We start from the raw sequence: 72,089 nt of genomic DNA on the forward strand, positions 1-72,089 counted from the left end.
GCGACATGTCTACATATAGCTACACCACACACAGAGACATGTCTACACATAGCTCCACCACACAGAGACATGTCTACACATAGCTACACCACACAGAGACATGTCTACACATAGCTACACCACATAGAGACATGTCTACACATAGCTCCACCACACAGAGACATGTCTACACATAGCTACACCACACAGAGACATGTCTACACATAGCTACACCACATAGAGACATGTCTACACATAACTCCACCACGCTGAGACATGTCTACACATAGCTACACCACACAGAGACATGTCTACACATAGCTACACCACATACAGACATGTCTACACATAGCTCCACCACACAGAGACATGTCTACACATAGCTACACCACACAGAGACATGTCTACACATAGCTACACAACACTCATTCACATGATACCCATACACCCACGCCTTCAGTCCATCTGGCCATCACTGCTGCAATTGCACTTTTTAAGCAAAGATTACATGAAAATCTCTTTCAGTCATGGCAAGCATCCTTCCATGCGAATCATAAGTGTTTTTACTATAACCAGTTTAAATCACTTTTAAACATTGAGAAGTATTTACGCATAGGACATTTGAGAACATGCTATTCTAGATATAGATGTTGCAGTTTCGAACTTGCTGTTTGAAAATATAAGAAAATATAATTTATTATGAAAGATACGTTATGTCATGCAAGATTAAAGGTTATTTTGCTGTTAAAGACTGTATGTCATTCCAACTCTGAATTGAGAAACAAGTTCAGTGAAAATGTTTTAGTAAATATCCTACAATTAACAATTATATTTTTATCATGCGGAGTATGAGTACAATAATATTATCAGAAATGTCAGTCTATTCCTAAGGCGCCGCGATTTGCTGTGCAGAGTTGCGTCCCTGGACACGCCAGAAACCTATGATTGTAGGTTCGAATCCTGGTTCGCCCCGATTATGTTTCTAAATGTGTCAGCACCAAACCCGCGCTCGTGGGTTTCACCGAAGTGGTAAACGTCTGAGACCTGCATCACCTCGGGCTTTCCTCCCACATTAAACTGACACGCCGTGATATAACTGGAATACTGTTAAAAGCGGCGTTAAAATCAACTCACTCACTCACTCCTATATCATAACAATAAAAAGGAAACACCCAGTTGTAAATGGTTTAAAATGCGCATGCATAATCATGCTTTTGTATGTATTTTGGGATGGAGGCTTTATACTGAATAAAAGTGTCTGTCAGTCTCTCCATCACTGACCCCATCAGGACCATGTGTTACAGCAACATCACCTACACCTGAGTTACCTGCCTAATGAAACAGGGACAGATTACACTTCCTCCCTTAAGCAATATTCCATCGATGGCGTTACTTCGCTTCCAGCTAATCGTTTCCTCATGGTCACACAGGAGGAAGTCGGGGGAACGTACCGTGTGTTACATACGGCGTCCGCCAGCAGCAGGGCTGATGTACATTCCAGCCACACAGACAGCGCATTTCTGGAGGTTTAAAAGGGTTTCCTATGTAACGTAGCGGTTCTCATACGTCGTATTTAACATAACGGTTCTCACTAAAGAGCCGAATGATGATGTGACGTCACACTCTACAGACTAATAGCAAGTAATAGCAAGTGCTGGATAACGGTCCGAGCACCTGTTGCCGAAACGTCACGTACAGAGGATAAAAAACGTGACATGAACTTTTAAATGTCACCTGAACAGTCTGCATATATGAATTTCTAACGTGACATGTTCACGTGGTGATCTGTGTGTTGTGTGTAACATACACGTTTTTGTGTGCTGGGACTTATATAAAGACTACAAATTTACAACGAACAAAAGCAAAGTTAAGAATAGAATTTAACCAGAATAAAAACTTAGTTAAACATGAACTGTGTTTCTGACACTATTCCGGTCGCAACATCCTAGATGAAGTACGCTCTGTAACTCTCATCAAACCTTTATGTCCAACACTATCAGCGACCTTTCATTCAGATTCTGCAGCCCTACCCTTGCCTTGCATCCATCAGCCTGACATCTCGTCTCTGAAATGAAAATATTTTACAGAAATAAAAATGTTAAATTATCTTAAAATATAACAAAAGGGAGCCAAGATACTTTCTTCATTTCCTAGACCTGCCAGCTATTATAGACTTGCACAGGCTGTATTGGATATGTTTGTTTCAGGGTCGGTATGACAGAATAGCGCCGATATTAGGTTATGATCATGGTTAAACACAAATAAGTATAAAAGGGAAGTATTTAGGTAACCCAGGTCTCTGAGCCGAACAGGGATGAGTCAGGCTGTCATAGCTGAGAATATAATGGGGGTGGTCGTTTTATTGAATAGATGATCCGGGGTCTGTAAAATCATACACATCAGACAGCATGTAGGTGTATTTAGTAATAGTAGCCTTTGTCTGTGACACGAACATGAGTATCGTATTCGACGTAATAAGCGCCCCGCTCTAATAAGCGCCCACGGCGATATATTTGCTAATATATTGGCAAGTGAACAATCCCAATTAGCACCGCTTCCAATTGATCAATGTACCCAAGACTTATTTATTCGTGTATAATACGCACTCGTGTGTTACATGCACCCTTAATTGTGGGCAATTAAATTCTGGAAAAAATTATCTGTCGTATATAAACAGTTCAGGCCGTCAGCATAAACCATGAAATTTAGCTTTCAACTCTGTTTTTTCCACCAAAATAATAGTCTGATAAGAGCCCCCTATATCTAATTTTGAGAGCGCCCTGGGCGCTTATTACGTCAAATACGGTATCTATTATCTTCTCTCGTCAGTGACCGTGTGCTGTATTCAATCTGTCCTCGTTGAACCTTTTTGTGCAACACTATCAGCGACCTTTCATTCAGATTCTGCAGCCCTACCCTTGCCTTGTACGGATATTTGGAGTGACGCTGTTCGTGCCCTTAAAGCCGGTAATGTACCGTCAGCGTTTGACAAGTGATCTTTCTTGGGACAAACACTACTAGAACTACATGTACCACAACTAGAAGTACATGTTATTGAACTAGAATTACATGTAACACAACTAGAAGTACATGTTATTGAACTAGAATTACGTGTTCCTATGTCACGCAGTTATCGTGGTGGTATTTTCTTGGACCAGAGCACATCTATCTATCTATCTAGGAATGTGTGTGTGTGTGTGTGTGTGTGTGTGAGAGAGAGAGAGAGAGAGAGAGAGAGAGAGAGAGAGAGAGAGAGAGAGAGAGATAATACCAAGGAATATTAGCCATTGTTACAATTAACATTTTCGATAAATTCACAGGATCAAAATGCCCGGTTAATATGGAAATCAGGGTTAGAATTGGTCGTAAGAGGCGACAAACGCGATCGGGTGGACAGCTGTAGATCGGTGTTCATGATATCAAACGCGGTATTTTCTTGTCCAGACTCAATTACTTGCAAACCGCCGTCATAAAGCTGGAACAGTGCTGAGTGCGGCGTTAAATAACAAACAAACAAACAAACATATCAATAGACGACATTGATTGATATGTGGAGTGAGTATGTTATAGATCTCTATACAGGCTGTCTTTTTCTAGTCGAAAAAAAGAAGAATTTTAAGGATAGCGTGACGCTTTGTTCTCGTAACTAAGGACATTATTCCTTACGTATTTGTGTGTGTGAAATGCGAAACCTATACAAAGTGTATAGAGAGAGATTGTGTCTTTATATAACAGGGTTAGGGCTAGATAGTACATGGATTGATGGGTAGTTTAGTACGCTAACGCGAGGCAGGCAAGTTTTCTACATCAGGTCGTAGTCCTTTGATGATTATAGATTTTGTGCATATGCATCCCTCGTTAATCATGAAATATCGTTCCACTGGCCATTCGTGGATTCGATGTGCTTAATGGGTATCGGTAATAAAGAAGGGTTTTGATCGCCCACTAACAGCAATCTGTATTGTTCAATCAAACTGCCACGTCATTAGATTTTATGAGGCTTGTGGGTGACGCTCTTCTGCTGAAGATGCTTGTGTGTTCAACAGGCGGCTGTGTCTGGCTGATCAATATTAGCACGGAGAGAACCTACATGCCTGTCGCTGCCCGCCGAGCTGGACTAAACTAAGCGCGCACACTTATATATCAGTGAATCCGCAAATAGTCTCATCGCTTGGTGCGAGCCGTTCGCTTGCTGCGCAAACAAGCCGTGTTGTATTCTGGTCGTCGCCTAATGTATCAGTAGCGACGGTAGCATCCTCTGAGCACCATCTGCCTTTCGGACCGTCCATCTCCACCTGGACACGACTTCGTCATCAACATAACCCTCCACCACGGCAGTGTCGATGTAGACCGAGCCGATTCTAACAAGCAGGCGAGAGTGTGGCACCTGACTCACGCGCGCCGCTATTGACCTAGCCCATAGATTATCATAAATATTGCACATTGCTATGGTAACCGGGGGCTGAGGCAGCTTGTCAGTGGGCAATGTCATAATGGACGAGACTCCACAACCCGCCATGGAGAACCCAGCACGGCCACACCCGGTGAAAAGGTAAGTGAGGGGGTCAAGTGGGTGGTTGGGAGGGTATGCGGGTCCCCCGGAGATGCGAGGAATCGGTGGGAGGAGGGGGATTTGATGAGGCCAGGCCGTCACTTCCAGGGCCATCCCGTCACGTCTCACGGCTAGCAGAGACCGGCAGTGTGGGGGAGCGGGCGTCTTCACTAGCTCTTCCTTACACTTACACGTGTGTATATTGTATATAGTATGTCTTGAGATGACAGTGAAGTAGCTTGGAGCCCGCCACACCCTAATGTTGTTCCTGGACTCGTCAGGTGTGGCGGACATTCTCTTCATCTAGTTCGTCCCATACGCATGTCGGCCACGTTCGCCCAGCCACCCGCGGTTAGCTCCCCTTCATCACTTAGCTAGCTCCAAACTGCGTCGACCCTGTTTGTAGGGTACCTTCTCTATAGATTCCGACAATATTTCGTTACAAGACGGGCGTTGTTTCATTCCTTAACCCCTTATATATACCATACATGCAAGGCATGCGTTTATTCCGGAAACTTTCTCCGATTGACACCCATATCTCTGTTCCCTGTGCCATATTTCCTGTATCAGTTCAGGGTGTTGTCCTGTCCACATCGGTGCCACACCATCGCAAGTCTGCATTCCGATTCTACACGATAACACAACACAAAACATGCATTCCGATCTGGAATGCAACCGAGCAGCGTCTACACTACAACCAGTGTAAGAAATACCTCAAATCTACAACTGGCTAGACGGACCTCTAGCGCATAGATAGAACCATTCCAAGCCGCTAGACAACACTGATGGAGATGCCTTGTCTACAATGTCAGCGTTCCTGTTACCATTATGCGTTTCCCCCGTGGGAATTTCGGAATACATTTCGTCCCCAGCAACGTATGGTGGTAAGCGGCGACTTTCGGGGTCGGTGATCAGGTTCGATGATTTTGTTGATTACCTGTCATCTACCCCGACAGCATGGATCGATGCTCATAATATCAGTCACTGGATTGTCAGGTCGAGACTCGATTGTGTCATATAGATTGCGTATTACTGAGAGGGGCGTTGAACAACAAACAAACATAATATCTTGAGGCGAAAAGCAGTGTTTACAGCTGGGCGTATGTAACTGGGCGGACGGGCTAGACGAATCGAGTGATTAGTTGTCGCCTAAGGTATTGGTGGTCACGTACATGCGTCACGTAGAAAGCTGAATACAACACTGTGTACAACACACCGGTATGTACAAGATAACACATGTGCAAGTCAAACCCACTCACCACTGTGTACGGTTGAGTGTCTCTGTATCAGCATCAGTGATCACAGCGAAACAAATTATATCATATATCGCCGTAGTTACAGTACTACACGACGTTTTTTACAATACTACTCGACAATATTCACAGAACTAATCGAAAGTATATAACGTAACAGTTTTATACACTACCACACGACTGTATGTACAGTGCAAAACGACAGTATATACAATACAACATAACATTATATACTATACACCTTAACAGTATATACAATACAACACGACAGCCTATGCAACATAACATTATATACTATACAACATAACAGTATATACAACATAACAGTATATACTATATAACATAACATTATGTACAATACAATGTAACAGGATATACTATATGACATAACCGTATATATACAATACAAGATCACGGTATATAAAATGCAAACGACATTATATACAATATACAATAATGGTATATACTATATATAACGTAACAGTATATACAATGCAAAACGACGTTATATGAAATACAACACAACAGTTGTTTTGTTTTGTTTGTTTGTTGATTAACGCCGCACTCAGCAATATTCCAGCTATATGACACCGGTCTGTAAATAATCAAGTCTGGACCAGACAACCCAGTGATTAAAATCATGAGCATCGATCTACGCAAGTGGGATACGATGACATGCATCAACCAAATCAGCGAGCCAATACAACACAACGAGACAGTAAATACTACACAGCATAACATGGTATACAACACAACAATATAAACAATAAAACATAACAGTATTTACAATACCTCATGGCAGTAAATACCATACAACATAACCGTATATACAATACCTCACGGCAGTAAATACCATACAACATAACGGTATATACAATACCTCACGGCAGTAAATACCACACAACATAACAGTATTTACAATACCACACGAAAGTACATACCATACAACATCACAGTATTTACAATATCACACGACATTTAATACCATACAACATAATAGTATATACAATACGACATAACAGTATTTACAATACCACACGGCAGTAAATACCATACAACATAACAGTATTTACAATACCACACGATAGTAAATACCATACAACATAACAGTATTTACAATATCACCCGACAGTAAATACCATACAACATAACAGCATTTACAATACCACACGGCAGTAAATACCATACAACATAACAGTATATACAATACGACATAACAGTATATACAATACCACACGATAGTAAATACCATACAACATAACGGTATATACAATACCACACGAAAGTACATACCATACAACATCACAGTATTTACAATATCACACGATAGTAAATACCATACAACATAACAGTATTTACAATATCACACGGCAGTAAATACCATACAACATAACAGTATTTACAATACCACACGGCAGTAAATACCATACAACATAACAGTATTTACAATACCACACGATAGTAAATACCATACAACATAACAGTATTTACAATATCACCCGACAGTTAATACCATACAACATAACAGTATTTATAATACCACACGGCAGTAAATACCATACAACATAACAGTATTTACAATACAACATGACAGTATATACAATACCACCCGACAGAATATACCATACAACATGACAGTATATACTATGCAACATAACAGTATATACAACACGACAGTATGTACAATACAACACATATACAATAAAATAATTATAACACATAAACACAACAACCAAATACACCACACAACAGTCACTAATGACACAATAATGCAACAGGACAATGCAACGTAACACAACACTGAAATACAACAGCATACCGCAGCTCGGGGGAGTATAACACGGGACAAAAATACAACACAACATCCAGAATAACACGTTGGCTAGATATCGTCAATTGTGAAATTACTTAAATAAACCGAATATATACCGAATAACAAGGACAAGCCCAGGAAGCGACATGACACTGAGAACATGTTGCAGATAGGAATATGAACATATAATACCTTTTTGTTTTGTCATAAATGTTTGATTGGGCTTGGATACATATCAATAAGCCGGGGTCTTGAAGCATATTGATCTTATAAGTACCGAGTGGCAGCGGTGTAAAACATGTGTAGACAGAATCGGAAAGGTCAATTATTGATGTGACATGTAACTAGCGATGTGCAGGGTGTCGAGTTGACAGACAAGTGCAATATTGATGTAACGCGACTCTAACTAGCAATGCATTGGGTACAGAGTGCACTGTTGATGTGCCATGTAACAAGTGATAGCGTTTAATAACATGTTGAGATGACAGACAGATGTACTATTGGTGTTGAACTAGCATGTATCAAGAGTAGAGATGAGAGACAGGTGCGTGGCTGATGTTAAACTAGCGTGTATCAAGAGTAGAGATGAGAGACAGGTGCACTAATGGTGTTAAACTAGCATGTGTCGAGGGTAGAGATGAGAGACAGGTGCGCTATTGGTGTTAAACTAGCATGTGTCAAGAGTAGAGGTGAGTGACAGGTGCGCTATTGGTGTTAAACTAGCATGTGTCAAGAGTAGAGATGAGAGACAGGTGCGCTATTGGTGTTAAACTAGCATGTGTCAAGACAAGAGATGAGAGACAGGTGCGCTATTGGTGTTAAACTAGCATGTGTCAAGAGTAGAGATGAGAGACAGGTGCGCTATTGGTGTTAAACTAGCATGTGTCAAGAGTAGAGATGAGAGACAGGTGCGCTATTGGTGTTAAACTAGCATGTGTCCAGAGTAGAGATGAGAGACAGGTGCGCTATTGGTGTTAGACTAGCATGTGTCAAGAGTAGAGATGAGAGACAAGTGCGCTATTGGTGTTAAACTAGCATGTGTCAAGAGTAGAGATGAGAGACAGGTGCGCTATTGGTGTTAGACTAGCATGTGTCAAGAGTAGAGATGAGAGACAGGTGCGCTATTGGTGTTAGACTAGCATGTGTCAAGAGTAGAGATGAGAGACAGGTGCGCTATTGGTGTTAAACTAGCATGTGTCAAGAGTAGAGATGAGAGACAGGTGCGCTATTGGTGTTAGACTAGCATGTGTCAAGAGTAGAGATGAGAGACAGGTGCGCTATTGGTGTTAAACTAGCATGTGTCAAGAGTAGAGATGAGAGACAGGTGCGCTATTGGTGTTAGACCAGCACGTGTCAAGAGTAGAGATGAGAGACAGGTGCGCTATTGGTGTTAAACTAGCATGTGTCAAGAGTAGAGATGAGAGACAGGTGCGCTATTGGTGTTAAACTAGCATGTGTCAAGAGTAGAGATGAGAGACAGGTGCGCTATTGGTGTTAGACTAGCATGTGTCAAGAGTAGAGATGAGAGACAGGTGCGCTATTGGTGTTAAACTAGCATGTGTCAAGACAAGAGATGAGAGACAGGTGCGCTATTGGTGTTAAACTAGCATGTGTCAAGAGTAGAGATGAGAGACAGGTGCGCTATTGGTGTTAAACTCGCATGTGTCAAGAGTAGAGATGAGAGACAGGTGCGCTATTGGTGTTAGACTAGCATGTGTCAAGAGTAGAGATGAGAGACAGGTGCGCTATTGGTGTTAAACTAGCATGTGTCAAGAGTAGAGATGAGAGACAGGTGCGCTTTTGGTGTTAAACTAGCATGTATCAAGAGTATAGATGAGAGACAGGTGCACTATTGGTGTAACTAGTGGTTTGGTCGATAAGTCCATAAACGATTGAGCATAAACATACATTTAAAGATAACTTTAACACTAATGTGTACGTCTTGTTCCAACACAGGTTGGATAGCAAGGAGAACCCGTTCCTACCTGGCGGGAATCTCAGTAAGGAAACCGACGACCTGTTGAAGCGAGCAACCATCATCAGAGACCAGTTCCTTCTGGACGACGAGGCGAGGCTTCTCGCCCAACAGGCTGCTGCAGCAGAGGGTGCCACGCAGGTGCAGGAGGAGCACACGTCACCGGCTCACACAAGTCCTGTGGCCAAACCCAAGGAGAACGGCCAGTCTGCAGAACCAGCATCTCCTAGCTCAGTGCATGTGGACATGAACAAGGAACCCCAAGCCTCACCAGGCTCGCCACAAACTCGCAATGCCGTGCAAAAAGACAAGAAAAAGGGTAATAAATGCTGTAGCGTGATGTAGCACCTGCATTCATCCATATATCGTGATGGTAGTCTATATCAGCCGCCTGGACTGCACTGACAGACGAACGGACGAAGATATGGAGGGCCCCGAGCTTCCATTTCTACCCTGTGGACCTCCGCTATTTTGTGTGCTCGGCTTTTCTGACTTTGTGCGTGGGTGGATTGCTACTCGCCACGATGTCCGTAGGAAAGACTGACTGAACATTTCTAACATGGCATGGCCGCGGTGGGTAAACGTGGTCGTGCCACCATGCATGTATTTATCTCATGTGCATCTGTCATTTGTGTGTTACCTTACTCACTCGGGACGCGCATTGTTTTGTTATCTTCTTGTACTACTGACTGCTACAGGCGTGTGTGTCCGTGTAAAGTCAGGACTCGCCTCAATCTGTACGCCCTGGCTGACACAGTGTAGACTGGAACCCGCTGCCTGAAGATGACGCAGATGTCTGGTCCAGGAGGTTTGGTAATATCGTGTAGAGGTGCCCATTGAGTAGAGCTGGAGAACCAGATGGGAAGGTACAGAGAAACAGGCGGGATCCAGATGTGTAGGACATGACGGCCAGGTGTGATCCAGGTGTGTAGGACAAAACAGCCAGGTGTAATCCAGGTGTATAGGACAAGACAGCCGGGTGTGATCCACGTGTGTAGGTACGGAGAAGGTGTGATCCTGGTGTGTACAGAACGCGGCTGTTCACTGACAGGCACACGTGACCTGAGAAATCTTGATAACTCTACATAATAATTTATTATTTAACAACGTCTTGTAAGACATGCATTTTAGTGCAAACATTGTCGAAGGCATTTGCAGAAAATGGGAAATGTCGTGATGTCGGAGTACATGGTATGTGGCTTGTTGAGGACCATCTAGAACCATCATGCCTCGCCCGGTGTGGCAGCCACGTGATCAGGAATACAATCAGTACAACGTTATGGGCAGGTGACATCTGTCGTCCACCTGTGCCTGGTATCAGCCATGTGTCACCGGAGGACATAATATTGAGGCTTTTTATATATTATCTTCAAAGGGTTGGGTTTGAAGAGGGATTGGGTGGGAACGCTTGTAGAATTGAAAAATGCTTTTACGATTTGTTTTGTATTATTTATTTTTAGAATTAAACAGCAATTAAGTCATCTTCAGATTTATTTGCATAAAGAGTTTGACTGATATGAGGTTTTTGTTATATATGCGATGTGTGGGATAGGGGTGACTTGTGAGTCAACATTGTCCATCTGCCCGTTTACAAACGAGAGGGTATCTGAAGTACAGGACCTGTAACCTTGGGAGGTCATTATCAGTATAGGACCTGTACACAGGGTAGGTAAACATCAGCATAGGACCTGCACACAAGGGAGGTCAACTCGAGTATAGTAACTGCACACAAGGGTGGTCAACACCAGTACAGGACCTGTACACTGGGGAGGTCAACACCAGTATAGGGCCTGTACACTTGGGAGGTCAACATCAGTATAGGACCTGTACACTGGGGAGGTCAACACCAGTATATGACCTGTACACTGGGGAGGTCAACACCAGTATAGGGCCTGTACACTGGGGAGGTCAACACCAGCATAGGACCTGTACACGGGGGTGGTCAACATCAGTATAGGACCTGAACACTGGGGAGGTCAACATCAGTATAGGACCTGTACACTGGGGAGGTCAACATCAGTAGAGGACCTGTACACTGGGGTGGTCAACACCAGTATAGGACATGTACACTGGGGAGGTCAACATCAGTAGAGGACCTGTACACTGGGGTGGTCAACACCAGTATAGGACATGCACACTGGGGAGGTCAACATCAGTAGAGGACCTGTACAATGGGGTGGTCAACACCAGTATAGGACATGCACACTGGGGAGGTCAACATCAGTAGAGGACCTGTACACAGGGGAGGTGACACCAGTATAGGACCTGCACACTGGGGAGGTCAACATCAGTAGAGGACCTGTACACTGGGGTGGTCAACACCAGTATAGGACATGTACACTGGGGAGGTCAACATCAGTAGAGGACCTGTACACTGGGGAGGTCAGCACCAGTATAGGACCTGTACACTGGGGTGGTCAACACCAGTATAGGACCTGTACACTGGGGTGGTCAACACCAGTATAAGACCTGTACACCGGGGAGGTCAACATCAGTATAGGACCTGTACACTGGGGAGGTCAACATCAGTATATGACCTGTACACCGGGGAGGTCAACACCAGTATAGGGCCTGTACACTTGGGAGGTCAGCACCAGTATAGGACCTGTACACTTGGGAGGTCAGCACCAGTATAGGACCTGTACACTGGGGTGGTCAACACCAGTATAGGACCTGTACACTGGGGTGGTCAACATCAGTATAGGACCTGTACACTGGGGAGGTCAACACCAGTATAGGACCTGTACACTGGGGAGGTCAACACTAGAATAGGACCTGTACACTGGGGTGGTCAACACCAGTATAAGACCTGTACACTGGGGAGGTCAACACCAGTATAGGACCTGTACACTGGGGAGGTCAACACCAGTATAAGACCTGTACACTGGGGAGGTCAACACCAGTATAGGACCTGTACACTGGGGAGGTCAACACCAGTATAAGACCTGTACACTGGGGTGGTCAACACCAGTATAAGACCTGTACACCGGGGTGGTCAACAGCAGTATAGGACCTGTACAATGGGCATTGGCATTGAGGAGATAATGTGCTAAGAATAGCAACATACATAGAGAAGATTCTTCGACATTGGTAGAGACACCGTCAGTACTTCACGGGTTTGCATCCACTACATTATTCCATGACCCGTGAATACATACGGCCCTGGTCGCTGTGTTTACCCAACGAATCAAGTGACGACCTGGTTCCAGCGAGTGGGAAACTAGCGATTTCTTAGGTCATAGAGCGCTCAGATATGATCTTCATCGCACAAACGGTAACATTTCACCGAGGTGTGCCCAGCCTTACGGCCATCTACTCCACACATTGCGTCTATGTCAGCCAACGGTAGGGTTCGCACAAAATACAGGCACGGAGTTCGTTTGACTTCCACGAGTTATGTCAACAGCCTCAGTTCTTTACCTGGCAAAAAAAATAGACGCCCGTCTCTAACTAGGCACATAGGAACGTAGTGTATACAAACCCGTGAATTGACGATGGGGTTGAGATAGTATAGGTAGAAGTTTGAAACAGGTGTGGTGTAATAGGTAATGATGCGTATACACAGGTATTTTAGTCCAATGTCCCTGTACAACCCGTGGGAATCCTGGGTTAGCATATAGTCCCCATCGCAAGTAACAAATGCTTGTCGTAAGAGGCGACTAAATAGGTCGAGAGGTCAGGCTCGGTGATTTGGTTGACTGCATATCCTTGTATTCCTCTTACGTGGATCGATGCTCATGATGTCACCCACTGGATTGTATATTTACTGACGGCCGCCATATAACTGGGATAAGGTAGCTAAACAAATTATACATATTGAAATCGGTAGAAAAGAAAAATATAATACAATTAAAAAATATATATATTGCCATATAGTGTGTCCGCCTTTGACTGTAGTTCGTAGCCAAACCGCACATTAATTCGCGGAATAAACGATTTTATTCAATCACTACACATATTCCATATATATTGTTTAATATTATTTAGCATATTGTTTAATGTTAAATGTCTTGACGTTTATCGTAATGCCACGTGTAGATTGCCAGTACACTTATATTACTGATCACCTCTAAATCGTGTCAGATTCATCAGGAGCGTCGAGCCATTCCCGTTTTACACTCTTGACAAACGAAAACGTTATTTTTTACTTGCACTTACATTTATATTATATATCATGTACAATCATGCAATGAACTCTGCTTTCAAAAGAGATTTCCTACGATTATGAATAATACTTTCATTATACTCTGAGTCTCAGATTGCGGTCAAGACGTTTGATTTCTACATTATAATCGATGATCAGTAAAAATCTAAAATTGATAATTTCAGTAATATTGATTCTTTTTTTTAAAACAGTCAGATACCCTGATAATTTCAGTAATATTGATTTTTTTTAAAAAAACAGTCAGATACCCTGACAACTAGTGCATTTTTTAGCACTGCAGACTCTATGACTACTTAGTCAGCTGTCACACACACACACACACACACACGTCGCTGGTTAGTTGGTTCGTGGTTGTGTTGTTGCATTAGTTTTGATATCTGAGTTTGATCACAATGATTTAAACTGTTCTGCGCTAAGAACGTTATACACATAAGTCCGCGGCTACAGGTGAGGTGACATGGGGTTTAACGTCGATACTATCATCATGATATAACATTTATAACAATTGTATCACATACGTTACAGCAGACCAATTGTATAATCTGCGTTATACCAGACCATGTGTATCGTATATGTTACTGTAGACCAATTGTATCAGCTATGTTACAGCAGACCAATTGTATCAGCTATGCTATAGCAGACCAATTGTATCATCTATGTTACAGCACCAATTGTATCAGCTATACTATAGCAGACCGATTGTATCACATATGTTACAGGTGACGTGAGGTGAAATGGGGTTTAGCGTCGCGTTGAAGATGATTGCACTTACATAGTGAAGTGCGTGCACGTGTGTGTGTGTGTGTGTGTGTGTGTGTGTGTGTGTGTGGTTGCTTGTACAAGCGATAACATGCCGCAGTTTAACATGAATAACCCACTCAGACACAGTATACTGGCTCCGAACCGACCAGTCCTTGTTTTAGCTCCTTAATGCCGAGCACCAGGCAGGGTAACAACAAGTACCATATTTTAACGTTCTTATGTATGACGCGGCCGGGGATCGAACCCCGACCTTCCGCTCTCCGGGCAGTCGCTCTACCACTAGACCACAGAGGCGGTCCGCAGTTCCAGAACATTCGGACAGTGGAAGGAAACTAGTCTGTCATACAGACCCTGACACAAGTGTATCCAATACAGCCCATGCAAGTCTATAAAACAGTTGCCAAGTCAAGATTACTGCAGTTTCTGAAAATAAAGAGTCTCTGGGATCCTTTTTATAATTTAATATTAAGATAGTTTTAACAACGTTTATTCTGTAAAATATTTTTGTTTCGGAGATTAAAATATATTTATTTCAGAGACAAGATGTTAGTCTAGCAGGAGCCAAGCCGGCTAGGCTACCACTGTATATCTTATTTAACCAGTAGTGTGGCATTTGAATCTTAACGAGGCAATACTAGTTTGTGCGCCATTGTACAACTGACAGCGTTTACGATCCTCAAACAAAAGAAACAGGAGAACAAAAGGCACAACAATATTACTTGGTATTGATTCGAAAATACGATTTTAGATCTTAGCTCAGGGTCTAGTAATAAAGCTCCATGTGACAAATACTGGTGGTTCTGTCACTAGATGTTCGTTTCAACTTCAACCCAGGGGGTGAATAACTAACCCTTGATCAACTGTGTAGACTTGAGTTTCAAAAGGCATAATTTGTATTTGTTCAGGCTCGGTCGGAGAAGTGGAAAGTGTTTTTTATCGTTTTGATGGAACTGAGCTGGGAGTGTCCCCATCATTTGATAATAGACCCAATATGTTCAGTCAGAGCAATGTAGTACGAGTATACTCACCCAAAAAGGCAGGGGAACGTGAACAGAAAATGTTAATACCAAGTATTAGAACAAAGATGGGTTTTGACGACAAGCATCCGATGAAAGAACGTTTATGTCTGTAAAAGTCAACACCAAAACACAGGGATGTGAGCAGGTTTTCAAAAAAAAAGAGGAAGTCTAGGGGGGTTTGGGGGTATGCCCCCCCAGAATTTTTTTAAACATTTGATTGCATTTTAAGCAATTTCGTGCAGTTTGGACAACATTCACACCAAGAAATGTAATAAGTCAATGGCAAAAGTCAATAAGTCAAATAAACAAGATGGCAGATGCAATAAAATTTCGAAGTTAAATCAGTACTTTTAAAAAATCTCTTCCGCGCACCTGGCTACCCGCCAGGTCTGGGAGCAATACTGCCATAAACTTCAACCCCCATCCCCCAGACACAAGGACAACTGTCACAAGCGTGCAATGTCTGACCCTTTCCCCATGTTGAAGCATATTGAAAAAAACTTACCTTGTACTTACTTACCTTTTGTTGAAAAAAACAAAACTCCATTGCAAACATAAGACATTTATACAACATATATCCCCATGTTATGGGTTTTTGGAAGCTGAAGAAACATTCACAGTTTTCTCGCTAATCACATGAACAACTGTAAAACATCTAATTCACTTACCGGCCAAAAGCAGGGATGTGAGCAGGTTTTCCCTAAAAAAGAGGAAAAGTCCAGAAATTTTTAAACATCTGATTGCATTTTAAGCAATTTCGTGCAGTTTGGACAATATTAACACCAAGAAATGTAATAAGTCAATGGCAAAAGTCAATAAGTCAAATAAACAAGATGGCAGATGCAGTAAAATTTCGAAGTTAAATCAGTACTTTTAAAAAATCGGGCATAGCTTTCGCACACCTGGCTACCCGCCAGGTCTGGGAGCAATACTGCCATAAACTTCAACCCCCATCCCCCAGACACAAGGACAACTGTCACAAGCGTGCAATGTCTGACCCTTTCCCCATGTTGAAGCATATTGAAAAAAACTTACCTTGTACTTACTTACCTTAAAAAACAAAACTCCATTGCAAACATAAGACATTAATACAACATATATCCCCATGTTATGGGTTTTTGGACGCTGAAGAAACATTCATAGTTTTCTCGCTAATCACATGAACAACTGTAAAACATATCATTCACCTACAGGCTAAAAGACAACTTTATCTAAAAACAAGCAATCATCTGACTCTGAGTATTTACAATTTCTGTGTGACGCCACACCCCACGTTATAGTGCAAGTATTCGTGATAGAAAACGTATGATGTCCGAAAACCTATGCTGCTGAAAGTTCTGATCGAAAACAGGACAATTCGCGACGGTTGTCCGGTTTTCGATCATATTTTTCGGAGTGTTTTTTTTAAATCTTTCATTATATTTTTACGCGGAAGATGATTTTTTCCGAGGACTACTGTTCTAAAAAACGCGATTTTTCGCGTTTCCGCGGAGATTTCACATCCCTGAAAACACATCCTATAGTTTGCACGTGCAACGCGCAGTTGCGCAACACACGTGCGTTGGGTGTCGTTCCTGATGTTGGACGCTTTCATGGAAGGTCGATTAATCTCTGTTGACCTTTTTTTCTGTCAATCTTTTTGATTCTGCTAATCATAAAGTTGGGATTTACTTGATTTCATTCAGTGTTTGTGTATGAACTAGCGATGTGTCTGCAACGCGCGGAGCTTCACGGGCTATTGGCATGCTTAAAACTGGCACTGGTCAGCGTGAAGCGGCCAATACGTCCAATGCTTTAAAGTCTGTGATTAGCAGACTATGGAACAGGTACCAACAAACCCAAGGTATTGACGGTCGACCCCGTCCAGGGCGTCGACGACAAGAGTACAGGATCGATTGATCCGAAATCTGGCTCTACGAAATCGAGCTCAAACGGCGAATCACATTGCTGCAAACTTACTTCAGGTCAGGCGGTTAGAAATCGCCTAACTACATCTCATCTCCATGGTTTGGTTTGGTTAGTTGTATTACGCCGCACTCAGCAATATTCCAGCTATATGACGGCGGTCTGTTAATAATCGAGTCTGGACCAGACAATCCAGTGACTGAAAAATCATAAGCATCGATCCACGCAATTGGGATCGATGACATGCATATCTCCATGGACATGGCTAAATGGACATGTGTTGTGCCGCCCATTACAAATCGTCATGTTGCCAACAGATGCCAATGGTATACACAACGTCGAAACGGGGTGGAATCGCCATGGCTGAACGCACCCAACTCCATATTGTGGTGGGAGTGTTACTGGACAGTACTATCGGGACAACATACTGACACCCTTGTTGTCCAATTTGCAAAACGTGTGGGTAGACGTTTTGTCTTTCAGGGCGACGACGCCCGTGCATACCGTACACAAACCGTCAATGCTCAACTCCAACATCCATAGAACGCGTCTTGAACATGACGCGTGTGTGTCAACGTCACAGGCCGCCGACCACGTTGGCTTAACTTGGCCAGGCGCTCTCATAGGAATGGGACAGTGTCCTTCAAATCGCCATTGGGGGACTCATTCGCAATATGCCTCGTCTCGTTAATTAATGTTAGACAAATCGTAGGCGTGTTACGCGCTAGTGATCCAAAACGTCAACTATGAAATTCCCCATCTTACTTCGAGATCGTCGGCGGTCATAACATGTACTATGCTACTTCACTACCGGTTGTAATGTGTTCCGAATTCGTTCATTATTATCATACAACTATTACTAGAAACTAATATCTCTCACAATTTTTGGAAATCATAAGTAATGTCCGAGTATCCCTCGCTTTTTTTTTAAAGAGTATGTATGCCTAACTTCCACTTTCCAAAGATCCGTGAAGATCCGTGTTAGGATTAGTCTTCAGCAACCCATGCTTGTCGTAAGAGGCAACTAACGGGACATGGTTGATGCATGTCATCGTATCCCAAATGCCTTGATCGATGCTCAAGATGGTCCACTGGATTGTCTGGTCCAGGTTTCATTAGTCACACACTACCGTCATATAGCGTGAATATTGCCGAGTGCGGCGTTAAAGAAAGAAAGAAAGAAAGAACCAAACAAACAAAACAAACTAAGTGGTGAGTGATTAAGTGATTTGGGGCTGCCTATTACAGTATAATAGTCACGGCATGTCAGGTAAATGTGTATTTAAAGCCGTAAGTGATGCAGGATGATATTGTAGAGAGTCTATAAGCATAGGTGATAGAGATTAACCGGAATTCTGCATTCCAAGCAACAACCATGCGGGTCGAGGTTATACCGCCATAAAACAAACGGAGCGAGCTGCAGGGTCTTGGGCCAATTAACTATCGGTGGTCACTAATCGTTTCTACAGGGGGCGCCTTGCAAAGCTTAAAGTTAACGAGCGGGTGGTGTTTTATATTTTACGAGTGCTTCATTCAATATGTGATCGGGGCGACAACACTCGACTCGTTCCAAGTGTAAAGCAGGTAGCGAACAAGCTGAATCAGATATGTTGTACACTCCTAATCAGCAGAAGCTGTGTCCATCCGATTCCCATACAGTCCTTGGGGAGAGGGGATATATAAACAGCAAGACCTCGAGTCAAATAGTCGGGACAAGCACTTTTCCGAATGAAGAATCATCGTTTCGGACGAATTTCCTTGTATAGACGTTCTTAGAGTAATAGTCCAAAATGCAGACATTCCAGATTAAAGAGGTATCACTATATAATTGTAGAATAACCAGACAGTTCAGGTATTGGAGAGATTACTGACTGATTTTTATGCAGATCAAGCCACGAAAGTGACACTGAAGCACAATCCATAAAGTTTGAATCCACAGCGGACATGCAAGATGCAGCAGATGTTGTGTGGACTCACTGTGAATATCTGCTGAAAGCACACAACTGGAGCTGAAGCCATGGCGGGCGAGTGAGTGGGTGTGGTTTTACGCCGCTTTTAGCAATATTCCACGAATATCACGAATGGGGACACCAGAAATGGGGCTTCACACATTGTACCCATGTCTGGAATCGAACCCGGATCTTTGACGTGACGAGCGAACGCTTTAACTTTAACGCTTCAGCCGACCGCCCTTATGGTGGGTTAAACGCGGCTTTGAACAGTCTTCCAGTTATGTCACGGCGTATCAGCGAAAAACGAAAGGAGATCGAAGAGTGGTGCAGGTCTCAGACGTTGACCATTTCGGTGAAACCCTCGTGCATGGGTATGGTGCTGTCAAACCTAGACACATAATCGGGGTGAACCGGGATTAGAAACCAACGATCACAGGTTTCTGGCGTGCCCAAGGGGCGCAACTCTGCACAGTGAATTGCAGCGCCAGAGACAACTGCCGGGCGAGAAGCTGATGGTGATGAATTCAAACTAATTCAAACTAAAGACAAATGATCTCAGGACAGACGGAGTTGAGCAAGTTGGGCATGGTGGGAGGGATAGGATGGCTGTGTTACTTTAACTAGAACTGAACAAATATTGCATCTATTTCTTTATTTTTCAAGATATATACAAATACAAAAGTATAACAATCATACATAATGAGATCATGATGATTTGAAACGTTATGCATAAACATATTAACAGTTGGATGTTTTCACATCAGATACTGTTACGATCCTTATGTACAGGCAGCCAATCAGCATAGTTAAACTGTATATAAAATCAACATCGACAAACTCTGTTTATACACATCATACATGTTCTGGGCACCATCTCTGTACAAACCCTGAAGGGCATAGGACTTGTTCGATGGGACTGTCTGACCACCATGTTATTAATTCTGCTGTCCCTGAGAAAATTTACAGACTGGGGCCAGCAAGTCAAAGACTTGGTGAATTGTCCATTTCTTGATCTTGCACAACCTTGATGTATATTAGTATACACCTTTGCCGAACTAGGCTGGTATTATGGAGTTATAGTTTGGCTGGACTAAAGGATCTATGCATAATCCAATCAAAATCGCGTAACGAAATTGACATCCGGTTCTTAAACTACCGTGCAGTTTTTGGTTGAATGCAGGATTCACAAAGCATGTGAACCAACTTGGCATCAACACATATTTGCCAAATCTTTTCATGTTTTAATCAAGGTACACACATGATTTGATGCTTATTGCAAAGTAAGACCTGTTTTATCACAATATAGATTTTGATTATCGATCAGATCACCCTGGGCGCCGCCATTTTGTTTGAAGGAAATGCCAAAGATATTTGAGGTGGAATCTGATTGGTCAATAGGAGGGACATAGGAGGGACATAGGAGGCGAATAACGTGTAATAGCCACTGGTGTTGCAACAACCGGGTCCAAAAATTCCAGCCTACATCTGCAAGGGTGGACACTGGACTGTTTCAGTCAGTGAACTCCCTTGCCCTGGGAAGATGCCCCCTGCACAGCTCCACAGCTGACAAACAAAGGGAGAGAATCAGGCAGAACTAACACAAACTTCAGATTCTTGCAAGGGACTTAACTCTGCACATCAACTAGGACACATGTGTGTCCATATGTGTATGTAATGTTGGAATGTCTGAATCAAATATATCTAGTACCACAGTAATGACTCTCACCTTTCATATATTCAGCAGTCTAAAACGTTTTTGGAAGCAACCATAAGATTATACAGCAGACATACATGCGATTGCTGGTTTTTCAAAGGAAACATCTGGTGTGGATGTAGAGAGGCAAACATCATCAAATTCTGCATTCATTGCTACCTAGAAGTGCTGGGCAGTATATGCCCAATGCTTAAAGGTTAAAGCCACACCGAAATCTCAGGGTTCAATCCTATGCTTTGAGTGAGAGACGTTTAATGCTGTCTCACAGATGTAAACATTTTATGATGGACCTATGTTTTAATTGTCAGGGCAATGTTAAGGTAGGGCAAAAATCATATCATGACATCACTTGTATTCACTTGCTTGACAAAAGAGACCAAATACTTAACACCACCTTAACTGACCACAACCATGCATCGTTTGATGATAACTGTAGAAATGTTGAAACTGTTGGCTGAAGGATTTATATTGTGAACAACAGAGCTGTGAACTGTAAATGCTTTTAACTTAATGCTTTGGAACTATTTATATGCTACTTAAAAGAAATAAAAAGAACATCATGTAATGACAGACTACATGAGATATGAAAGTATCGGGCGTTCTTTAGATTCCAAAGATGTATGAATACAAATGTTGATATTAGGTTGAATACATCCTAACGGTCACACTGATATCGTTAATGGAAATTTTATGTGATTTCATCAATTTATTTAGAAATTTGAAAGCAGTAATTATCCAAGTTACATGTTTTTTTTACACTTTTTTTATGTATTCATATCATAAACCAGGGATAGCGTTAAATTTTATCAAAGATTCGCTTAATTTCCCAAGATGGCTGCCCCAGTGGCCATTTTGAATTTGTCCAAAATTTGAAGTGAAGTAGTTATATTATTAGGCAAATGATCCACAATCATATTTTGATGAATTGGTAATGTACATCAATATTAATACTGATTGTGTTTTCTATAATTGATTTATCACAAACTAGTTTCAACTGCCTGGACATTTAGTTTCTAGAGTGTATCTTCTAGTTGTTATCAGTTGTGATCTGGTGTTAATCCAAAGAAGGTATAATTTAATGATTTCCAGTCTACATCTTATCACTATGAATTTATTGGTCCAACAAAATGACTGTATTTGAATGGCATTCCCCGTCTCCGTCTCCGTACACACAGACAGCTGACGGCGACGGCCAGAGCAACAATGAGCACCCCCATACCGCCTATAATGTAGAAGACATACTGGGGAAGATGGTATGGCTTGTGGTGTGTGGTGGTGTGTGGGGGTGAGATGGTGGTGTGGTCGGGAGTGTTGGTGGGGTGGTAGGTGGGGGTGCGGGTGTGAGGCTGGGGTGTCGTGCCGCTCCAGAACATGCAGTTGTTGTACTGGTTTATGTCCACATACAGAATTGCACAGAACTGGTTTATGAAGCATGAGTGACCGCACATTGCCGAATTGTTGTAGCTGACGGTGTTGTAGTCCATGTAGCGCTTGAACAGGATGCTGGAGGGGTGGAAGGTGCGGGTGAGGTTGTTGAAGTTGCGGGGGCTGCAGTCAGTGACAGCGTAGGCCTGTGTGGCCTGGTACTCCAGCTGCCACTCCCCCTCACTGCTGTTGTCTAGGCCCCCACTGCTGTTGCCCGGCCCTTCGTTAGCCAGGGTGAGGTTGAGGTAGTATTGCAGGTAGTCCATGATGTTGCTGGTAGAGCGGGAATAGTGGTACAGTCTGACTGACGGGTTGTTGGCCCCAACACCACGGAGTGGACTCTTCCAGGGGGTCAAGGCCGGGCTCAGATACATCAGGCTTGTCGTGACGCCTGCAAGATGGAAGATGTTTGGATGTGAGTCACCATGTGTGAGGACTCTGCTTTATGCAATCACATGTATTCATGTGTGAAGATATAACTTAATCGGAGTGTATCACATGTAAGTTGGTTGGTTGGTTTGTTTGTTGTTTAACTCCGCACTCAGCAATATTCCAGCTATATGACAGCAATCTGTAAATAATCGAGTCTGGACCAGACAATCCAGTGATTAATATCATGAGCATCAATCCACGCAATTGGGATCGATGACATGCATCAAGTCAGCGAGTCTGACCACCTTTTATGACAAGCATAGTCACCTTTTACAGCAAGCATGGGTGCTGAAGACCTATTCTACACGGGTCTCACGTGTAAGTACACTTACCTAATCCAGGTTCCACATGCATTGTGCAAGCATGTAGAAACCAGTAAGCAGACACATACCTTGTGTGTCCTTTACAAGTCGGAAGGAATCGGTGTGCTCATGGCCACAGAAGTGGGCAGCGATTGTTGCTGCGTGTTCTGTGATAAGATCCAGGTACCGCTTGTTGAACTCAGGGTAGAACCAGGACATGCCCTGCAGTCTCTCAAAGGCCCCGGGGCAGATGTGTGCCACGATGTACACCTGCAGCACAGTGACAGCCCCATCATAAGCTCTATACATATACTGGGCTCGATTAAAGGAACTTGATTTTACTTGCATCAGGGACATGTTGACATGAAACCAAGTTGCACCAAACAAAACCAGGTTGCACCAAACAAAACCAGGGTGAACCAAACAAAACCAGGGTGAACCAAACAAAACCAGGTTGCACCAAACAAAACCAGGGTGAACCAAACAAAACCAGGGTGAACCAAACAAAACCAGGTTGCACCAAACAAAACCAGGGTGCACCAAACAAAACCAGGGTGAACCAAACAAAACCAGGTTGCTCCCTGGTCCCATAAATTTATCAAAGTTGAAACCAATGACGCATTGCTGTATAATGTAATATGAACATGTGCACATAATCTTGAAGTACACACACATCTAAGAAAGCATTACAAGTGACACAACACAGGGATTAGTGATGTAGTAAGGAAATATACTTTAGGGGCATTGAGGGTTTTCAAAGATAGATTTTGTGTAGACAAGTGAGGGTTTCTGGTAGTCGGACACAAAATCAAATCTTTATACATGCCCTTGGCACATGCTTGGTGCATGTAGACATAAGTATTATCTTGCATTTTTCAGTAACAGGTTTGACTTGTGCTTGTTTTATTTTAATAGCAAAATCGAGCCCTCCATATAAAACATTGACCAGGATATATGTCAACACTGACTAGGATATATGTCAACACTGACCAGGATATGTGTCAACACTGACCAGGATATAAGTCAACATTGACCAGGATATAAGTCAACATTGACCAGGATATATGTCAACACTGACCAGGATATATGTCAACACTGACCAGGATATATGTCAACACTGACCAGGATATGTGTCAACACTGACCATGATATAAGTCAACATTGACCAGGATATAAGTCAACATTGACCAGGATATATGTCAACACTGACCAGGATATGTGTCAACACTGACCAGGATATAAGTCAACATTGACCAGGATATATGTCAACACTGACCAGGATATATGTCAACACTGACCAGGATATATGTCTACACTGACCAGGATATATGTCTACACTGACAAAGATATATCTCAAAACTGACAAGGATATACAGTAAACAATGTTTATAACAAACCCGCTTATAATGAACTGACGGATATAACTCACTATTTCTTCGGCCCCGGCCATTGGCTGTATATTTTATTATATAAAATGAATTGATATGATGAACACAATCGAAATAACGGATATAGCGAACTCACTTTGTTGTCCCACATGTACTCTGGCAACGACAACGCTTTTGTTTATAACAAACTGTTAATCTGAGCTGCTCACGGGTGTATCAAAACATCTGTGGCCACGATCAGCTCTTCAAAATGGCATTAAACAATTAAAGGAAAGTGATTAACTGGATTAAGTACCGACACCTTGACCCCAATAAACACCCTCAATTAACAATAATAAACCTGTGATTAGGCTATAGCCTTTGAAGTGGATAAATTCTGTCTTCAGATATGACGACTACAGAGAAAATTCAGTTGAAATGCTATAATGAACTATGGTTATAGCAAACTAAAATTAGAGGTCCCTTTCATTCTGTTATAACCGTAGTTTACTGTATTTCAATACTGACAAGGGTATATCTCCTTCTCTAGCCAGGACATACATCAGGCGACCAGGAAATCATACTGTCATCCACAGTTTGTACAGTACCTTCTGCTGTGCTGTGTCGGCATCTGTCAGCTGCTGTCGGAGCCAGGCCAGCTGCTGGTTGGGATCAAGGTTCCCTGTCACTTTCTTGTTCATTGAATACCACAAGTTGGAGTTGAGGACGACCAGCCTCAAGCCTTGCCGCACGATCCGTGAGTAGTAGCCACCTGAACAAGAGGAGTGACATGTGTCATACACACTGGATGGTATAAGGGAGACGGGTGTCACACTGGATGGTATGTAGGGAGACAGGTGTCACAGTGGATGGTATGTAGGGAGACAGGTGTCACAGTGGATGGTATGTAGGGAGACAGGTGTCACAGTGGATGGTATGTAGGGAGACAGATGTCAGTGGATGGTATGAAGGGAGACAGGTGTCAGTGGATGGTATGTAGGGAGACAGGTGTCAGTGGATGGTATGTAGGGAGACAGGTGTCAGTGGATGGTATGTAGGGAGACAGGTGTCACAGTGGATGGTATGTAGGGAGACAGGTGTCAGTGGATGGTATGTAGGGAGACAGGTGTCAGTGGATGGTATGTAGGGAGACAGGTGTCACACTGGATGGTATGTAGGGAGACAGGTGTCAGTGGATGGTATGTAGGGAGACAGGTATCACACTGGATGGTATGTAGGGAGACAGGTGTCAGTGGATGGTATGTAGGGAGACAGGTGTCACACTGGATGGTATGTAGGGAGACAGGTGTCAGTGGATGGTATGTAGGGAGACAGGTGTCAGTGGATGGTATGTAGGGAGACAGGTGTCAGTGGATGGTATGTAGGGAGACAGGTGTCAGTGGATGGGATGTAGGGAGACAGGTGTCACACTGGATGGTATGTAGGGAGACAGGTGTCAGTGGATGGTATGTAGGGAGACAGGTGTCACAGTGGATGGTATGTAGGGAGACAGGTGTCACACTGGATGGTATGTAGGGAGACAGATGTCAGTGGATGGTATGTAGGGAGACAGGTGTCACACTGGATGGTATGTAGGGAGACAGGTGTCACAGTGGATGATATGTAGGGAGACAGGTGTCAGTGGATGGTATGTAGGGAGACAGGTGTCAGTGGATGGTATGTAGGGAGACAGGTGTCACACTGGATGGTATGTAGGGAGACAGGTGTCAGTGGATTGTATGTAGGGAGACAGGTGTCAGTGGATGGTATGTAGGGAGACAGGTGTCAGTGGATGGTATGTAGGGAGACAGGTGTCACACTGGATGGTATGTAGGGAGACAGGTGTCAGTGGATGGTATGTAGGGAGACAGGTGTCACACTGGATGGTATGTAGGGAGACAGGTGTCAGTGGATGGTATGGGGTAGGGAGACAATCCAGTGATTGACATTGTGAGTAATCATCCAATCCACTGCTGTATGTTGACACACAATCAAGGAAGGAACTGAGTCTGCTCTGTGGGGACATAGATCCCAGTATCTTTGCTCTTTGGAGACACATGTTCTAATATTTTGGTTCTATGGAGACACATTTCCTAATAACTATACTCTATCAAGACAGATGCTCTAGTATCACTGCTCTATGGAGACATGTCCCAATATCTCTGTACTAACCTTTCTGGAACTGTGCCTGCTCTTGTTTCTCCAGGAGTTGAGACCAGTCCCCCTTGGTCAGGATGTCGTCATAGTAGTGAGTTCCACTTTCCACGAGAGGCATCTGATTGGATGGGAAGGCATCATGGTTGCCCAGCAGTGGAACCAAGGAGGTGTTTGGGAATGCGTCCTTCAGAACTGTAGTTACATTACTTATCAGTCTCAGGACATCGTCTAAGCTTTTCTGCTCCACATGTGGTACAGTGTCTCTGTAAGAGAAAAGTGTAAACACCTTTGATGTCACAACACCCGTGATACCACAACAAGCCTGTTCTTAGTGTTCCTTGCTGTGATCCTGCTGGAATATGTTGCTGAACTAAACATGCTAAAGGCTTGGTGAAACAACACTCTACATTCACTCATGACTATTTGAACTACCTGTGATTAATTGTTTGAAAATGAAATATAGACATGTCTTTATTCATGATTCTTGTTAAAAACAATACAGTGAAAGATCATGTTAGAAAAAATTGTTCCTTTGTCACTTCCAGTTTTTTCAGAACTTTCCTGCTGGCAATAACAACTTGGCTGAGGATAGTGGATATGTGGGTTGACACACAAGCCTTTCGGAAAAGGGGTGTGCATTGTGTAGTCACAACTTGACACTCGAATGAAAGATGAATGCATTTCTTCGTGTGTTTTTCTGTTACGATACATATCACCAAATGAGCTCTATTTACAGAAATGAAGTATTTGTTCACACATACTAGGTATTTTCACCCGTGGAACTTCATAATGTTACATGTCTGACTGTGTCCCGTGTCTGACTGTGTCTGACTGTGCCTCCCTGTGTCTGACTGTGTCCCCTGTGTCTGACTGTGCCCCCTGTGTCTGACTGTGCCCCCTGTGTCTGACTGTGCCCCCTGTGTCTGACTGTGCCCCCTGTGTCTGACTGTACCCCATCTGACTGTGCCCCCTGTGTCTGACTGTGCCTCCCTGTGTGTGACTGTGCCTCCCTGTGTCTGACTCTGTCCCCTGTGTCTGACTGTGCCTCCCTTTGTCTGACTGTGTCCCCTGTGTCTGACTGTGCCCCGTGTCTGACTGTACCCCGTCTGACTGTGCCCCCTGTGTCTGACTGTGCCTCCCTGTGTGTGACTGTGCCTCCCTGTGTCTGACTCTGTCCCCTGTGTCTGACTGTGCCTCCCCGTGTCTGACTGTGTCCCCTGTGTCTGACTGTACCCCATCTGACTGTGTCCCCTGTGTCTGACTGTGCCTCCCTGTGTGTGACTGTGCCTCCCTGTGTCTGACTCTGTCCCCTGTGTCTGACTGTGCCTCCCTTTGTCTGACTGTGTCCCCTGTGTCTGACTGTGCCCCGTGTCTGACTGTACCCCGTCTGACTGTGCCCCCTGTGTCTGACTGTGCCTCCCTGTGTGTGACTGTGCCTCCCTGTGTCTGACTCTGTCCCCTGTGTCTGACTGTGCCTCCCCGTGTCTGACTGTGTCCCCCGTGTCTGACTGTTTCCCCTGTGTCTGACTGTACCCCATCTGACTGTGTCCCCTGTGTCTGACTGTGCCTCCCTGTGTGTGACTGTGTCCCCTGTGTCTGACTGTGCCCGACTGTGCCCCTTGTGTCTGACTCTTGTGAAGTACTCACCCTGTCCACAGTATAAAGTCTGGTTCTGCCTCCCTGTGTCTCATGGTTTCAATGACAGACTCCACAAGATTATAGGGGGAATCACACAAGTAGTTGCCATAGTAACCAGGGTCCCCACTACTGTCATTGTGAAAGTGGCACTGTTTCTTGGAGTTCCCATGTTGACTGTAGTCAGGATCAAAATGTACATCTGACAACTGCCAGAACTTTCCTACAACAACAATGAAGACATGAATAACAAATTTATTAACAGGATGTAAAGGAGGAATTATGAAATTTAACAAATATCAAATTTGTCAAGTATACCAACGGATGAGGCACGAGAAGTCTTCTTCGTTGCCCACTAGAAATGCTGAAAATGACAATTTCTTAGTTATTGAAACATTTGGATTAATTTATGAATGTTTTTGGCCATGTTCCTATCACTACCTGTTTCTTACATCAGTATCCCATGCAAGTCTTGCAAAACAACCTGATCAAGAATTCAAACAAATATATTGTTACTTAGAGTGAGGACGCTTTTTTTAAAACTTCAGCAGAAAATGTAACTTTGATAAACTCCATGCCTATCTTCCCGAGGCAAGCATGCCCACTAACCTATATCAAAGTCTGTAGTTACCACCTGTGCCATGTCAATACTTTTCTGTGTTAAAAACATATGAGAGTTCTATCACACATATCAATAGTCAAATCAGAGGACGTTTTATAAAATCAACTTTTTTAAGTGCTTCAATCAACTCACCCAAGGATAGAAACTGGACTTTGATAGAAGCTAGTGGACACCCTTCCTCGGGAAGATGGTCCATGCTCTAAAATTCAGTTCTCAAAACAATAGAACTCTGCACAGAGAAGCCGAGATTTCTAGCGCTGCACAGAGTAAACTCGTCTGTCTTGTTTTTCAATAGAGTCAAATTGAAGAGAAATCTTGTGTGTTTTTCTTACGGCTGAACAACAAAATACTAATTGCTATATTGCTTAGATAAGAAGCCAGTGTTTATCAAAGCCCAGATTACAAAATAAATATGCCTCGGTCAAATGAAGTCAATCACTCTCCTACCCAGGGTTCCTTGCGGCCAACCTCGTACCTCTGTCATATTGTACACAGTCCGTTCACATGTTTTTCATCTGTTTCATTATTGACGCGTCTACACATTTAGATAAACATACGTCATGAAATGTTTTATTTCCATTGAGTAAACATCCAAAAACGTTTCACTATTCACAATTAAAAATATATACAAAGGGCAACTGGGCAAGTAATAAATAAAATACTAAACAAGCTCCTGTGTAATACTAATTTTATGAAATGAGTAAAAGCGACTCAGATACCAGAGCTATTCACTCGTTTCATAAAATTGGTATTACACAGGAACTTGTTTAGTGTTATAAATATCTCACACTTCCAACCACAGCAAGCTTTTCCCAAGCCTTCCATCAAGACCATGATGATCATGAAAAATGGCTTTGGTGTTGGAAAGATAAGCAGCCATGTGCACTGTGGCAAATGTTCACAATAAAAGTGGTATGACAAGTTTCTGGTGTCCCTAAAATTTGAAAACTCTCATCAGCAAAGTGTTCTACTATTGATAGCAGTTCAAAAGACATGTTTTTTTTCAGAAATATTTTCTTTTCATCGGTTTTCTGTTGCTAAATTAGAGGACTGGTAAACATTGTGATTTGAAACCTCTGACTGACCAATCACATCAGAGTATCGCACAAAGCCATGGTTAATTCCCATTTGACCCAGACCCAATTTCGTCTATTGCCAGTTTCCGAGTCGGTGTGAAGAAAAAGTAATATTTCCTCAGGAAGACCTAATGGTAAGTCTGTCTGCAAATTATGAAACAGTGGTAGAACATGTATGGTTGGTATTTGATTGACTGGTACAGAATTGTAATAGGTGAGGTCTTTCTGTGTGTTTCAGCATGAGTGGAGTGTGCAGAACGAAAAAAAAACAGGTTTCTTGTCACGCAGTTTGTGGCTTCGTTTTCTGACACGAAGCAAGTATTTCTCGTGTCCAATATTGTTGAAAACATGTAACATTCTACATACCTATGTCCCCATCCAACGCAAAGCCAGGACTTATCCATAGCATCACACACAACAAAAACAGCATTATCTGACGCGAAGGGTGTTGACAGTTTGTAATGAGTCCAGGAAATGAACTATCTTCTTTCGGTCGGTGTCGGGTCAATTCGCACCCTGTGATATTTGGATCCACCAGTTTTGTGTCGTCACCTTTCAGTCGTAATTTCACTTGGCCTACCACGTTACATAATTTTTTTATTCATTTGAAGATCCGTTAATGTTTATTCTATAATTAGACTTCTCATTTATAAATTTATGCCTGGTATTTCACTGTGAGTGTTGGTGGATTTTGATAACCCTATTGTAAGCAGGTAAGTGTGAATTGGGTCATGCTTTTGAGGATACTTTCTATGTGATGTTCAGTTGTTGTTGATAACCAAAGAACATATCGATACTAGTATATTGTCTCTGTGATATTTGAGGCACAAATATCAATACTATGATAAAAATTATATCATATTAATTTAATATTATTACATCATACTATTCATAGTGACTTTGAGATTTCTTTCCCCATGTCAGACGTAAAATTAATAAAAAGAAAACAGATGATTGTCTTTCACATTTCTGTCCTATTTCAGTGACCACATTTGACTGTTAGTTGTTTGCTATCCAATAATGTCAATAACTGTGTGTGTTTCAACTATAGTATACTTAGTGCTATTACAGTAGATCAAATGGATACAACGAACATGGATGTACCGAACAAACGGATACATCAAACTGTTAAAAATTCCCTGATTTATCTCCTATATAATATCATATAAAATTTACGTATATAACAAACTCTCTACAGCGAACTCACGGATACATCGAACTGATATATCTGATCACCGACAAGCCCATCTACCACAAATTAATGACCTGTGTAGAGAACTGAGAAACCTCACTCAGTGTCAAGTGTCACTGACAATTGGCTGTACGAAATCAGCAGTGAATCAGCAAAATCACAGACTACACATCTCCCCTTATGGAAATCGTAAAATTACATTTTGTACATGTATTTGATAACAATGTTCTAAAAATTAAATGAATGTTATAAAATGTTATCAATTAAATGCTATGAAGTGATCACTGCTAATACAAGTCAATGCTGCAATTATGTAAGATGGCGGACGTTTGTGAGCGAAAACGTGTATAACGAACACCGGATATAACAAACTGATTTCTCTGGTCCCTTTTAGTTCGTTATATCCATGCTCTACTGTATCTTCATACTGTTACCCTGTGTAGGACAAATGCAGGAACTGTCTGTATTTCAAATGAGCAGGGTTAGCTTTCACCCATGCTCGGCTACATCTGCACAATACACCTTTTGTAGACACCACTGCACCTTTTGTTGGCCATGGTACACCTTCAGTAAACTACATAACTCCTTCAGTAGATCACACTACACCTTCAGTAGACTCCACTACACCTTCAGTATATTTCCTCATTTCACCAAAGCCTCTATTATCAGGAAATATGTGATGATAGATAGTACTTAAAATTCTTTTTATCATCATTTTCCCCTATTACTTTAACAATCAATATAAAAAAATAAATAAGTTAGTTGATAGCTCTATTATGAAATCTTAAAATTGCTGAAAATTGCCATATTGTTTGCTTACTTGGTGCTTAATTTAGACGTTATAAATGTGTTGGCTTAAGTATTTCTTAAAAAATAACTTAATTAAGTTATAAATGCTTTATTTAAATAATGTGATAAACACAACTTTCATATTTATAAACAGTAGGATTAGATCTGGTATATGACATGTAGTAGCAAAGATGTTTTACAAGCTGATAATTTCCTTGATAAGTGTAGGTTTCAACTATCACCACAGAGTCTCTGGGAACTCTGTGTGATAGCAGTAAAAGTTTCTGGTTGACTGGTTGTATTTTGTAATTCATATTGCAAGAGTATGTCTCCCTGCTTCAGCTAAAATGTTTGGGCCTATAGTTTTCCACTGAGCATAAAGTTTTTGAAATGTGCTGGCCTTTAAGGCTCTAAATTACTCTGCTGAGTTTCAGATACTGTTTCTTTGTTTGTTTGTTTGTTGTTTAACGCTGCACTCAGCAATATTCCAGCTATATGACAGAAGTCTGTAAAAAATCAAGCCTTGAACAGACAATCCAGTGATTAACATCTTGAGCATCGGCCCACGCCATTGGGATACAATGACATGCATCAACAAAGTCAGCAAGCCTGTCCACACTTTTAGTAGACCACACTACACCTTCAGTAAACCACACTACACCCACAGTAGATGACACTGCACCTTCATTAGATCACACCACACCTCAACTAGATCACACAACACCTTCTGGAGTCCAAACTACACCCACAGTAGATCACACTGCACCTTCAGTAGATCACACTACACCCACAGTAGATCACACTACAACTTCAGTAGATCACACTGCACCCACAGTAGATCACACTGCAACCACAGTAGATCACACTACACCCACAGTAGATCACACTACACCTTCAGTAGATCACACTGCACCTTCAGTAGATCACACTACACCTTCAGTAGATCACACTGCACCTTCAGTAGATCACACTACACCCACAGTAGATCACACTACAACTTCAGTAGATCACACTGCACCTTCAGTAGATCACACTACACCTTCAGTAGATCACACTGCACCTTCAGTAGATCACACTACACCCACAGTAGATCACACTGCAACCACAGTAGATCACACTGCACCCACAGTAGATCACACTGCACCTTCAGTAGATCACACTGCAACCACAGTAGATCACACTACACCTTCAGTAGATCACACTGCACCTTCAGTAGATCACACTACACCCACAGTAGATCACACTGCAACCACAGTAGATCACACTACACCTTCAGTAGATCACACTGCACCTTCAGTAGATCACACTGCAACCACAGTAGATCACACTACACCCACAGTAGATCACACTACACCCACAGTCGATCACACTGCAACTTCAGTAGATCACACTGCAACCACAGTAGATCACACTGCACCCACAGTAGATCACACTGCACCTTCAGTAGATCACACTGCAACCACAGTAGATCACACTACACCCACAGTAGATCACACTACACCTTCAGTAGATCACACTGCACCTTCAGTAGATCACACTACACCCACAGTAGATCACACTACAACTTCAGTAGATCACACTGCAACCACAGTAGATCACACTGCACCCACAGTAGATCACACTGCACCTTCAGTAGATCACACTGCAACCACAGTAGATCACACTACACCCACAGTAGATCACACTGCACCTTCAGTAGATCACACTGCACCTTCAGTAGATCACACTACACCCACAGTAGATCACACTGCACCTTCAGTAGATCACACTGCAACCACAGTAGATCACACTACACCCACAGTAGATCACACTGCACCTTCAGTAGATCACACTGCACCTTCAGTAGATCACACTGCAACCACAGTAGATCACACTACACCCACAGTAGATCACACTGCACCTTCAGTAGATCACACTGCACCTTCAGTAGATCACACTGCACCTTCAGTAGATCACACTACACCCACAGTAGATCACACTGCACCTTCAGTAGATCACACTGCAACCACAGTAGATCACACTACACCCACAGTAGATCACACTGCACCTTCAGTAGATCACACTGCACCTTCAGTAGATCACACTACACCCACAGTAGATCACACTACACCTTCAGTAGATCACACTGCACCCACAGTAGATCACACTGCACCTTCAGTAGATCACACTGCAACCACAGTAGATCACACTACACCCACAGTAGATCACACTGCACCTTCAGTAGATCACACTGCACCTTCAGTAGATCACACTGCACCTTCAGTAGATCACACTACACCCACAGTAGATCACACTGCACCTTCAGTAGATCACACTGCACCTTCAGTAGATCACACTACACCCACAGTAGATCACACTGCACCTTCAGTAGATCACACTGCACCTTCAGTAGATCACACTGCACCTTCAGTAGATCACACTGCAACCACAGTAGATCACACTGCACCCACAGTAGATCACACTGCACCTTCAGTAGATCACACTGCAACCACAGTAGATCACACTACACCCACAGTAGATCACACTGCACCTTCAGTAGATCACACTGCACCTTCAGTAGATCACACTGCAACCACAGTAGATCACACTGCACCCACAGTAGATCACACTGCACCTTCAGTAGATCACACTGCACCTTCAGTAGATCACACTGCAACCACAGTAGATCACACTGCACCCACAGTAGATCAGTCTGCACCTTCAGTAGATCACACTGCACCTTCAGTAGATCACACTGCACCCACAGTAGATCACACTGCACCTTCAGTAGATCACACTGCACCCACAGTAGATCACACTGCACCCACCGTAGATCACACTACACCCACAGTCGATCACACTGCACCTTCAGTAGATCACACTGCACCCACAGTAGATCAGTCTGCACCTTCAGTAGACCACATTGCACCTTCAGTAGATCACACTGCACCCACAGTCGATCACACTACACCCACAGTAGATCACACTGTACCCACAGTAGATCACACTGCACCTACAGTAGATCACACTGCACCCTCAGTAGATCACACTGCACCCACAGTAGATCACACTGCACCCACAGTCGATCACACTACACACACAGTAGATCACACTGCACCCACAGTAGATCACACTACACACACAGTAGATCACACTACACACACAGTAGATCACACTGCACCCACAGTAGATCACACTGCACCCACAGTAGATTACACTACACCCATAGTAGATCACACTACACACACAGTAGATCACACTTCACACACAGTAGATCAAACTGCACCCACAGTAGATCACACTGCACCTTCAGTAGATCACACTACACCCACAGTAGATCACACTGCACCCACAGTAGATCACACCACACCCACAGTAGATGACGCTACACCCACAGGAGATCACACTGCACCTTCAGTAGATCACACTGCAACCACAGTAGATCACACCACACCCACAGTAGATGACGCTACACCCACAGGAGATCACACTGCACCTTCAGTAGATCACACTGCACCCACAGTAGATCACACTACACCCACAGAAGATCACACTGCACCCACAGTAGATCACACTGCACCCACAGTAGATCACACTACACCTTCAGTAGATCACACTGCACCTTCAGTAGATCACACTACACCCACCGTAGATCACACTGCACCCACACTCGATCACACTACACCCACAGTAGATCACACTACACCCACAGAAGATCACACTGCACCCACAGTAGATCACACTACACCCACAGAAGATCACACTACACCCACAGTAGATCACACTACACCCACAGTAGATCACACTACACCCACAGTAGATCACACTACACCCACAGTAGATCACACTACACCCACAGTAGATCACACTACACCCACAGAAGATCACACTGCACCCACAGTAGATCACACTACACCCACAGAAGATCACACTGCACCCACAGTAGATCACACTGCACCCACAGTAGATCACACTACACCTTCAGTAGATCACACTGCACCTTCAGTAGATCACACTGCACCTTCAGTAGATCACACTGCACCTTCAGTAGATCACACTACACCTTCAGTAGATCACACTACACCCACCGTAGATCACACTGCACCCACACTCGATCACACTACACCCACAGTAGATCACACTACACCCACAGTAGATCACACTGCACCTTCAGTAGATCACACTACACCTTCAGTAGATCACACTACACCCACAATAGATCACACTGCACCCACAGTAGATCACACTGCACCTTCAGTAGATCACACTGCACCCACAGTCGATCACACTACAACTTCAGTAGATCACACTACACCTTCAGTAGATCACACTACACCTTCAGTAGATCACACTACACCCACAGTAGATCACACTGCACCCACAGTAGATCACACTGCACCTTCAGTAGACGACACTGCACCTTCAGTAGATCCAACTACACTTTTAGTAGACCACACTGCACTTTTATTAGACCAAACTACACCTTCAGTAGATGACACTACACTTTTAGTAGACCACACTACACATTCAGTAAACCACACTACACCCGCAGTGGATCTTACTGCACTTGCAGTATTCCACACTACATCAGTAGACAACACTAAAACTTGATTGATTATTACGCCTGTAGTATTCCGCACTACTGCAGCCTTCTGATCCTGCTCTGTGTTTCAGCGATGGCCTTGAGAGTAGCACAAGTGGCCCAATGGCAGGAGTACAGCCAGTGTCAGCTGAGCAGATGTGCGAGTGAGAGAGATGTGGCGGACAGATTGAGAGTAAGTATACACTATGTTACAGTACATCTTATACAATACAGCATGGCAGGGCATAGGATGCCACTTGGACTTGCTGTTGTTAATTTGTAGAGGCTACACAAGTTTGCTTTTGTATTCTTTGATTTCAACATGCTTAGTCTTAACCTCCTGTTATTGCTGGCTCTGTTACTACTGTGAGATAGTAATCTCATGAAGCATGGAAATGTGTGTGTACTCAACTGATTTTAAATCAATGACGTGTCACTTATATTTCAGGAGCTTGATTCATATCTCGCAGAAAGGGTTTATTTTGTTGGGAATGACCAAAGTGAAGCTGATGTCTCAATATTCCAGTCTCTCATCAACACAGTGGTAAGTAATATATCTCTTGTGTTAAGCTAGGCATCAGACAGTTATTAACAACACAGTAGTAAGTAATATATCTCTTGTGTTAAGCTAGGCATCAGACAGTTATTAACAACACAGTAGTAAGTAATATATCTCTTGTGTTAAGCTAGGCATCAGACAGTTATTAACAACACAGTGGTAAGTAATATATCTCTTGTGTTAAGCTAGGCATCAGACAGTTATTAACAACACAGTGGTAAGTAATATATCTCTTGTGTTAAGCTAGGCATCAGACAGTTATTACCAACACAGTGGTAAGTAATATATCTCTTGTGTTAAGCTAGGCATCAGACAGTTATTAACAACACAGTAGTAAGTAATATATCTCTTGTGTTAAGCTAGGCATCAGACAGTTATTAACAACACAGTGGTAAGTAATATATCTCTTGTGTTAAGCTAGGCATCAGACAGTTATTACCAACACAGTAGTAAGTAATATAACCCTTGTGTTAAGCTAGGCATCAGACAGTTATTAACAACCCAGTGGTAAGTAATATAACCCTTGTGTTAAGCTAGGCATCAGACGGTTATTAACAACACAGTAGTAAGTATATCTCTTGTGTGACTAGCTAACAAGAGTGGAGTGAAAATCTCTCCTTTCCTCCCATCTCTCGATGAGAGAAACATTATATTTCACGAGACACATGGAATATACTATTTATTATATACCATTTGTGTAGTGTCTACCGGAAAATGAAATGATTTCATTACAAATGTGAAACCTTGAAACAAAATTCTCACTACCAAACACAGGGACGGTTCACCACCCCTTGTATTTGAGACTAAAAAAGTAGTTTCTTGTTTGCAAAATCTTTAAAAAATATAAACCAAAGTAACAAAACATATTTTGGGTTACGAAAATTCTGTATCATACACATAGATATGATTATATACAAAATCAACTTCAACAAAAAACGTACTTGAAAACTACGTAAATAATATATTTATTTGTTGGTTAGGTAAGCATTAGACAGTTCTCACCAACACAATGGTAAGTAATATATCTCTTGTGTTAAGCTAGGCACTAGACAGGTCTCAGTAGCACAGTGTTAAGTAATATATCTCAAGTTAAGCTCATACCAACATGGTCTTGACACAAGGTCTCTTCATACTGACTCGCTGCTGCATCATTGAATATTTCAGACAAACCTTGGCTTCCCCGAGAAGGAGACATACAGAAACCTTTCCCGTTGGTTCAATCATGTGAGTACAAAGTAGTGCCTTGATTGATCTTGACCATGTATATTATACTATTAGCTTAATTCTTTGATGAAGTACCACCTCCGTGTTCTAGTGGTAGAGTGTCCTCCCAGAGAATGGCCGCATCGTACCAAAAGACAGTAAAAGATTGTACTTGTTGTTACCCTACCTGGCGCTCAGCATTAATGGGCTAAAACAAAGACTGGTCAGCTCGGAGTCAGTATACTGTGTCTGAGTGGGGTATTCATGTTAACCTGCGGCATGGTATCTCAGTGGGCTAGCACTATCGGATCGGCATCAGTCCGGACTAGTACAAGCAGCCACACAGACATGTGCATACACATCGCTATATAAGTGCAATAATCTTGGATGCAACGTTTAGCCCCATTTCACCTCACCTCACCTTTGATTAAGTAAAACATCAGCTTTAATATCCTAAATTAGATTTTGATATGTGTCATGCAGGTCTCTTAGCAACAGACATGTGTGTTGGATGTAAAGCAGGCCTTTTTGGATGAAGGATAGAGTGGATGTGGGATATAGTTGCCTGGGTGTGATATATAGTTGTGCTTGAATATGATATAGCGTTGGCTGGGTGTGATATAGGGTTGCCTGGATGTGATATAGAGTTGCTTGGATGTGATATGGTTGCCTGGTTGTGGTATGGAGTTGCCTGGGTGTGATATAGAATTGGATTGGATTACCTCCCCTGGAGTATGTTGTGTGAAATCACATGCTGTCAGTGATTTATAAAAAATATCGAAATATCTACTCACGCAAGGGGGCATAGAAAGTTACCAAACAACATGGGAATATCTCTAGAAGCCTGGCGAGCAAGAATCGGCAGATTTATTCCCTCAAGAGGACTCCGACAAGTAGAAACAATTCTACCTTACAACCCCACAACACAATGGACGCCGGGTATGGACATGGCTTATTGCCTTCGTCTCTGTACCACACTCCTACTTTGTGTATGGAATGTAGGTGAAGCTACAGCAAGTACAATGGAAGCAGCACTGCCTACACTTATTCCCCCTGCCCAGGTATGTTCCGATGATCGATTTTGTCACAACTATATGAGCAGAGCCACATTGTTTACATATCGAATACTGAACAATGCATTTGACAGCAGCGTCTCACCACCTATATCACTACTACACTTAGCCGGAGATGTAGAACCCAACCCAGGCCCCACAAACACAGAGTCAGATGCTTTAAAAGATGCAATTATTAAACAGATTAAGGAATCTGAGGATAGGCTGTCTAAAGACATTAACTCTCTCAAAGATGAAATCCACTCAATAAGAGAGGAGGTTAGCGGGTTATGGAAAGAGGTGGACAATACTAAAGAAACACAAGTTATCCTACAAGCTGATATTGATGCTCTAGCTGATAGAATGGAGGATATTGAAACTTTTTGTCAGTCTATAGATGAACTAGAAACTAAGGTTGAACAACAAGAACGACAAAGCAGACGGAACAATGTCATATTTTATGACGTACCTGAGGGTGTATCTGAATCATACAGGGTGTGCAAAGAAAAAGTTATTGAAATCATTAACACGGCCAGAGACAAGAAAGACAAGTCCCTACAACTCTTATCCCCAGGAGATGTAGAACGTGCACACAGAATAGGTGTGAAAAACACTAATAAACCTAGACCCCTCATTGTAAAGTTATTACACTGGGATGATAAAATGCAGGTTACTGGAATGAGGGACAATTTGCGGCAAATGGGGTATGGTGTTGCAAATGACCTGACCTCCTATCAACGTCATGAACTGAATAAACTGAGAAACGAAAATCCGGACAAACATTTTTATTATAAAGGAAATAAGATAATGGAAGATGTGAGACGCAGTACAGAAGCAGATACCGGTATATCAAGAGTAGAATCAGATAGAGGAAAAAGACAGAGTGGTGATATATCTGTCCCCGAGACAGAAATGAGTCAGGAATCAGAGAGATACACAGAACGAGATGAAACCAATATGCAGAGTAGACCAGGGTCAGAGAGGAGCAATACAACAGTGAGCGCAGTGCATAGAGACTTAGGCAGAGACAAGGATTCTGATTGGCGCAGGGATCGTGTATATGATGACAAGAGACAGTCGGGAAATGAAACGAAGAAACTGTCTGACCGTAAATTAAGAGACAGAAACAGGCCCATAGACAGGAACAGTAGATACAGATAAATAAGGGTGCGGCCAGGGCCTTCGTGATTGTACGAAACTTCGTTCAACGCCTCTCACAAAACTCACGCACAGGTGGAGTTTTTATTCTGGAATGTGTCAGGACTCTATTCCAAAATTGATGACTCTGACTTTATTGATTTTATTAAATCATGTGATATCATTGGTTTAACTGAAACATGGATGAAAGATTTTGATTTGTATTCATTTTTTGGAATTTATGATATATGTAAAAGAAGCTGAAAAGATATCGGCAACGGGCAGATGTTCTGGAGGTGTTATAGTTCTTGTTAAAAAGAATCTATCTGCTTATGTCAAGGATATAGAGGTGTTTGACAGTGGAATTTTACTCTTATTGGACAAACAGCTCTTTGGACTTAAAAAAGATATTTTATACTCTTGTGTTTATATACATCCAGAGGGATCAAACTGGTATTCTAATCTGTTAAGACAGTATAAGAATGGTGTAATATACCTACAAGAGAAGCTTCTTGAGGTTCTAATGAAATATAATGATGTATATATGTTTATTGGTGGCGATTTTAACGCCAGGACGGGAACAGAGGCTGATTTTATAGAGGATGATATTATTGAGTATGTTGAAGGTAATGACGGTTGTTTTGGGGATTTTTTGTTAGATAAATTCTCACTGAAAAGATATTCAGTGGATAAGTGTGTCAATAATTTTGGCAGATGTTTGTTAAATCTATGTGCTGTATTAAATGTTCACATAATGAACGGAAGATGTGATGATGATCAGGGAGTTGGTGACTATACTTTCATTGGACATAATGGGGCCAGCTTAATAGATTACGTTTTATGCTCCCAAGAGCTTTTTCCAAATTGCAAAAAGTTTGCTGTTCTTTCGCGAGCAGAATCATCACACCTTCCACTTAATTTATCTTTACGAGCGCTTTATCACAGTGAACGCCACGCTGATAGTAATTCCAAAGATTTGAGCTATAAGTTTAAGTGGGACAGCACTAAGAAAAACTCCTTTTGCGATAATTTACAATCAGATAGGGTTCAAAATTTGTTGGAGGAATCCATAGATGTAGCCTTTACAAACATAGTTGAAAGTATTAATTGTTTATCCCGGGCTTTGTGTACGGCAGCAGAAGGAATGCGGAAACTTGTTTGTGGTACTCCAAAAACTAGCAAACCTTGGTATGATTTTGAATGTGAACTCTACAAAAAGGAAAGATGTAGGGCATTAAATAAATTCAGGACACTTAAGGACACCCAGTCTTTGCAAGAGTATAACTTCGCACGGAATAAATATAAGGCAGTTTGTCGTAAACGAAAAGAAGCATATAACGGAGAGAAATTAAAACTATTAGAAAATTCCATCGATAACCCCAAAAAGTTTTGGGAAGTGTTAAAAAGTTTAAAATGTACTAACTAAACGTTTAATACGATAAAATTGGAAGACTGGTTTAATCATTTTAAGGGATTATTTGACGATAGATCAGAAGAGAATGGCTCAGATGTTAATGATTTTCATAATTATTTTGAGTCAGTTTTGGAAAATACTGTTGAGAATGATATTACAAGGGATATCTTAGATTTACCAATTTCAGAAGATGAGATAAAAGTAAGCATTCGGCATCTTAAAAATAATAAATCTGCAGGAATAGATAACCTTATCCCGGAGTTTTTCAAACACGCTGAAGATTTATTAACGCCATACCTACTGGTAATGTTTAATTTAATGCTTGAAAAATCTTACTTTCCTAAATGTTGGGATGTTGGTATTATCATACCCCTATTCAAGAATGGTGACCCAAATATGACTGACAATTATCGAGGTATTACACTTCTTAGTATATTTAGTAAAGTTTTCTTGTATATGATCAATAAAAGACTAGTTTTTTGGTCCAACGCTACAGATAAAATCACTGAGGCACAAGCAGGATTTAGGGAAGGATACTCAACCACGGACAATATTTTTATTTTGAATAGTCTCATTCAGCGCTATATATCAAGCAAAGGGGGCAAATTTTACGTTTTGTTTGTTGATTTCTCTAAAGCTTTTGATTCTGTGGATAGAAGTAAATTATGGATGTTATTTACCAAGCATGGCCTGAGCAGTAAAATGGTAAAACTATTGTGTAGCATATATAAAAATGTAAAAGCATGTATAAGAAATAACGGTGTAATGTCCACCGCTTTTGACTGCAGCATTGGTGTACGCCAGGGATGTATACTTAGCCCTTTTTTGTTTGTCTTCTTTATTAATGAACTAGCTACAGCTGTTCACCAGAACTGTACAGATGGTATACAACTTCATCCAGACATTGTCAAGCTTTTCCTTCTGTTTTTTGCTGATGACATTATCATGTTTTCTAGTACGGTGAAAGGATTACAGAAACAAATAGCAGAATTAGAAGTTCGTTGTGATAAGTTTAATTTGAAAATTAATACAAATAAGACAAAAATCGTTGTTTTCAAAAAAGGTGGCAAATTATCAAGGTTTGAAAAGTGGTTATTTAAAGGTCAGTGTTTAGAAGTAGTTAAGGGTTATAAATATTTAGGTGTGTATTTTTCCAATACGTTGGCATGGAATACACACGTAAATAATGCTGCTGTACAGGGAAAGAAAATATTGTTGGGCATGTTCAGTAGTTTAAAAAATGTTGGGGCTGTAAGCTATAGAATATACTTCAAAATATTTGACACGAAAATTAAACCCATTCTTTTATATGGGGCAGAAATTTGGGGATTTACACAAATAGATGCTCTGGAAAAAGTTCAGTTATATGCTTGTAAGAAATATTTAGGAGTTAAAATGAATACCCCAAACGTGATGGTTTATGGTGAATGTGGACGAGCCCCTTTGTGTATAGAAGCACGTCTGAAAATAATAAAATATTGGATAAGACTACTTAATATGCCCTCCTCAAGATTCCCTAAGAAATGTTACAATATAATGTGTTTGTATGATAGCAATGGCAAAACAAATTGGGTAACCGACTTAAGGAACCTGCTGAATAATTGTGGTTTTGGTTACAGTTTTAAATTAGAACATATTGCTTATCCGAAGTTGTTCATAAATGCTATAACACAAAGATTAAAAGATTTATATTTTCAGTCATGGAATGCAACTCTAACGCGTTCACCAAAGTCCCTGTTATATAGCAGTTTCAAGTCATATATCATTGCAGAGCAATACCTTTTCAGTGTTAGCCTTAGAAAATTTAGGGTAGCACTTGCAAGGTTCCGATGTTCATCACACGATCTTTTAATTGAAAAAGGTAGATATCAAAATATTCCGAGAGAAAATAGACTCTGTCCACTATGTGACCTAGGATTAATTGAGGACGAGTATCACTTTTTACTAGGATGTCCGCATTATGATGAACTAAGAAAAGTATATTTACCAAAATATTTTCATATAAACCATTGTACATTTAAGTTTAAACTATTACTGACGACTAGCAACATCGAAACCATAAGAAATCTTTCTATGTACATATATCATGCTTTTATACAAAGAAAATCAAGTTTGGAACTTATATGATTGTACCAATTGCTCCTGTAATCATGATTGTACTATAGGCCTGTGGCCTCCTCAGTACGTTGAATAAAGAAATTGAATTGAATTGATATAGAATTGCCTGGATGTGATATAGAGTTGCCAGGGTTTGATATGGAATTGCCTGGATGTGATATAGAGTTGCCTGGGTTTGATATAGAGTTGCCTTGGTTTGGTATAGTTGCCTGGGTGTGATAAAGAGATGCCTGGATGTGATATATAGTTGCCTGGATGTGAAATGGAGTTGCCTTGATGTGGTATAGAGTTGCCTGTATGTGAAATGGAGTTGCCTTGATGTGATATACAGTTGCCTGGGTGTGATATATAGTTGCCTGGTGGTGATATAGTTGCCTTGGTGTGGTATAGAGTTGCCTGTATGTGAAATGGAGTTGCCTGGATGTGATATAGTGTGATACAGAGTTGCCTGAATAGAGTTGCCTGTATGTGATATAGAGTTGCCTGGGTGTGATATAGAGTTGCCTGGGTGTGAAATGGAGTTGCCTTGATGTGCTATAGAGTTGCCTGTATGTGATATGGAGTTGCCTGGGTGTGATATAGAGTTGCCTGGGTGTGATATAGAGTTGCCTGAAGGAGATATTAAGTTGCCAGAATGATAGCGATACCTTGGTGAAGAAAAATTTGTAAATTCTGAATATTTGTATTTTCTATCATTATATTCCTATTTATTTTCAGATACAAAACAAGACACTGGAGGATTCTCAAACACCGGTTGTGTTCCTAAAGTCTCCCATCTACCTTCCACCACTTGTATGACACAGCAACATGGCATGAAGCTGTCCACCTTGATTCCCAGATTAAACACGAGAAACAACAATTACTTCTTTATTGTATCATTACTGTAGTTGGAACTGGCAGTTTCTTACTTCATTCAGAGGGTACATGGTTTCACCACTAGTCTCTTATTTAATGATGTTTGTTGTTGTTGTTGTTGTTGTTTAACCTAACACTCATCAGTCTAGAACCATGTACATTATTGAGTCTAGACTAGACGAGCCAGTGACTGATATGTGAGAGACTGACTGAATTTCCGAAAACCAAACATCATGTTATGAGAGATTATGAGAGATTACATGAAATCCATTGATCTTTGGTTTCAAACCACGTTTCATAATAAATCTGTTTCACTCATTTCTCAATTTACATGTGTCAATACCGAAATCATCACCAGTTCGTATCCACATCATTTCACATTGTGGAGGGGGCCACGGGAGGCCCAATCGTCTAAGGCGCCAAAATTCGCTGCGCAGAGTTGCATCCCTTTGGTGCACCAGAAACCTATGATTGTGGGTTCTAATCCCGGTTCACACCGATAATGTTTGTAGGTTTGTCAGAACCATACACATGCTTGTGGTTTCACCAAAGGGGTAAATGTCCGGCATCACTACGGGCTTTCCCGAAGCTGACACGCCATGATGTATCCAGAATACTGTTAAAAGTGGTGGTAAAGCAAACTCTCTCTCACTCAGTCACTGTGCAGAGTTGCATCCCCTGGGCGCACCAGAAACCTACGATTGTGGGTTCGAATCACAGTTCGCACCTATTATGTTTGTAAGCACTATACACTCGTGGGTTTCACCAAAGGGGCATTACTTCGGGGTTTACTCCCACATGAAGCTGACACCCGTGATATAGCTGGAATACTGTTAAAAGTAGCGGTAAACCAAAGTCACCGACTCGCTCACTGTATGGGCATAATCGGTTATCTTGTCCCACTGACGCGTTAGATAGTGCTGGCGGATTTTTCAAAAGTCGTCCTCATGAGGAGTTGTGCCGAATTCTAAAAGCGCTCAAATTGATGGCGATCTTAGATCTTATGTAGAAAATGGCAAAGAGACAACTTAAAAGAATCATAACTTAAGTTGATGCCGTGAGAACAAAAAAAGTATTTTTGAAATCAACCCTTCCCCATATCACATTGAAATTTACATTAGAAATTCATAGTGCATTGTACAAGATTATTCATAAATGACTAAACATTTGCTTATATCATTTGAATGTGAAATATCCTTATCTCACCGCCTGCAATTTCTAATGACTGAATGGTTATATGTCTACACATTCCTTTGAAGAACAAGGGTACATTTCACAGTCATAATGTAGATAATAAACAGTTAATAATGGAGAATACACATATTTCTCTCCTTGTTAAATAACAGACAGCCTGAAATAGGTCTGCTTACACCTTTAAGTAATTCAAACGAAGAAAATGTGCCGGAGATAACCATTTAACAAATAAGTCTTTGAAAGGCATTTAGAAGTGATACACATAAGGAAGAGAATTTATGGATGTCAAATTCTTTATTATGAGGAACACAACGTTTCGGAGTATATGCTTACTACTTACTCCGTTGTGTTCCTCATAATAAAGAAGTTGACATCCATGCATTCTCTTCCTCATTAAACAAATAGTTCTTCAAGCATGATAAAGGCATGATTCCTTCCAGTAACATTATTTGAGGATTAAGACAAAACAAGCTTATCTTCATAAAGTTAAAGTTTCATAAAAACTTGCTGTTTACCCTGTCAAGACATGTTCCTGCCCAACTGTGGTATCTATATCTCTGCTACACCCAGTGGTTTGTTGGTTTGTTGTTTAACCCCGATTTGGCAATATTCCAGCTATATGATGGCGGCCTGTAAATAATCGAGTCTGGGCCAGACAATCCAGTGATTGATATCATGAGCGTCGATCTACGCAATTGGGATCGATGACATACATCAACCAAGTCAGCGAGCCTGACCACCCGATCCCGTTAATCGCCTCTTACGACAAGCACAGTCACCTTTTTGCGGCAGACATGGGATGCTGAAGACGCTACTCCCAATGCACGATTTTTATATTGACTGCGGGATGTCCCGTAATGTTTTCCTTATGGATTCCCGATTCGGAACAACCCGGACTAACAGCCCTGCCATAATGTGCTTGAGCCCATTTTCCTCTTTCCCAGGCCCAAATTCTCAGTCATGGCCGAGGAGGATATTTAACCGAAAGAAAAATCTGATGCAACATTTACCAACAATTTTATATTTGAAGCATACTATCCATGAACTGTTAGGAAACAGACGTAAAACATATCTTGATGGCGCCAACAGCATACCCGTGGGATTAAACCAAACTCACTCACTCACTCACTCTACATGTAGTATTCTCGTTTTAACTGCAATCACTTAGTCAATGTAGTGATTTCCAATGGAACAGTTTGTTTGACATATTGAAAATGTCACTTCCCATTATTTGGCCATTTCCACACATTATTCAGCCATGTTTGCATGTATAATTATCAAATTTATATTCAGTAAGTGTGTTGTGTGGAATTATCATATAGTAAAATGTTTGGCCTGTTGTTTCACTCGTTATAGCCTTTGGTCCTCAACGACGAACAATATGCCTTCATCAAGGTAACGAAATTGAGTGAAGCAATAATTAACAGAAGCATTATTTGGAACCTGCAAAATACTAGGTTTCGCATTTCAGTTGCAATTTGATTTGACAAGGGTGACTCGGGATTGTGACAAGTAACCTTCTTGTTGGAAAGATGCATGTATCACGTTGTAGGCCATTTATCATTATGCTAATCCATTGAGGTGCTGCCTTGTACGTAGTGTCATTAGCTGGGAGGTATCCTTCGTATCGTGGATATTCCCGCGATTGATAAACAGCCCCATTCAGTCCTGAAAAAAGCGTGGGCTCCCAACACCGACTTGACTTCTACCAGACACATGGACATAGTTGCCAGTATAAAACTGTAACAGAATATATGTAGCCAGAAGCAATAACACACAAAGACACAACCACAGACAGACACACACTCATTCTCTCTGCCCACAATCCTAAGACATACCACATCATTCGAGAAATGAAAATAAACTCTTTGCTATTGTCAGTTCATTTATCAAATAACTATTTACATTCGCACCAACTGGAATTCAGGAATATATGTTATGTGTATTTCTCGACGCTGAAAAATCCTACGATAAGATCTGGAAGCAAGGTTTGCTTTTCAGACTACATGAACTTGGTGTGAAAGGTTACATTTTCCGTGGAATATTCGTTTCAAATCAATCCCGGTACATGTTAGATGAGATATCTCAGCTGTTCGGAAATTGGGTTTAAACCAAACTCACTCACTCACTCACTCACTCTACATGTAGTATTCTCGTTTTAACTGACAATGGCAACCCTCAACGAAGTGTAACAAGTCTTGCAGTTTTTAACGGTTGATAAATAATTCCTCCAGTGACCTGTCTCTCAACATTGAGGCCTCCCAGTTACTGATGACAGACACTTGTGGAGAAGATATGGTCATGTTCCATTCACGATTCCATTCAGAAATGTTTGGTGTTTCAGTAGGGATTAAAGGTCTCCGTCACAAGGAGAAGGATACCTTAACATATTTATGTTAAGTTTGATGATCGTCATATTTCTTTTGTATCTGAATTCTAATTTTATTTTATATTGAGCGGCGGCTTACTTGGACCATTCATATTCAAACTCACCTTCAAAACGTAACGAAATAATATATCTTTTGAGTTTGTAATTGAGACTGCCAGGTGCAAATATGTCTTCCATGTTGATTTTATTCAAGTCTCTATGTTTTATGTAGGTTGGATTATGGGTGTCCCAGTTATATGAATGTTTAAACGGCCTTCTGTTCAAACTTGACGTTACACAATCTGAGGTGTTGTGAGTTTGTACAGGAGCCTTCCCAACTACTCCAGTTTCATCTATGCTACTTGAATATTCTATTATGTTTCTATTACCATAGTCAGACTTTGTCTTTTGAAATATTATCTGAAGGATTTTCCGCATTGTTTAAAGATTCTGCTTTTGGTATCTTGAATGATAATGTTTATGGAATGCGTTTTGTCTCTTTTAGTGAATATGCTATTTGCAAATTGTATGTACAACCATTTTGGGTGACATATCCATTGACTAGCTAAAAAATATGTGGTAATTGGTGTGAATCTTGTTGATCCAACGTCATTGGCCAGATCTTCTCCATAGTGTCATAGTCCCAAAATACATCATATTTTCTTCTATTTTTTGTAAATAATTTTGACTTTATAAAATAAGACTAAACATCATATTTTGGGTATGTTACTTAATAATTTGTGTACTACAATTAACTATCAGTCGGTTTTTGAATACACCGGCCTTCACTCACAAGGTTGGGTTGATAAGCACTATGTATTAAGCGTTAAGACTACATTGTGTAGTCGAAAGGCATTATGTATTAAGCGTTAAGCCTACATGCATGTTCCGTCCAAAGTTATTATCAGTCGGTGTTGATATACGCCTGCCTTCATTCCCAAGATTTAGTCTATAAGCGTTATGAGCTAATTGTTAAGACTACATGTGTGTAGTCGAACGGCATTATGTATTAAGCGTTAAGACTACATGCATGTTCTGTCCAAAGTTATTATCAGTCGTTGTTGATATACGCCTGCCTTCATTCCCAAGATTTAGTCTATAAGCGTTATGAGCTAATCGTTAAGACTACATGTCCAGCGTGAGAAGTAAACATTATTCTATGATAACGCGCTCTCCAAGAAAACTTATGTAATTTTAGTCATTTCTGCATACTCATGTCCTTCAAAACTGAGAGGTAATCTCTGAAATTCAGATAGTCAGCATGTTAGATTAGCGACATTGTGTAGATATTGTTTAAGTAAGTGATAATTGAAAATGCGACCGTATCATGACCTAAGAGCATCAGTGGTATAAATAACGGCCTTTATTCCGGGTACCTCACTGTTGAGACACACGGAATAAAGACTGGCCACTAATAGATGCTTCTCTTGGTTGTTTTAAGGTAAGATATGTTCACTTCATGTATATTGTATGTTCTTAAACTATATTCCTATTTTTCCTGTTTTCTATTGCATTCTATATTCTCAGTTGGTTTGAATATAATCAACATTTTAAATTAGGCAAGAATGACTAAGGTAACCAGTAAAGTTAGTATTATAGTAAGGTTAGATCATGTAGCATGAAAAACAATCTAACAATATAGTGTATATTAAAATAGTATAAAATATAATATGATAACGTTTTTTTAGACATTGGTTCAGCAAATTTATATTCCGCCGGGCTCGTGGAAGCAAAGTAATTCCTGTGCATCTGTTGTCAATTGTATATTTTATTGAATGTTTGCAATTGAAGTGTGCATGTATGTAAATGAATGCATCTTTAAATGATTACTGTGTGTGTTCCATTCAAATGATTCAAACTACCCTTGATGTAATTAATGTTAAAACAATGTACTTATTGAGCGAGGCAACTGTACTGTACACGCAAAACCCGTGCGCGCACATAACACTTGTTGTTTAATTCAGCTGCTCATGTATTGCTATATCTTCAGTATTATTAAGCTCTTTTTATTTCTACGTTGTACACATTCAATGACATGCCGTCGGGCATATGACTTTTTGTTATTAACGGTAGTTTAGATATAAAACATGTGGCCATTTTATTTAATTAGCAGATTGAAATCTTATTAATATTTCTATATTCTTATTATTCGGTTTAAGTTGTATTCTGTAATGTTAGGGCATCTTTACGTTTCGCATAAACATTAAAAGATCATGTAAGATTATTTTAGTAATGGGTGAGATATTTATTAATATTTCTATATTCTTATTATTGTATGTCATAGTCCCAAAATACATCATATTTTCTTCTATTTTTTGTAAATAATTTTGACTTTATAAAATAAGACTAAACATCATATTTTGGGTATGTTACTTAATAATTTGTGTACTACAATTAACTATCAGTCGGTTTTTGAATACACCGGCCTTCACTCACAAGGTTGGGTTGATAAGCACTATGTATTAAGCGTTAAGACTACATTGTGTAGTCGAAAGGCATTATGTATTAAGCGTTAAGCCTACATGCATGTTCCGTCCAAAGTTATTATCAGTCGGTGTTGATATACGCCTGCCTTCATTCCCAAGATTTAGTCTATAAGCGTTATGAGCTAATTGTTAAGACTACATGTGTGTAGTCGAACGGCATTATGTATTAAGCGTTAAGACTACATGCATGTTCTGTCCAAAGTTATTATCAGTCGTTGTTGATATACGCCTGCCTTCATTCCCAAGATTTAGTCTATAAGCGTTATGAGCTAATCGTTAAGACTACATGTCCAGCGTGAGAAGTAAACATTATTCTATGATAACGCGCTCTCCAAGAAAACTTATGTAATTTTAGTCATTTCTGCATACTCATGTCCTTCAAAACTGAGAGGTAATCTCTGAAATTCAGATAGTCAGCATGTTAGATTAGCGACATTGTGTAGATATTGTTTAAGAAAGTGATAATTGAAAATGCGACCGTATCATGACCTAAGAGCATCAGTGGTATAAATAACGGCCTTTATTCCGGGTACCTCACTGTTGAGACACACGGAATAAAGACTGGCCACTAATAGATGCTTCTCTTGGTTGTTTTAAGGTAAGATATGTTCACTTCATGTATATTGTATGTTCTTAAACTATATTCCTATTTTTCCTGTTTTCTATTGCATTCTATATTCTCAGTTGGTTTGAATATAATCAACATTTTAAATTAGGCAAGAATGACTAAGGTAACCAGTAAAGTTAGTATTATAGTAAGGTTAGATCATGTAGCATGAAAAACAATCTAACAATATAGTGTATATTAAAATAGTATAAAATATAATATGATAACGTTTTTTTAGACATTGGTTCAGCAAATTTATATTCCGCCGGGCTCGTGGAAGCAAAGTAATTCCTGTGCATCTGTTGTCAATTGTATATTTTATTGAATGTTTGCAATTGAAGTGTGCATGTATGTAAATGAATGCATCTTTAAATGATTACTGTGTGTGTTCCATTCAAATGATTCAAACTACCCTTGATGTAATTAATGTTAAAACAATGTACTTATTGAGCGAGGCAACTGTACTGTACACGCAAAACCCGTGCGCGCACATAACACTTGTTGTTTAATTCAGCTGCTCATGTATTGCTATATCTTCAGTATTATTAAGCTCTTTTTATTTCTACGTTGTACACATTCAATGACATGCCGTCGGGCATATGACTTTTTGTTATTAACGGTAGTTTAGATATAAAACATGTGGCCATTTTATTTAATTAGCAGATTGAAATCTTATTAATATTTCTATATTCTTATTATTCGGTTTAAGTTGTATTCTGTAATGTTAGGGCATCTTTACGTTTCGCATAAACATTAAAAGATCATGTAAGATTATTTTAGTAATGGGTGAGATATTTATTAATATTTCTATATTCTTATTATTGTATGTCATAGTCCCAAAATACATCATATTTTCTTCTATTTTTTGTAAATAATTTTGACTTTATAAAATAAGACTAAACATCATATTTTGGGTATGTTACTTAATAATTTGTGTACTACAATTAACTATCAGTCGGTTTTTGAATACACCGGCCTTCACTCACAAGGTTGGGTTGATAAGCACTATGTATTAAGCGTTAAGACTACATTGTGTAGTCGAAAGGCATTATGTATTAAGCGTTAAGCCTACATGCATGTTCCGTCCAAAGTTATTATCAGTCGGTGTTGATATACGCCTGCCTTCATTCCCAAGATTTAGTCTATAAGCGTTATGAGCTAATTGTTAAGACTACATGTGTGTAGTCGAACGGCATTATGTATTAAGCGTTAAGACTACATGCATGTTCTGTCCAAAGTTATTATCAGTCGTTGTTGATATACGCCTGCCTTCATTCCCAAGATTTAGTCTATAAGCGTTATGAGCTAATCGTTAAGACTACATGTCCAGCGTGAGAAGTAAACATTATTCTATGATAACGCGCTCTCCAAGAAAACTTATGTAATTTTAGTCATTTCTGCATACTCATGTCCTTCAAAACTGAGAGGTAATCTCTGAAATTCAGATAGTCAGCATGTTAGATTAGCGACATTGTGTAGATATTGTTTAAGTAAGTGATAATTGAAAATGCGACCGTATCATGACCTAAGAGCATCAGTGGTATAAATAACGGCCTTTATTCCGGGTACCTCACTGTTGAGACACACGGAATAAAGACTGGCCACTAATAGATGCTTCTCTTGGTTGTTTTAAGGTAAGATATGTTCACTTCATGTATATTGTATGTTCTTAAACTATATTCCTATTTTTCCTGTTTTCTATTGCATTCTATATTCTCAGTTGGTTTGAATATAATCAACATTTTAAATTAGGCAAGAATGACTAAGGTAACCAGTAAAGTTAGTATTATAGTAAGGTTAGATCATGTAGCATGAAAAACAATCTAACAATATAGTGTATATTAAAATAGTATAAAATATAATATGATAACGTTTTTTTAGACATTGGTTCAGCAAATTTATATTCCGCCGGGCTCGTGGAAGCAAAGTAATTCCTGTGCATCTGTTGTCAATTGTATATTTTATTGAATGTTTGCAATTGAAGTGTGCATGTATGTAAATGAATGCATCTTTAAATGATTACTGTGTGTGTTCCATTCAAATGATTCAAACTACCCTTGATGTAATTAATGTTAAAACAATGTACTTATTGAGCGAGGCAACTGTACTGTACACGCAAAACCCGTGCGCGCACATAACACTTGTTGTTTAATTCAGCTGCTCATGTATTGCTATATCTTCAGTATTATTAAGCTCTTTTTATTTCTACGTTGTACACATTCAATGACATGCCGTCGGGCATATGACTTTTTGTTATTAACGGTAGTTTAGATATAAAACATGTGGCCATTTTATTTAATTAGCAGATTGAAATCTTATTAATATTTCTATATTCTTATTATTCGGTTTAAGTTGTATTCTGTAATGTTAGGGCATCTTTACGTTTCGCATAAACATTAAAAGATCATGTAAGATTATTTTAGTAATGGGTGAGATATTTATTAATATTTCTATATTCTTATTATTGTATGTCATAGTCCCAAAATACATCATATTTTCTTCTATTTTTTGTAAATAATTTTGACTTTATAAAATAAGACTAAACATCATATTTTGGGTATGTTACTTAATAATTTGTGTACTACAATTAACTATCAGTCGGTTTTTGAATACACCGGCCTTCACTCACAAGGTTGGGTTGATAAGCACTATGTATTAAGCGTTAAGACTACATTGTGTAGTCGAAAGGCATTATGTATTAAGCGTTAAGCCTACATGCATGTTCCGTCCAAAGTTATTATCAGTCGGTGTTGATATACGCCTGCCTTCATTCCCAAGATTTAGTCTATAAGCGTTATGAGCTAATTGTTAAGACTACATGTGTGTAGTCGAACGGCATTATGTATTAAGCGTTAAGACTACATGCATGTTCTGTCCAAAGTTATTATCAGTCGTTGTTGATATACGCCTGCCTTCATTCCCAAGATTTAGTCTATAAGCGTTATGAGCTAATCGTTAAGACTACATGTCCAGCGTGAGAAGTAAACATTATTCTATGATAACGCGCTCTCCAAGAAAACTTATGTAATTTTAGTCATTTCTGCATACTCATGTCCTTCAAAACTGAGAGGTAATCTCTGAAATTCAGATAGTCAGCATGTTAGATTAGCGACATTGTGTAGATATTGTTTAAGTAAGTGATAATTGAAAATGCGACCGTATCATGACCTAAGAGCATCAGTGGTATAAATAACGGCCTTTATTCCGGGTACCTCACTGTTGAGACACACGGAATAAAGACTGGCCACTAATAGATGCTTCTCTTGGTTGTTTTAAGGTAAGATATGTTCACTTCATGTATATTGTATGTTCTTAAACTATATTCCTATTTTTCCTGTTTTCTATTGCATTCTATATTCTCAGTTGGTTTGAATATAATCAACATTTTAAATTAGGCAAGAATGACTAAGGTAACCAGTAAAGTTAGTATTATAGTAAGGTTAGATCATGTAGCATGAAAAACAATCTAACAATATAGTGTATATTAAAATAGTATAAAATATAATATGATAACGTTTTTTTAGACATTGGTTCAGCAAATTTATATTCCGCCGGGCTCGTGGAAGCAAAGTAATTCCTGTGCATCTGTTGTCAATTGTATATTTTATTGAATGTTTGCAATTGAAGTGTGCATGTATGTAAATGAATGCATCTTTAAATGATTACTGTGTGTGTTCCATTCAAATGATTCAAACTACCCTTGATGTAATTAATGTTAAAACAATGTACTTATTGAGCGAGGCAACTGTACTGTACACGCAAAACCCGTGCGCGCACATAACACTTGTTGTTTAATTCAGCTGCTCATGTATTGCTATATCTTCAGTATTATTAAGCTCTTTTTATTTCTACGTTGTACACATTCAATGACATGCCGTCGGGCATATGACTTTTTGTTATTAACGGTAGTTTAGATATAAAACATGTGGCCATTTTATTTAATTAGCAGATTGAAATCTTATTAATATTTCTATATTCTTATTATTCGGTTTAAGTTGTATTCTGTAATGTTAGGGCATCTTTACGTTTCGCATAAACATTAAAAGATCATGTAAGATTATTTTAGTAATGGGTGAGATATTTATTAATATTTCTATATTCTTATTATTCGGTTTAAGTTGTATTCTGTAAGGTTAGGTCATCTTTACGTTTCGCATAAACATTAAAAGATCATGTAAGATTATTTTAGTAATGGGTGAGATATTTATTAATATTTGAATATTCTTATTAATTGGTTTAAGTTGTATTCTGTAAGGTTGTATTGAAGTAAAGCTCATCTTTACGTTTCGAATAAACATTAAAAGATCATGTAAGATTATTTTAGTTATTGGTACCACATGTAGTACGTGTCTTACCGAAGAGTTATCTAAAATACATTGTCCTTAATTGCGCTATACCACGTGTATTACATTTCCAACCAATTGTAAAGTGTTTTCGTTTCATTGTTAAATGCATTTGTTTATTGTATGATATATTGTAAGATTTTTACTGTAACTGTTAATTCATAATTTTCGGAATACTTCAATTGTCTTAGGTTGTACTTTGTTTATGTTTTATTGTGATATGTAACTGACTGTTGAGACACACGGAATAAAGACTGGCCACTAATAGATGCTTCTCTTGGTTGTTTTAAGGTGTGCGGTCCCTTGCTAATTCCCCGACAGCTAATTCTAGGAATTATAATTAGCCTTGACCAAACATTAACCTTTAAAGGTTATTATAGGTCATAAGGTTTATTATAGTGCCTTCTCAAACCAGACACATGCTCGAAACTCCACGGCAAAGTAAAATAAAACACGAGTCCTAATATAACTCAATGTAACTCAATGTAATTGTACATGGGCTTCAAATGTAGCTCATCTAGTTTCCACATTTAACAAACTAACCAAATGACCGCAAATATATAATCTGAACTATATTGTTTGCTGACAAATCTATCATGACTGTTATTGTACACATCATTTCAAAGCTTGATAACGGATGACACAAATACATGAATACTTCAAAATGTCACCTTAATCTAGATTTAATTCAAAGGCTTTCGAAAAAAACATAAACAACTACAGCCCTAAAAGTTGAGTGTTCGGAAATCACACTTAACCTCCTTTGCCAAGAAATATCTCTCAAGTAGTATCTTAAGATTGAATGCATGGGTGTTCAACCCACCTCTCACTTTTGGAGATTGTGTTGAATATGTTTTGCCATGAAGGTAGGTAAACACCACAGTACTGACATTGTCCCAGCTGATTCAACTGTTCCTCCACAAAATGTACATTGTCGTCTTCACTTTGTTTGAGAATAAATACAGTTGTCAATACAATACGTTAGATGACATCTTCACATACTATAAGAAAAGGGAATTCATCTCCTAGAACATTTTCTTGTTAGATTTTACAGAATGTAAAAAAATTAAATTCTCTATGGTTGTCAATCTACCTCCTTCAATAGCCAGACTATGCCTGAAACATCTAAAGTTGGATAGCAATGCTTGACACTTCTCTTATTGCAATGGAACGAACACTTTTTCTGTATTTAGTATTTATTTTATATAAACGAAACATTGATAACTTTGACGAACTACAAATTTCTCCTCGCCTTGCATTTCCGAGATATTAACATACTTTAAGACCCGTGAAGATCCGGGGTAGAACAGGTCTTCAACAACCTATGCTTGCCGTAAGAGGCGACAATGCTTGTCGGAAGAGGCGACTAACGGGATCGGTTGGTCAGGTTCGCTGACTTGTTTGATACATGTCATCGTATCCCAATTCCGTGGATCGATGCTCATGATGTCAGTCACTGGATTGTCTGGTCCAGACTCGATTATTAACAGACCGCCGTCATATAGTTGGAATATTGCTGAGTTCGACGTTAAAAAAACAAACAAACAAACAAACAAACAAACAAACAAACCATACTTTAAAGACATATCTTGTACAAGATTTTGGGAACTTCGCGAAGTTGCTTTTGAACTCATGCGAGGAAAAGATCGACCGAACCTATTCTAACCCATTTAGCTGTTAGATCACTCCCACCCGGACACATACAAACTATGTCAGAAACTAATGTGATAACGTTTTATCTCCATGGCTTACACCAGTTGCCTAGTTCACACACCATGTCCAGGAGATGTGCTTCAGTTGTTAATGCAAATGGTGGCCACGCGAGGTAGTGACATTTTTACACTGAAACATGGGATGAAGAAAAGACATATGGAGGTGACATTTTTTCTTTTCTTTTCTCCCATATTATATCACTGCTGTATAAACTCATTACAAAAATCTGCATCAGCTACATATTTTTCAGTAATGCAAATTTCAACAAGTAGTATCCTCACTCTGATCATGTCCAACCCCCTATATCTTCAGGTGGAGGGAAGTTGGTTCAGTCGTGGTGTAAAGACCCAATCGAAAAACAAACAAGCACCAAGGTGTCTAAATCTGCTACCCCAACTATCTTTATCCCTAACCGTTACCTTTACCCTAACAATAACCCTAACAACACTCTTTGTTCCGAATATTGGAAATTGACGAGAAAGATAAATATCCGGATAATTACATATGGAAAGAATGAATGAAATGCGACAGAAAACACGACGGAACTGTAGAATCAAACAATGCTTTTAAAACAAAGAAACAATAGCATTTACAATGTCAATAAATAGACGGCAATACAGACAATATTTATCAGAGTACATTTTTGCAAGAATAGTTAATAATACAAAGCAGAAGAAAATGAATAAATGAGTTGCTAGCCAGTTATCTAAAGTCTGTTCTGTTCAGAAAGGGATAATATCCAAGAAAAAGCAGACAGGCGTAAATCTTGGAGAAGTTAAAATATTGAGACGTACCAAATGGCTAAAATCAATGTACCAAACATTGGCTTCTACATAACTAACATGTTCACGATATCTGGCAATGACTCACTGCCCATGATCCTCGATCAAGTAATTTCGAAATGTATTTTCCTCCACTGGCCCTACATAGTCACATGATACTTGACTAGCTATTACTTATACAGCCCTCCGGTTGAAATAAGTCAAATAAGTAAATTGTGCAAGGAAATTATGCTAATCATAAAATGGATAGTGTTAACGATGCAGTAAACCAATTCGATAAATGTGTATCATGATACAATACGTAACAATCCCATACTGAGTTCTTGCTCAGTAAACTATTGGTTAACGTTCCCAACATATTTAGATGGCGTTTTCCCGTGTTGGTGTGAGTGTTTTTGTGGACAAACATGGCTAGAAATGTTTGGCAATATGTGATTATAAGGCAGTTCACTTTAATATAGTTTTCAAACGTAGTTTCCAAAGTTATTTCACTGTTGTCTCCCGACGTGACATTGTTGGAATATTGTTAAAAGCGACATAGAACCTCACTCACTCACGCTGAAGTTATTCATTAAGTCATAAAGTGAAATTTTGTAATTGTTTATTTTAAACTATGATTTAGTGACTGTTATTCGCCAAAATGCTCGAATAATACATTTTTTATTTCTTATATATGATATTTACAATACAGAAACGCGCGGCTTATAATCTTCTCAACATTCAGTGGTTTAAAAGTACATTGAATACAGCCTCGTAACACTTCATAAAAGGAATTTCCTTACATAAAGAAAATCTATTTTTTTAAATATTCATCAATACACTGTAAATAATTATCCAGTCACTGTTAAAGCATCGCTCGCACATTCTAAAGCCACCTGATCTGAATAGTATTTCCTTAGTCATTGTGCCTATTTAGCATATACAGCATGACTTCTTATGTTATGTCATACGTCATACAACTTCTGGTATGGTGAAACCTCAAACAAGAATAAACTTTTTTTTGTGTGCAAGTGTGTTCTTTGTTCCGTTTCTGTGAGAAGCTTCTATTCAAGAATGTTTGAGCTCGGAAGTTATTTTTTAATTTATACGAAGACTGAGTTGTTCCTTTTGAATGGAGTCCTATTTCATCATTTATATTAAACACATATCTGGTGAAGTGTAATAGGATTATAATTTATATAAAAGTTTCAGAAATGTGGTAATTGTCTCTTTAATAACTAATAATGCTAATGAATCGTATTTTGTCTTTAGTAGATATGTGGTGACTTCACAAGAGCTCTGTTGGGTCATGGTGGTCGTAGACTGGTCTTATGGAATTGACCCAAATAGGGAGGGAGAAATGAAAGGATATTTTAGTGTAAGCATATATATATATACAGTGACTGTTTGAGTCAACTACATCATAAGCTTGTGTTTATGAATCACTCTCAAATGGGAGCTTCCCACCAACATTAAGATGACACGCCGTGATATAACTGGAATACTGTTAAAAGCGGCGTTAAACTTAACTCACTCGCTCACCATAAAATAGTGATAATACCATGTGTTCGCAAAAAGGTGAACGTATACTGACTTACAAACACATGCAAAAGACAAGTCAATTGTCAAGTTGAAAAAACACACACGGTAACATATTACAATAAAAGGAATTGCATCAGACATAATATTTGTCACTGATACGTCAAATTTGAAAATGTCCTCCACATGTCTGCCATAAAATGTTTTGAAAAGTTGGCCTTGAATGTTGTAACCCTGTCCAAACAACTTTTGAATAAGAATCGCTTGACTCTCTTTAAAATCTTCGTAGAGGAAGGTATGCTCGATTGTACCTCAAACGTTGTGAAATGCAGACACCAAAGGCTGGAGCTGCTGGAATATTGCTTGACTATTGCGGAAGTGGACTTTGGAAAGTTGATGTCATCAATCTTTCCATACAGTTTTGCCGATAGCAACTTGTCATTCTGTATGCATAAATATGTAACATATGTGGCGCTTTCAGTGGTCTCTCATATTTCTAGTCCAGGTTGGTAAATCAGTGGCTACCAGTTTTGAACGATATCAGATCATCGATATATCTGAAGCTTCAGTTAAGCTTCTTGATCTGATTTTGCAAATCACAGCAAAAAATTTGAAATTCATAACTACAATCAATATAGCTAATATCTTAGTGAAATAGAATAGCCACCACAGCAGCAGGCAAACAGCCTCGAGTAATTAACTGGAAGGAATGTGTGTCCTCATGCCTTTTGCGAACTCCTGGTGTCAACAATGTCTTCACAACTGTTACAAACACACACGCGGAGGCTTCCTTCACACGACATCTTGGCTGGCGTGTTCACACAGAAGCAGGCGATGACAAATAAGTGTGATCCATTCTGAAATAAAAATAATAATGATGATGATGCTGATCAGAAAAAGGGTGCATACATCATACATTTAGCACCAGCGCAATATGAACAAGAACATGGCTGTTGATACCATACAATAAACTCTGAAGGGTCGACAGTTTTAGAATGATGAAATGATATCTCTGTGTGGCTTTCTCAGACATATCGAAATGCTGATAAGGACAAGGGAACACCTCACAAGACAAACAGATTAAGTTGATGCTTTAAACCTATATCTACGCAAAGAAAAAAGTTAAGCACACCCTAATATATTTCATTATTGTTTGGTCCCAATATATGTAACAGTCATGAAAGATACAATTACGCGAAGAATTATGTTGTCTCGAGATGATGTAATCAGTCGTGTGTGGCGAAAGGTCACGTGCCATGCATGGTATGCCCGTGCAGCATGCTACCCTCGAGTATCTCTAAAAGCAGTATATCCAAACGTTAATATTGCTTTCTTAAGCTCGGTTTTAAACAGTTATTCCATGACATTGTGTGACCATGGCACAAAGGCGATTATCAAACGCCACAAGGTGGCAAATACTAATAATCGGCATGCATAACGCAGGGATGTCTTGTAATGCCATTGGTCGAAATATGGGTTAGCCGTTTAGTCGAGAAACATGCTCAGACTTGTGATGTACAGGATCGTCCCAGATCCGGAAGACCTCCTGTGACGACACATCGCGAAGACAGGGACCCTCTTCGTCTCATACACCGGAAACCCTTGTTAACAAGTACTCGTCTGAAACAGCTGTGATTGCCCAATCGTCGTTTCAGCAATAGAACCGCCAGGAACCGACTGAAAGCAGCAGGAATGAGGGCTAGACGAGTCATAAAGCGTCCCTTGTTGAGAGATCACCACAAAGCATGGTGTATTGCGCGACAGAACTGGAATCTGAGAACTTGGAGACGGATCCATTGGTCAGACGAAAGTTGCTTTCTGCTCTACGTCACTGAGTGAAGAACGAGAGTTTGGAGGCACCAGAATACGGAATACACCCCCAGGAACATTAAACCGACTGCTGCATACGACGGGGGCTCGGTAATGGTTTGGGGGTGTATCTCTCATGATTGCAGGTTGAATTTGGTCACCATAAGGGGCAATTTAACAGGGGCTCAGTGCATCCGGAACGTTTTGAGGCCAGTCGTCGTTCCTCATTTTGACAACCACCCTCTTGCTACTACATGGATGACAATGCCAGGCCTCATCGTTCGTATGCGTATTACACGAGGGCCAATGCAATAACGACTCTACCCTGGCCAGCAATGAGCCCAGATTTGAACCCCCTTAAACTTGTTTGTGATATTCTGGGGCGGCACATACTGGCACGAGATCCTCCTGTACATGAGTTACGCCAATTGGAAGCAGCATTGCATCAGAAGTGGTTGTTGACCCATCAACAGATCCAACGTCTGACTGGAGGCATGAGACGTAGGGTGGAATGCGTCATCCGGGCACGTGGCGGTTATACCCGCTACTGATCTGTTTCACGTGTCATAAGTAGAGACTTTAAGGAACATTTTCACATGAAACTCGTTTACTTAATCCTGCAGCTCCATACTTTTTTTTAGGTATTGTCTAAGGTAAAAACCAATACCTGTGCTACCATGATGTTTTTGTCAGTAAATTTCAATCACAAGTCACTAATATCTTCTTTATTTGTTCTATCCGATGACATTGGTATCGCCCAGCTCCTGTGGTCAATCATCCCATGCCATGATTTTTGCCATTTGTCATGTGCTTAACGTTTTTCTTTGTGTATAGATAATTTCTTTGATACTGGATTTTAGGTTATTGATGATGTAATTTATGTAAGGACACCAATGCTTTTCCTTTGCTTTGCTTTGTTACGTATTTACCTGCTTTCCTTTGGGGCAAGACATAGTTCTCCCTTGAGGGTGGTGATATAACTGTGAGTGAATGAGTCTTATTTGACGCCGTTTTGACTAGTATTTCAGTTACATGTATATCACATCATGTCAGCTTGAGGAAAGCGCACAATGATTCATATTTTATCACGTTGCTGACACCCACGGGCGAATCAAGGATTCCAACCCATTATAAAGGTACGGAGGTCTCCACGACGAATACCTTAACCTATCTAAACGTGGTGACCTTCTTCAAAGGTTCAGGACAATTTGTCAAAAATAAATCAAATGTAATTTGGATAGTAATGAAGGTCATTTACGCAAGAAGTAGGCATCTCCCATGGGCACCAGTTTTGCGTCCTTGCTGAACTGTTTCCTTTTGCAAAAGAATCAGAATTTCTGCTCGGATTGGTTTCATTAAAACAAGGAAATTTGGCCGAGAATTAACTTAAGGTTTTGGGTATATCAATGATCAGATGTCGTTCAATAATAGTCAGATAGCTAATTCCATTCCATTGATTATCTCACCTGAGCTTGAAATAAAATGTCAAGTGAAACCAACTCATGTTTCATATTGAGAACACATAGTATTATCATTATTTGATGGCGATTAAAAACAATCGCTTGTGAAATAGTCGGAACCTTACAATGGCCTCTGTTTTTAACATATTTCTTATGATTATGGAATGGAGTTTGTCGCTTCTTAAAAATAAAATGATAAACTTTCATTGTGGGCAGATAAGGGAAGTGGTGCTCAGTGACTGGATGTGATTGCCTCTTTGCAGCCAGCGCCCCGCAGACATGTAGAAAATAAAAAACTACAAAAACATGTCCGAGCAGATCCCAAGAGAGGTAAGGGAAATCGGGGAACATGATGAGATGATGAGGAAAGGGGTCAGGGTTACTTACTATTGACCGTGGCCAGATGCCCCCTCTGCCACCAGCGACTCTTGGACATGTAGTAGAAGGGGACACCCAGCAGCATGAAAATTAGGGGGGGCAAGAACTTGCGTGAGTCGAAGACGATGGCTGTGACAGACAGCAGCAGGAAGAACACAACGTAGATGGCGGGGAACAACCAGTGGACCTTTAGGGGATAAAAGGAGAACTGCCTATTTTACTTTTGAGCATCAATTTACCTCCTTTTAGCCCAAGATAACCCTAATTCACAGTGTTGAGTAATGGTTTTGAGATTTATTTTTTTCAACTTTTCATTGTTTATATTCACTAGAATCCGTAAAATCAAATGAATAAAAAAATCCTTAATTCAATATCTTATAATTTCGCATTGTGTACCGTAATGAAATAATCAATTTAATGATTTTTAGATCTAATAAGACACAATGTTTGACATACTGAAATTTGTCATACTACTGGTAGTAGCTGATATATTGTTTGTTCCTCAACTGTTTGCTATTCAGATGAAAGTATACTAACGGAAAAATGTAACTGTGCTTCATATAAAGTACAATAAAATCAGTGAATTCTGAAATTAATTAATGCATCCTTCAATACATCTTATCACGAATACATCGCCTCTACTTTACAATTCTCATTCACAATTCACACGTGCATGCCGACTCACAATTTGGATGTTTGCGGGTTTGTTGGGAGCATGGTACTCTAACACGTGTTTTTTAAATGGGAATAGCGCACAATAATTGTTTTGCTATCGGGTGCTCGGGTGCTTAAACACTTTTGTTTAACCGTAAATAATGCCACGGCCTGCTGAAAATCAAATCCTTCGTGTGCACGCTGCAAACAGAAATGCCGCAAAACGAAGTTGCCAGACGTTTTAATGTTCATCGAAACACAATATAAAAATATCAAAGAATATGTAAATACAAGTAAGCCAACTGATAATTAGACAAATAGAAGCCAGGAGTTAATTAGAACATTATATGTATATGCTCTCTGCGTCCTAGCATTCATTCATCTGATGAAGGAGTAAGTATATACATTCTGTCTCGTCATGCTCACCTTGCATTCTGGCACATTCATATATGTCATACACCATCATTGTCTTATACACTCAGTGGCTGTTACTTGTGTTTGGAAATTAACACTGTCCTCCTGTAATACAAATGCAGTTCACATTTAAACAAGATTTATACTGGGAGTAGTTTTTGCATTAGATGATGTTTATAAGGAACAGGTTGAGCGAGGCAGTCGTATAATCTGTGTTTGAATTCCAATACCGATATGTTGGTATCACCAACACCCTATCAGATCGTGATTCATAGACACGAGCTCATCATATGGTCGGAATCGAAAAAACGTCTCGGCTTTTGGCAGAGATTGCTTATGAATGTGGAAAGGGCTTCGTCGCTTTTATTAACCATACAAAAGCAAACCCCAAAAAATTGTTCTTGCATGTATTTGTGATGCCCATGTTAGTATGTCTGCAGACATTTCAGCTCCATTTTAATCACTCTGAACAAGAAGAGAATTGTTTCCGGACATAATTTACATTGTACGGGGATTCTGTTGTTTGAGAAACATGCTGACTCGTTATATAGAGACAGTGGTTTGAGTTAACATGTAAATGAAGCAAACATATCATTACAGGAACTATAGGCACATTGCTGGTAACGTTTGGTAGCAAGCTGAGCTTTGGCCATGGCAGTTTTGGAGAGAAAGTAAAATTGTGGAATTACCTTGAAGTTATATTTCTTGATCTCTTGTGAATAAAAGCAACAGAACCCTTCCATGATCAAAAGAAATATCTGCTAAAAGCAGAGGGAACTGCACGATTCCGACTATATCCTAAACATCTGATGTAGAATAGTGATAAGGTGAGAGAAACGTGAGGGTATTACAAACGCATGGAAAGGCAAGTCAAGTGTTCATTTAAACAAACACGGGAACATATGGTACTAATTAATAGTGAAGAATTGCATCATGTATAATTTTGTCACTGGTGCGTCAAGTTTGGACATTTTGAAAATAATTATGTTTCATGATATCTAATCTATGTACTTATGAAACAAGCAATTTGATTTAAGAAACGTTACACTACTTGTTGTCATAACAAATGACCCTCTGTGTGTATGATAGAGGTGTGGAATGAGGAATACAGTGAAACCTTGTTAGTCGCCTTCTTGGCTGCTGTTTGTAAAGTCTGACATTTATCAAAGGCACATTGCTACAGACACTATTTATTTGTTAATAAATGGGATAGCCAGGGTTTCACTGTATATCCTAATGCTAACTAGCTGTGACTCTACCTTGTACGTATTGTCATTGATTGGATGCCCCCGGCGTATGATGAATATTCCCGCGATTGCTACACACTCCCCTCCAGCCTTGAAGAAAGAATAGGCTCCCAGCACAGACTTGATATCTCCCAGACACATGTAGGTCGTCGCCAGTATAAACTGCAATGGAAGTTATTTCACCAGAAGCTGTAAATGGTTTTAAAGACGGGGAGTTAGGGTAACCTAAATGTTAAAACAGTCGCCCTTTATTCTGAAGACCTTGGTTCGATTACCCACGTGAGTAAAATATATGAAGCCTATTCTTGTAATATAGCTGGTATCTTGCTGAAATTACACAAACAATAATGAACAAATACAACATGCTATTCTGTTTAACACACAGGCTGGGGGATTTATGTTTTAATTTCCTGCACGTGACAGTGATATTTGTCCTGCTTAACAGCAAACGAATGGAAAATTATGGAGGTTGTTTGGTAAAGAAATAACATGTTAAATTGTTAAATGTGGAAACGACAAGAGACACAAATTTATCCTCCTTACCATCAAAAGAATGGAAGGTTGTGGAGTCCTTCTCTGTACGTTGATCATGCTAATGAACCGAGGAAACAGGCCATCACGTCCTCCCACAAAGTACGTTCTGAACATTTTCAGAAAAAAAGGTTTAGAATCCCGAACATAGGTATTGGCTTATCTTGTATAATCGATTAATTTGGTCATATATCTTTTTAATCCAGCATTATACTTCCCATTTAAAGAACACTTCAATATCCTAAATGATGTTCTGGCAGGTTAAGTTAGTGACAAAGTTAAAAACAGCGACTTACAATGAAATGATCAAATCAAGAATACATGAGTTTCGACCTCCAAACAGCGCTTTGTATGAGCCACAAATTCCAATCTCTCCCATTTTCTACTGCTGCTAAAATATTTGATTCAAAGATTGCTCCTGTTTTTTATGGCACAGATATTTGGGGATGTGCCTTTCGAAAAAGCCAAGAAAAGGTTCAAAGTAATTTCTTTAAAAGTGTTCTTTCTACTTGTAAAAGAACATCAACAAATGCAATTCTAGGAGAGCTGGGAAGTACATCATTGTGTGTACACTATTACAGTCGTTGTATAAACTACTTGTGTCGACTACTTAGATTTCATGAAACAAGATATCCATATGCCTGTTACTGAGACAATTATTGTTTCAAACTGGGTTTTCATATGTGTGGTTGTCTCAGGATTGCGGCGATATGAAATGCTTCATGGTTATATTCAAACAACGATGTAAAGACATAGAATTCCAAAACTGGCATTACAAAATTACCAATTCTTCTTTCATTTATGTTTATTATCTTATAAATCATTACTCGAACTAGAAAAATATCTGCCTCCTTTATCATGTGAAAGAGATCTTTTTCGAGCTTTATGTAAATTCCGTCGTTTAAGCCATAATCTGAATGTACTGAATGATTTAATACAACCGAAGAGTCATCGTTTAGTTTATGTACGAAATGTAACCGCTATGAAATAAAAAAGGAATACCATTTCTTGTTAATTTGTCCTTTTTTAAAGTAGTAGAGAAAATGTAATTAAAAAATGTTACCATGTGCACTCATCTGTTCCAAAATTTATCAGTCTTCTATCTACCAGAAATGATTCTGTTATTAAAAACCTGTCCATATATTTAAAAAGACATTTACCAATGTAAATTCAAATGTAAGAAATATGAACGTTTTTTGTAAGACAATATGTGCAAGTGCATAGCATATATTATTCATGTAAATGAACTCTGGGCCATGTGACCTTCATTTATGAATTAACTTCTTCCCCTTTGTATGAGGCACACATGCTTCAGTATATACCTCTGTCCGCGGAGAGAGCGACCCTAGACATTAAAAAGAGCACTTCAATAAGAACTGCCTAAAAGGTTGAAACAACATATTTATCAACACTCAAAACATTTTGTATATGAGTTGTTCTAGCACCAGCGTCTTGATTTTGATTTTCTGACATCGTAACTGTAAAAGAAATCATACACATAAACACACACACACACACACACACACACACACACACACACACACACACACACACACACACACACACACACACACACACACGCATATTTGCTATTGTTTTACCTGCTGAAAACGAAGATGTTAATGTTAGCAATCCCTCCAGCTGATACTGCCACACATGCGAGGATAGCCCACTTGAAGAATCCAAATTTCCTTTCACCAAATGCCTTGTGGAAGATGAAGTATACTCCATCAAAAGTACGTATATAAACACAAGAGTTGTATCATTGTCTATGCAGCATTTTTCGACAAAATGAGATTTTAGAACACGTTCCTACCTTACGATATTTGTATATGTCAATAAAACAAAATTGTCCTATTTGTACAATTTCTCATTACATTAACAGTCACTAAACGCTAAAACACACTAAAGATCAGAAGGAACATGCTTTTAACATGTCATACGGGTGCAAATGTTTGGGTCTGTAAGCACAAAGTCAGGAAAATAATAAAACCAAAGGAATATGTATATAATTCAACCCATGAAATAGAAAAAAACATGTTCATACAATAAAGGTGACTCTGGCTATGATACTTTACTTATGGTCATTTCAATCATATCTGTTTGATTGCATTTCTCATAAATGTTAACTTGACATCATTTCCCCCATCATTTTGTCGCAAAAGAATTATCCTTTTTACCCTGGTGGGTATGATGGATTTCCCTATGGTTCTCGCTGGAGCCCATTGATGAGGACCACTGTGAGGATTCTGGGTGTAAATAGGTCCCCAGTACCTCACGCTTGTCCAGAATACCAATTAAAGTGTTAGCGCCTTGGTCACGGTGAACTGGCAATTTGCGTGTAATCGGACCCTAATGGCGTGAAACGTTGCTCATCTGACGTAGATCGTAACTGAATATTGATGTCCACTGCGTTTAGAAATTCCATCAGTCAACGGGTGGTTACAACATGTGATCCGGTAGCGTCAGTCGTTGCTCATGTATTTGTTGAGGTGCAACCTTTGATGAACGACACTCACCCCGTAACCAGCCAAGCATAAAACCAACTTATAAACCTTGTTTTCGGACAGAATGTAGGGAAAAACGTAAAACCTTTTATAAGGCCAAACGACGATACTTCAAACACAAATCAACGAGCAACAAACTTGATTATCGACACAAATCTAGAGAATACAAAAAACATGTTGCAATAAACAAGCGGAAAAACAAGTTTAGTTCAGCGAGAAGAGATAAGGCTAAACAGTCACCAAGAGAATTCTGGAAGATTCTTATATAATAAAAATAATAAAGATAATATAATAATAATAATTATAATAGGGCCTGATGATGTACGCCTCTCCGTGGTGGGCCTAGATAGGGAGGGTTTCTTCCCCTGAACTAAACGTACATCACCAAGTTAGGGCTAACCCCCCGAAGCTGGTCAACTACTGGGTTACAGAACGCCAAGAAAAAAACCCATCGTTCAACCCCGCAAGCCCAGACAGCCTCCCTCTGGTATACAAACCAACCAAACTTGAGATGGGACTTGCCTCAGGGGGAGGCACAGAACCCATCCAAGAATATATTGGACGTACCAACTCACGTCCACACTACTTGAGTGTGCGCAAGAAACAGGATGGCCAGGCATACCACGTATAAATGGCAAATTACTGAAGCAACATTGGGACAAAGTCATGCCAATTTATGCATACCTGACAGAACAGAATATTCCCGACCAGCTCCGGCGACTGAAGTTGTATATGCGCCGTGAGTCTGGTGAGCTTACCGCCAACGCTCCTCAGGCGCCATTGCGTGAACACCCAGTTCCAGCAGCAGACCCGAAATTGCAAATGGACGTTCGCATTATTCTCCCTTAACTACCTGATGACCCACTCATGGGCTCACAAAAGGAATCTCTGATGTTGGCCTCGAAGATTTTGAGTTTCCCCCTCTGCTGTCAATGATCTCCCTGATGATCCCTTGTATATTTTGTTTATGTCATTTTTTAATCAAATCTGTGATTTACCGATTGAGAAACGGAGGCCAATAAAACAAATTAACCAATAATTTCCACAGAATCAACTTAACAAATTAAATGACATTATTTCTGTTACTCTCAGTGCGGACTGCTCTTTGCATGACATTAACTGTTGCGTGTATGCTGCTGCTCGAACACTGGAGGAACTCCATACAGTTTCCAAAGAAAATGAACCACAAAAGGGAAATAAACAAAAACATCAAAAGAAAAACCGGTTTCAAATGTAAATGACTGAAACAAGGAAAGATGTGTCCTAGATAGAACTTTGCTTAAAATTGCGTTCTTCAGGACAATCTATGTCAAAACGCCAGAGATAAATTTAGAAAAAATTAAAAACAAAACACAAGACAATAAAGGAGAAAAGTCTCAATCAAATTCTTGATTCTCTGAAGGCAAAGTTAAAGGTTTGGACAAAAAGAAAAAGAAAGTGGGATAAGAAAAATAATTTCATAAAACAATATAAATTGTTTCAATCAAATGAAAAACAATTTTACAGGCAATTAAATGCAGCCAATGAGAGTGATGAGAAAAGACCCACCATGGATTCCAGGGAAAGGTTTTGGAAACAGTTGTAAACTTTACCCGGCAACTGTAACCTCGAGGAACCATGGGTAGAGGATTACAATAATGGTGTACACGAAAAAATAAGGCCATCATTGGTGTGTTTCATTACACCTGATTGCCTAATAAATGTCATTAAAAAGTGAAAATCTAATCAGGCCAGGGCCTGATGGTATTCGAAACCGGTTTTGGAAACTGTTCCCTTGTGTCAAAATGCCATTACTTCACTGTTTTAATTCTCTTGTGGATACAGGGGATGTTCCGCCTTGGTTCTGCAAGGGGCGAACAATACTTCTCCCAAAGAAAAGTGATCTGACTGACCCTAAAAACTTCCGCCCAACTATATACTGGGTGTCTTACAGATCTCGTGTCATCGTACTGCGCTTCGAATGACATTATCTACGTGGAGCAGAAAGGCGCCAGAAAGGGATGTTTGGGTTGTAAGGATCAATTGCTGGTTCAGAAAATGATCCTTGAAGAGGCTAAAATTTACCACCGTAACCTCTCAATGTGTTGGATAGACAACAGAAAAGCTTATGATTCTGTACCTCACGAATGGCTTTTGAAGTCACTTGAATGTATTGACTTCCCCGAGCGACTACTTGTTTTACTCAAGTCTTTAATGAATTGCTGGTCAACTCAACTTGAGATGTATTCGCAGGGGCAGGTGGTGACTTCGGAACCCATTTTTCTATTAGAAGAGGAATATGTCAGGGAGAATATGTCAGTCCTTTGCTTTTCTGTTTGTCATTAAATCGTTTTGCTTAGCAAAGAGGAAGGTTATTATCCTGGTCCTCCTCAGCACAGATCCCCAACACCCCTTACTCATCTCCTTTACATGGATGACCTTGAAGTTAATGCCAATGGAGGATCCACACTAAAAAAACAGATTCTCCTTGTCGAGTCCTTTTCTAATGATATCGGCCGGACCTTTGGAATGTGCATTATTCTATTTGTATATATTCATGTAATATTGTTTATCCTGCCGTCTTGCTTTATATTTAATTATTTCGCTTAAAAAATAAAACTTGAGTTGAGAGTTGAGAGCAGAGAGCTAGCAATCATTCGTTTGCCTTGACCAGATTCGTTAATTCAATCCGACATTATTAAATATTGAAATATTGCGGACTATGCCGTATTAGAAACTATCAGGCAATCACTTACTCATGAAATAAGTTCAAATGTTGCTTTTATAGTTCATTTACAAAACTCCTAATTTATGGAGGAGCATAATGGTTACCCACATAGGCAACAGCAATTCCCGATAGGATCTCGTCATTAGTGAGAACAGCGTGGTAAGCAACATTTGCCAAAACATATCCCAAAGTTGGAACTGCGAGTCCACCAAAAATAGCAATCGGGACGTTTCTACAAAAGGAAAAGAAAACATGAACGGTCCATTTTATCATTAACAAAGGCCTCGCCATTTCTGTCCAGGAATTACAATTAAATGCCAATTTACGTCATTGTATTGTGTTTTCGGTTTTATACATTGTATGGATAAGTTATATAATGAACTGTC

The 72,089-nt window shown here is 40.0% G+C and overlaps 3 protein-coding genes and 1 long non-coding RNA gene across 5 annotated transcripts; 3 read left to right on the top strand and 1 right to left on the bottom strand.

Moving 5' to 3' along the window:
- The first annotated feature begins 4,106 nt into the window (after window positions 1–4,106).
- On the top strand, window positions 4,107–11,087 carry LOC124111769. Its single transcript, XM_046471575.2, has 2 exons — window positions 4,107–4,531; window positions 9,554–11,087. Exons 1-2 carry the CDS (start codon window positions 4,473–4,475, stop codon window positions 9,915–9,917), a joined length of 423 nt encoding a protein of 140 aa, XP_046327531.1. The 5' UTR covers window positions 4,107–4,472; the 3' UTR covers window positions 9,918–11,087.
- On the top strand, window positions 8,027–9,299 carry LOC125382065. Its single transcript, XR_007222255.1, has 2 exons — window positions 8,027–8,921; window positions 9,234–9,299. It is a non-coding gene; the product is annotated as an uncharacterized LOC125382065 (long non-coding RNA).
- Window positions 11,088–20,012: 8,925 nt separating the features above from the next.
- On the bottom strand, window positions 20,013–30,627 carry LOC124111767 (acid sphingomyelinase-like phosphodiesterase 3b). Its single transcript, XM_046471571.2, has 6 exons — window positions 30,472–30,627; window positions 28,420–28,630; window positions 26,788–27,035; window positions 25,224–25,387; window positions 23,338–23,518; window positions 20,013–22,905 (listed from the first exon to the last, which is right to left on the bottom strand). The coding sequence occupies exons 1-6, from the start codon at window positions 30,533–30,535 to the stop codon at window positions 22,193–22,195; spliced, it is 1,581 nt and encodes a 526-aa protein (XP_046327527.1). The 5' UTR covers window positions 30,536–30,627; the 3' UTR covers window positions 20,013–22,192.
- Window positions 30,130–44,989, top strand: LOC124111768 (eukaryotic translation elongation factor 1 epsilon-1-like). 2 transcript variants are annotated; one of them, XM_048399902.1, is made up of 5 exons: window positions 30,130–30,239; window positions 36,740–36,840; window positions 37,096–37,191; window positions 38,371–38,430; window positions 44,848–44,989. In XM_048399902.1, the coding sequence occupies exons 2-5, from the start codon at window positions 36,742–36,744 to the stop codon at window positions 44,926–44,928; spliced, it is 336 nt and encodes a 111-aa protein (XP_048255859.1). In that variant the 5' UTR covers window positions 30,130–30,239; window positions 36,740–36,741; the 3' UTR covers window positions 44,929–44,989. The 2 variants fall into 2 exon arrangements, with proteins under 2 accessions (XP_048255859.1, XP_048255860.1); XM_048399903.1 differs by lacking the exon at window positions 30,130–30,239 and adding an exon at window positions 30,625–30,818.
- The last annotated feature ends 27,100 nt before the right edge of the window (window positions 44,990–72,089 follow it).

This window comes from Haliotis rufescens, unplaced genomic scaffold, assembly GCF_023055435.1.
Source record: "Haliotis rufescens isolate VD_foot unplaced genomic scaffold, xgHalRufe1.0.p SCAF_2, whole genome shotgun sequence".
In the NCBI taxonomy this organism is placed as follows: Eukaryota; Metazoa; Mollusca; class Gastropoda; order Lepetellida; family Haliotidae; genus Haliotis; species Haliotis rufescens.

Excerpts from the sequence above, each read along its gene's own strand:
- LOC124111769 (XM_046471575.2), top strand. The coding sequence starts at position 4,473 with ATGGACGAGACTCCACAACCCGCCATGGAGAACCCAGCACGGCCACAC. Across the intron at positions 4,532-9,553 it reads CGGCCACACCCGGTGAAAAG|GTTGGATAGCAAGGAGAACC; the intron begins GTAAGTGAGGGG and ends GTTCCAACACAG.
- LOC124111767 (XM_046471571.2), bottom strand. The coding sequence starts at position 30,535 with ATGCTGTTTTTGTTGTGTGTGATGCTATGGATAAGTCCTGGCTTTGCG. Across the intron at positions 28,631-30,471 it reads TGCGTTGGATGGGGACATAG|GAAAGTTCTGGCAGTTGTCA; the intron begins GTATGTAGAATG and ends TTGTTGTTGTAG. Across the intron at positions 23,519-25,223 it reads CCGACACAGCACAGCAGAAG|GTGTACATCGTGGCACACAT; the intron begins GTACTGTACAAA and ends ACTGTGCTGCAG.
- LOC124111768 (XM_048399902.1), top strand. The coding sequence starts at position 36,742 with ATGGCCTTGAGAGTAGCACAAGTGGCCCAATGGCAGGAGTACAGCCAG. Across the intron at positions 37,192-38,370 it reads AGTCTCTCATCAACACAGTG|ACAAACCTTGGCTTCCCCGA; the intron begins GTAAGTAATATA and ends TGAATATTTCAG. Across the intron at positions 38,431-44,847 it reads TTTCCCGTTGGTTCAATCAT|ATACAAAACAAGACACTGGA; the intron begins GTGAGTACAAAG and ends ATTTATTTTCAG.